This window comes from Benincasa hispida, unplaced genomic scaffold (assembly GCF_009727055.1).
Source record: "Benincasa hispida cultivar B227 unplaced genomic scaffold, ASM972705v1 Contig824, whole genome shotgun sequence".
Classification (NCBI taxonomy): Eukaryota; Viridiplantae; Streptophyta; class Magnoliopsida; order Cucurbitales; family Cucurbitaceae; genus Benincasa; species Benincasa hispida.
In genome coordinates, this window is record NW_024065159.1 from 1 (window position 1) to 68,136 (window position 68,136).

The 68,136-nt window shown below is 35.9% G+C and overlaps 1 protein-coding gene, 3 non-coding genes and 1 pseudogene across 4 annotated transcripts; 3 read left to right on the forward strand and 2 right to left on the reverse strand.

Moving 5' to 3' along the window:
* Positions 1-9,209: 9,209 nt before the first annotated feature.
* TRNAK-CUU lies at positions 9,210-9,282 on the reverse strand. The gene has a single exon. It is a non-coding gene; the product is annotated as a tRNA-Lys (tRNA).
* Positions 9,283-16,664: 7,382 nt separating this feature from the next.
* On the reverse strand, positions 16,665-16,737 carry TRNAK-CUU. The gene has a single exon. It is a non-coding gene; the product is annotated as a tRNA-Lys (tRNA).
* A 10,193-nt stretch (positions 16,738-26,930) lies between these two features.
* Positions 26,931-33,801, forward strand: LOC120070053 (annotated as a pseudogene).
* Positions 33,802-33,991: 190 nt separating this feature from the next.
* Positions 33,992-34,065, forward strand: TRNAV-UAC. The gene has a single exon. It is a non-coding gene; the product is annotated as a tRNA-Val (tRNA).
* A 1,827-nt stretch (positions 34,066-35,892) lies between these two features.
* Positions 35,893-36,656, forward strand: LOC120070054 (putative germin-like protein 2-1). The gene is given in 3 exon segments (XM_039021909.1): positions 35,893-35,912; positions 35,914-36,005; positions 36,121-36,656. Coding segments are annotated over 3 exon segments (648 nt in total).
* The last annotated feature ends 31,480 nt before the right edge of the window (positions 36,657-68,136 follow it).

Here is a 68,136-nt window from a genome sequence, read left to right on the forward strand (position 1 = left end):
TAAAGCTGAATATACTTTATGACCGTTATCGGCTGTCAACTTAATTTGGATTCGACTGTCATCAGCTTTCTGTCCCATCGCTCTTAATTGGCATCTCACCCAGATGCGCCCACCATGTTGCACTGACCAAGTTGCGGCGATCCTTCTCAGGCGAATGTTTGCGAGCACGATCAACGCAAAGCCTTGCAGTGAAGTTGCGCTCGACCGATGATTTCCTATGATCGCAATCTTGCATTGCGTTAACACATATTCTACACAAGAATACAGAAATTAATAGTTCTAATGCGCTGAACGCATGCGACCGTAATATTATAGAATTTATGCTTAATGGACGCAATTTAACACAGTACATCAATGCAATCCAACATTGTTTAAGAACTTAGCACTATGATAACGTGCATTTCTGCCCATTATCATCTACCTCGAACAATCACCACTCGAACAGATGGAAATGGAGATGACACCACCACTCAAAGCCCTCAGTATTCTTGGAGTGAGAATCCAAAGTGTGGGCTTTGTTCGGATTTAGTAGAGGGGAGGAGGAATAGAGACGATACACAATGATCAAGCAAGTGGGAGATGAGCTTGTCTATCACATAGACAAGATGCTTGACCATTTAGGTGAAGTATACGGTCGTGTAGGAAAAAGTAAGCGATTGTCTAAACGATCGTGTAGAAAAAGGGTAAGCAATCATCTAAACGATCATGTAGGAAAAGGGTAAGCGATCATCTAAATGATTGTGTAGGAAAAACTAAGTGATCGTCTATACATTGTTTAGTAGATATTGGAAGCTAAACGATCGCTTAGGAAAAGGTAAACAATCATTTAGTAAATAGCACGCAAAGGTGTAATCGGTAAGCGATCGCTTAGCCATATCGTATACGTAAGCGATCGTGCAGGCACTATCATATAGCCACAAATTTTCTAAGCGAAGACACACTCTTTAACACAATGTCCGCGCATCTCATGCTTAACACACTGTGAACTATTTATGTATCTCAAAGTGATCTTTCAACACAGTCATCCGTTATTAAAACATACGAGACGCCATCTCATTTCCCTTTTAACCGTCTAATGAATGTGATCTCATCATATTCATAACACATAAATTAATATCATATATTAATTATAGTATTTTTCCTCCACTTGATATAAATCATATTTATATCCAATTTCCTCCAAATTAATGTATCTCATACACAAAATTAATTATATCATATATAATTAACTAGTTTAATTATATCATATATAATCGATCTCCGTCTTGTCAATTTGAACATTTCAAACTGACCCAAAACTTGACTCTCAACTTGTATCCAAGCTACCAAGGGACCTTTAAAGCTCGAATCTCCAACGGTACATGAATAGCTGACTAAATTCTTTAGTCATGATATCCACCATCTGTTAACTACATGGCATTCCACTAAAGACCGACAGTTGAGCTCTTATTGCCATAGATATATTTCTATGTCCATTGGATATAACCAATCAATACGATGACCCTTCATAGGTGCTCATAATTACAACAGGCCAATTTACCGTTTTGCCCCTGTAATTACATCTTCCTCCTTAAGTACCACTGATCCCTCTAATGAACAATACAACATAGTCCTACTATGTGTGAACACCTCTCGAACCATGAGAAGGTGGCGCCACATCGTTTAAGTCTCGGGATCTGCCCTTAAGAGAACAATTTATCTACTTACCCCTACTTTGGGGAAGAAGTGAACTCCATCTTGTGAAGCTGAGTTCCCAGCTCCCAAATCAGACGAATCCCCAAAATGGTAGGTTTGAGTCAGTGCTTTGGCCACTTGCATCCATGCAAATCAAAGAACCGCCCTCAATAGCAGGAGTTCTTAACTCACTCAGGATTGAGGTCCTGTTACCTATGGTCATCCTAGTGAAGTGAAGTCTCAGTCATGAACGGAGTTATATGACAAGACATTAACACTTCGAAATTAGGTCTTATACAAACTCTTTGTATAGGACGCCTCCGCTCGCATGTCCATTACACGAATGATCAAGATCAGACCATCTGTGATAACTCACAACATTTGTAACAATTCCACAAAGCGGGTCGCGTCCATAGTGTTACCAGGATAAGGTTTTCCTCCTATATCCATATACTATAGACTATTTTTGTTGTCACTTAAGACATGATCCACTTTGTATGTCATTACATACATGCTTAAGTTACATAAAGACAACCAGGGATATTAAGTTTATTGGTTTGTGGTAAAATAAAAAACGTCTAAATGGGCAAGGTCAAGAAGTGAAGTAAATATCATATATATTATACATCACAAGTGTTCTTACAAAATTGTTTACAAAATACAAGACACGAGACTTTAGGGCCCAAACCTTAACAAAGCAGGGTAAAACTTCTTTTCTAGTACTACTTTTTCACCCGAAATTCGGGTTTCCAACTCTGTAATCTCGGATTATTTTACCTTTGTGGCATTTCGTCAAACAATTAAGATTTTCTCTGTTCTTGTGTTTAAAAACGAGGTTTCGTACTTTTAAATTTACTTATTTTCTGTAGATCACGATTTTAAACTTTTATATCGCTTATTTGCTATTGCAACATTTTGTTGAACACTTTGTAGTAGTCGTACTTGTATTTTGACTTCCAAGCTAATGTAAATTAGGCATTAGAATTTAGATTTCAACAATTTTTTTCTGGCATTTTGTCGAACAACCTTGTAATTTTACTCATATTTTAGTGTACATTTTGATGGATTTGGTTGGATTTGTCTAAAATGGGTTTGAAAATTTTTGACAGAATGCCCAAATCGATTTGACAAAACTTGTAATTTTTTATTATTTTTTTAAATGATTATCTCCCGATGATGCCTAGCGTCGGGAGTTCCAATAACTCCCGATGATATATGTTTCCGCGTCGGGAGATGCTCTCCTTACGGGGATATCCCAACCAAATTTCCGACGACTAGTTTGTCATTAGGAATAGTTCTACCAACGCATTTTTGACCATTTCCCGACAATTTCAAGTGTCGGGAAAGGGGTGTTTTTGTGTAGTGAGTCCTAGAAGAAGTGAAATCCATCTTGTATTATTATGTTCCCAACACCCCACTCAATATTGTCCCCAAAATGGTAGACATATTGAATCGGCGAATTAGCCACTTTCACCTATAAAAATCAAAGGACAATCCCTCGTGAATAGATGTTCATAATACACTCAGGATTAAGACTAAGTCCTAGGTCATCCCATTGGAATATAAACCTAACTAGTCAACGGAGTTATATCTAGTGGTTACTATTTCACGATTCAGTCTTATACAAACCCATTGCAAAGAAAGCCCCACTTATATGTCACCTATACGAACGTGTTGGATCATTGTGTTTTTATAAAATACAAAGTAGGTCGTATCCATAGTGTCACTAAGATAAAATACCAAACCTTATAGCTATACTATAGAACCTTTAGGTTGTATCTTAAACATTGATCTCTATATGTCTCCACATACATTTCAAGACTCATATGACAACCTAGGATGTTAGTTTATTGGATTTAGGGTCATTAAGAAAAAACGAATACAATACAATCAATTACACTTATTGAAATAACATCGATAACTTTTTATTGATGACAGTCAATTATTTACATTTTTTATCTATGAGTTTTAGGGCATAACCCAACATTTTGAAGTAATTTGAACATGATAGAAGTGACTTTTAACAATATCAAAATCACTTCCGATCATACATTACGGTGCAATACGCAATCTTTTTCAAGCCACTTTTGAAGCTGAATTCAATTTCAAATTAATGAAAAAAATATATATAGTCAAACTTTCAGTTAAATAAGAGATGTGAAGGAACTGTGAACTTCCGTAGCGGAAGTAGGGATCAACCCAATTTTTAATTTTTCATCTAACAACGAATTTACATAATTCAAAAAGAAAATTATGCATTAAGTAAAAAATTTAAAGCATGCATTTAAAGAGGAAAAGAGAGAAGAAATCATACCCTTGAAGACTAAAAATTTTCTTCACGAATCCTCTTGTCCGAATGGATAAGTGAGGATAGCACCACAGGAATTTCCTCTATATTCTCTATAGGGGATGAGGAATACAGGAGGCGTGCGTGGGCTTTGTGTATTTTGGGAAGAGGGAGACAGTTTGAGAGAGGAAGAGATTTTTAGAGAAAAATTACAAAAGCCCAAGTCTACGATTGTTTCATCTCTGTGGAGAAGATGATGAAACCAACCAAAAGAAAAATTATGCATTAATCACTCTCTCTCCCACACCCTACTCTCTACGTGGGATCAAGAGAGAAAATGGGGGAGGTGAAGGATATATTTTCCTCCCCTTTAAAATTAAACTAAATTAAATTAATTTTTATCTAAATAAATATTATTTATATATATAGCTGTATATATATCTATAACACATAACATATAGTTTTATATTATATCAAATACAATATAACTTATAGTTTTAATTCTCTCATTAATTTGTGGTATTTAATATAAATCACATTTATACTAAATTTAATCATATGAATCCAATCCATATAATTAAAATTTGAATCATATTAAAATATTTATTTCCTTTCAAATAAACTTTATATTGTAATGTATCAAATCTATTTTATTAACTATATCACATATAATTAATTCTCTCAATTAATTTGAACAATTCAAATTAATCCAAAATTAATTCTCAATAATCCCTCTTGAGCTATAGAAGGGACCTTATGGACCTAGAGATTGAAGCTCTAATAGTACTTAGATAATTACTTAAACTCTTTAATTAAATTACCCAACATCCATTAACTGTCGGTGACTCCACCAAAGACCGCCAACTGCACTCTTCGCACTACAGATATATTTCAGTGTCCATTGGATACAATCAATCAACAGTGCGATAACCCTTCACAAATTGCTCGTAAGTACAAGTGGGCCAAAATTATCATTTTATCCCAATGTTAGAGAAGAAGTGAATTTCATCTTGTGTAGCTATATTCTCAGCTCCCCAATCAGATGAACCCCCTAACTGGTAGGCTTATTGAGTCGGTGATCTAGCCACTCTCACCTATACAAATCAAAGATCTGCCTTCATAGGCAGGAGTTCACAACTCACTCAGAATTCAGGTCACATTACCTATGGTCATTCTGGTGAAATATGAGTCTCATATGAATGATGTTATATAATCAGACTAGTCATTTCATGGTCCGATCTTATACAAGCTCCTTTGTATAGAATATGAATGATTAGAATCAGATCATGTGCAGCACTTTACAACAATTGTAACATCTATAAAGGGGCCATATTTGTAATGTCACAAGGATAAGGTACCCAGCCTTATCCATCTATTGTAAACCATTTTGGTTATCACTTAAACATGATCCACATGTATATCTCTACATACATGTTTAAGCTACAAATGATAACCTTGAATGTTAGTTTATTGATTTATGGGTTTATGCTACTAAATATCGAATAAAATATCTCATGTTTTATTAAATAAATAAAATGTTTGTATATTACAATTACAAAGTATAAGACTCACAAGTTTTAGTGCATCAACCTCAATAAGATGCACTTGAATAAAGATAACAAAACTATACTTATTTTCCTTTTCTTTAAGAATAACGTATTTTAGGAAATATTTTGGATATTTTCTTAATATTGTAGTTTTCTAAATTTTATTATGAAAATGGTATTTTTGTAAAAATATTGTTTTTTTCAATAGCTCGTGTGGACTATGCTCCATGTGGCATCAACCCTCTCCACATGCACCCGTGCACCACTAAGATCTTAACAGTTCTCAAAGGCACTCTTCTAGTCGGCTTCGTCACCACCAACATCAAGAATTGGTTTTTCACTAACGTGCTTTACAAAGGAGATGTATTTGTGTTTTCCCCTTGACTCATTCACTTTCAATAGAACATTGGGTACGTACACGCAGTGGCTTTAGCTACACTTTGTAGCTAAAACCTCGGCGTCATCACTATTGCAAATGCAGTGTTTGGGTCTAACCCTGATAGTCCAACCAACATTTTGGCCACAGCATTCCAAGTTTATGAGGCCACCATCACCAATATTCAGTCTAAATTCTAAGGTTTTCATATATAGACTTGTTTAATGTGTTATGGTCTATTAGGGTTTTCTTTGCAATAAAATATGAGTGTACGTGATATGTGAAAAGTGGTGTAGAGGCTACTTTTCATTTCTTGTCTCAGACTCTTGTCAGTTAGATTCACCAATTGTCATTAGGTTGTTCTTTATTATACTATTATTATTTCGTTTTGGAATTGTTGTTTTGCTTGGTTGGAATATTTTGTACGTTCATTAAAAGTTGATTGATTATTTTATGCTTTATTATTATTTTTTTCAGCTGATCAATGAGGGTGATTAATAATTCTAACTGCCTTAAAAATAATATTAGTAAGGCTATATTGTTGGAATTGGTGTCATAAATCTCTTGTAATCTCGTAGTTTGTAAACTTTGTATAAACATATTGTTGTTAATAAAATAACAGTTATTTTATCAGTATATACTCAATCCAATAAACTAAGATTCGAGGTTATTTTATGTAATTTAAACAAGTATATAGAGACATACAAGTGGGTCTTCTTTAAATAATAACCTAAACGGTCTGTAGTAGATGGATAAGACTAGGTACCTATCCTGGTGACACTACGGATACGACCTGCTTTGTAGGTGTTACAAGTGTTGTAAAGTGTTACAAATGATCTCATTCTGATCATTCATGTGGAGACATGTGAGCGGGGGTATCCTATACAAAGAGTTTGTATAAGACCAGACCACGAAATGATTAGTCTCTTTATATAACACTGTTAATAATAGAGACTTACATTTCACTAGGATGACCATAGGTGACATAACCTAAATCTTGAGTGAGTTGTGAACTCCTGCTTATGAAGGCGGTCTTTTGATTTGTATGAGTGAGAGTCGTCGGATTTCCAACTCAATAAGCCTACCATTTTGGGGATTCGTATGATTGGAGAGCTAGGAACACGACTACACGAGACATAATTCATTCTTTCTCCAATGCAGCGGCAAGTAGATAAATTTTTCCTTTAAGGGCTGATTCCGGGGCCTGAACATAGTGGTCACACCTTCTCCTGGCTTGAGAGGGATCATAGTTGGACTATGACTTATTCTTCATTAGAGAGATCAATGGTACTTAAGGAGTTAGATGTAACTACAGGGGCAAAACGATAATTTTGGCTCAGCTGTACTTATGAGCAGTTTATGTAGGGTCATCACACTGTTGATTGGTTATATCCAATGGACACAAAAATTTATCTGTAGTGCAAAGAGTGCAGCTATCGATCTTTAATAGAATGACCGACAGTTAATGGATGTTAGGTAATTTAATTAAAGAGTTTAATTAATTATCAAGTACCGTGAAGCTTCAATCTATAGGTCCATAAGACCCCCTCTGTAGCTCAAGATTTAATTGAGAACTATTTTTGGATTAATTTGAAGTGTTCAAATTAGTTGAGAAAATTAATTATATATGATATAATTAATATAATGTATTTGATACATTATAATATAAGGTAATATGAGAGAAATTTGAATATGATTCAAATACTAGTTATATGAATGAGATTCATGTAATTAAATTTAATATAAATATGATTTATATTAAATATCATAAATAAGATAAGAGGAATTAAATATTTGGATATGATCCAAATATCAATTATATGAATGAGATTCATATAAATGAGTTTACTATAAATATGATTTATATAAATGTCATGTATGGTTGAAGAAAATACATCTATAGGTTATATTGTATTTGATATAATATGTAACTACAAATTATGTGTTATATGGGATATAACATATGGTTTATATACATATAATAAAGTTGTTATTATATGTATAATTATTATTAATTTAATTTTATTAATACGTGATGAGAGAGGTTAGAGAGGGGGATGATGCTCATTCATCTTCCTCCATGAAATACTGAGAGAATAGTTCTCTCTAAAAAAAAAAAAAAACAAACGAAAAGATAAGAAAAGTTATTCTCCTGCCTCTCCTCCTCTCCATCTCCTTCCCTCTTCCAAAATCCTAAGGTAGAGTCCACACCTCCTACCATTCTCAAACTCTAAGGAGAATACAGGAGGCTCTGTTTGGTGGTGCTCCTTTTGGAGAAGGAGATCCATTCGTGATTTGTTCGATGGACTCTTGAAGAATAATCTTGAAAGATAAGGGTTTCTGAAACTCTAAGTTTTCCTTTATTAATGCATGCTATAATTTACTGTAAATGCATATCTTGTTATTAATTTACTGTAAAACTTATATTCAATGAAAAATAGATTTGGGACGATCTTGCTTCCACTGAAAGGATCTCTCCTCATAGAGTTCCTTCATATATCATATGAAATAATTCAAAATATTTAATTTATATTTAAATCTTATTTGATTTTAGTACAACAATTAGAGACCGAATCTTGAAGAAGAAGGTCATGTCAAATGCCAATATGACTTTAACAAATATTTAAATATTATTTTAATTTGGTTGAGGTTGAACTCACGAAAGGTTTATATATATATAAAACACATTTTAGTCCATAGCTAAAGATTTTAGTTCATATACTGTAAATTTTATAGGGATAATTTAGGGTCTATTTGGATTGACCGGTGAAAAAAAATGTTTTTCAAAAAAATCATTTTTTATTTAAACTCTTTGGATAAAAACCATTTAAAATAAACTATGAAAGTGTTGAAAGTGTTTCAAAAGCTATTTTACGTGGTTGTAAAACACTTCATTTCTTTTTTTCAAAATGACTTATTTTTAAAATTAAATACTTCAAAAATTAAACCAAGCACACCTTTAGTCCATCATAAAAATTCCATCAAAATTAAATTTTAATATTTATTTATAAGCCTATCTATCTACAAACATGTAAGAAATCATATTAAGTTTTAACAATTTTTTTTACCATAAAAATGTTACAAAACAAAGTTTCAATTCTAAATTTGTTATCTTCCTGAAAGAATTTCTTATTGGTAACTTAACTTTTATTTTCTCAACATTAAGTGATGGAGAAAATTAAAATAATTTTTGAAGCAATGAATATTGATACAAAAATACTATAAAAACATCCGCTAGCTAAATAGAAGGTGGATAATCAATTATCACATGCATCATTAACTTTTTAATTCGGAAATAAAATTAGAATTTAAAAAAATATTAAAACGCCCACCGTGGGGTTCGAACCCACGACCACAAGGTTAAGAGCCTTGCGCTCTACCAACTGAGCTAGACGGGCACCCTATTTTGAAAATCAAATTCTTTTAATTTAATAAAATGTAATAGAATGGATAGTTTCAGAAACTCACTTTGAAATGTCAAGTATTTAGGCCTAATTTGAGGTTTAGTATAGCCCTTAAAATAACTAGTTTATTACTATGGATGTGTGCTATCAATCTTATGTGTGTATATATACTGTCTCTTATACACATCTAGATGTGTATAAGAGACAGGACCTGCTTTGTAGGTGTTACAAGTGTTGTAAAGTGTTACAAATGATCTCATTCTGATCATTCATGTGGAGACATGTGAGCGGGGGTATCCTATACAAAGAGTTTGTATAAGACCAGACCACGAAATGATTAGTCTCTTTATATAACACTGTTAATAATAGAGACTTACATTTCACTAGGATGACCATAGGTGACATAACCTAAATCTTGAGTGAGTTGTGAACTCCTGCTTATGAAGGCGGTCTTTTAATTTGTATGGGTGAGAGTTGTCGGATTTCCAACTCGATAAGCCTACCATTTTGGGGATTCGTATGATTGGAGAGCTAGGAACACGACTACACGAGACATAATTCATTCTTTCTCCAATGCAGCGGCAAATAGATAAATTTTTCCTTTAAGGGCTGATTCCGGGGCCTGAACATAGTGGTCACACCTTCTCCTGGCTTGAGAGGGATCATAGTTGGACTATGACTTATTCTTCATTAGAGAGATCAATGGTACTTAAGGAGTTAGATGTAACTACAGGGGCAAAACGATAATTTTGGCTCAGCTGTACTTATGAGCAGTTTATGTAGGGTCATCACACTGTTGATTGGTTATATCCAATGGACACAAAAATTTATCTGTAGTGCAAAGAGTGCAGCTATCGATCTTTAATAGAATGACCGACAGTTAATGGATGTTAGGTAATTTAATTAAAGAGTTTAATTAATTATCAAGTACCGTGAAGCTTCAATCTATAGGTCCATAAGACCCCCTCTGTAGCTCAAGATTTAATTGAGAACTATTTTTGGATTAATTTGAAGTGTTCAAATTAGTTGAGAAAATTAATTATATATGATATAATTAATATAATGTATTTGATACATTATAATATAAGGTAATATGAGAGAAATTTGAATATGATTCAAATACTAGTTATATGAATGAGATTCATGTAATTAAATTTAATATAAATATGATTTATATTAAATATCATAAATAAGATAAGAGGAATTAAATATTTGGATATGATCCAAATATCAATTATATGAATGAGATTCATATAAATGAGTTTACTATAAATATGATTTATATAAATGTCATGTATGGTTGAAGAAAATACATCTATAGGTTATATTGTATTTGATATAATATGTAACTACAAATTATGTGTTATATGGGATATAACATATGGTTTATATACATATAATAAAGTTGTTATTATATGTATAATTATTATTAATTTAATTTTATTAATACGTGATGAGAGAGGTTAGAGAGGGGGATGATGCTCATTCATCTTCCTCCATGAAATACTGAGAGAATAGTTCTCTCTAAAAAAAAAACAAACGAAAAGATAAGAAAAGTTCTTAGACTTGAAGTTTGTAATTGTTAAAATGACTTTGATATTTTCAAAATCACTCAAAAATATATATATATTTTTTTTAATACAATAATTACGGAGATGGGAATTATATTTTTGAATTATGAGGAGGGAGTACATACTAATATCATTGAGCTAAACTCACTTCCAAACTAACGATATCACTTCCACCCTCCTTGAGTTGCCGGAAGGAACTAATTCCCTATAAAGAAGAACAAACATGATTAGCGACTCTCGAATCAAGTATGCAGACATTATGATTATTGTAGACTAAACAAATTTCTCCTACTAGTAAATCATATTTACCTTATTTTTCTTTCTTCTTCTCAGCGAGGTACTTGAGGCAATTGTGTTTTCAGTGACCATCCACATTATAGTGGAAGCATCTACCCTAGTCGGCCACCTTAGCCTTGCCTTTGCCTTTCGTAACAGTGGGAGCCTTCTCCTTTCCTCTTTTCTTCTTCTAGTTCTTAACCAGATGATGAGGGAACAAACTTAGTTCTAGAGGATGAACCCTTCTGAAACTTTTGGAATGGGTAACATTTGCCTCTTCTTCTATCGATCCCTTACTTTTCATAATAGGCTGATAAGTCTGTAACTCATTTAGGAGGATAGTTATGGTGTACTCTATTTTATTCATAATTGCATTGCTGTGGAATTGGAGGAAACTCTTCGGAAGAGATTCCATAATAAAGGACACCTGACTTTGCTCGTCAATGATTGCATCGTTCATCTCAATGACATTGAAATGAACCATCAGGTCAAGAACATGTTCTCTCACTGATTGATCTTCCTTCATTCATACATTATAAACGTACTTGAGGGACTTGTACCAGATCTGAATAGACAGATGCCCAAACATCTTCTCAAGGGACTCCATTATCTGACGTGTAGTGATCATGGCCACGTTCTTCTTGGTAAGAATGTCAGATAGACTTGCCAAGATGTAGACTCAGACCTTGTCATTGGTCTTTGTCCAGCGGTCATGAGTATCCCTGATTGCTTGGGATGCATTCGAGTAAGGATTGGAGGACACTCTTCCGTTAAGACGAATTGAAGATCATCTATAACTAGAATCATATTCAAGTTAGATCTGCACGTCGCATAGTTTTCATCGACTAATTTTTCATTCTTTAGCAAGGATATAATTGTGGAAGACATGCTGAAAAGAATAACATAAAATTGACTGTATTAGTTATATTTTCCTCAACCCATTACACAAAATACAAGCACCAAATTAATTCAGCAAAAACAAACAATCAAAGAACCCTAATTAAACTATTGATTTTATTCTCATGACGATACTTCAGAGGTTTAGAGCAACAGCCACCCAAGGGTATCAACTATTTTCCCCTGAATTAAAACGATCTCAGCTAATTACCAATACTAAAATAACTCTTATTCCTATAGTTCTTAGCTACCATTTTTTGGCCGATGATTCATTAACTAACTTAATTCATCCCGTAAGTATGACCCTACCAGTTTCAGATCCCAGAGATATGCTTCAACAAGCTACTGTAAGGAAAGACAATTGTTGAAGATTAATCTAAGAAACTCTATCAATTACTGGAGTTTACATGAATTCTATGATCAGGCCCTTCGAAAGGGTGGTCTTTCTGGGATGACACGCAGACATATCATAGGAATTTCACGATGCAACCTAATGGAGAAAATCGTAGGATACATTGACAAGCATTCTTCTCCCACTTACTATGAACACTTTTCCTATTCACCTTGGTATTGACCCATGCAAACACTTTTCAAAGGGAAGCCGTGCCCAGGCGACATGAAGCCGAGTATGGATCTCATTGAACTCATAGGGACATGAGAGCTATAAATTTATATATCATATATACCATTTTTTTTTACCTCCCACTAAAATGTTTTACGGGTTTAGGGTTTTATTTCATTTAGATAAAACCAACTAATGAATCTATCTAAGTCTATGCTATTATCTCTTATAAAAAAAAGGTCTTTACTTTGAAGTTCTAAGTGAGTTAAACCATTTAATTAACCTAGTGATATTGCATGCTTATAAGACTAAGGTTACTTTCAACTTAAGTTTTGGTTAGTTCACAAGTAAGAGGTGTTCGTAAAACCATTACCTTAAATACTCACAGCCTAGACAGAACTTCACCGATAGAGTTCTTTTTATAACCTAAAAAGTCCTGTATGTCCTACTTAGTCATATTTAAATCAATTTAAAAAAATAGGACTTAATTCTAATCTTATTAGAATTAATGTGATCTAAGATCTAAATTAATTATAACACTTTAAAAATTAGTTCCAATTTCTAAGATCATAATTTTGCATACAACTCTTTATTATAGGTTGACTGTTAATAAAAAATTAAATTTATAACTATTATAAAACTAATTATTAGCCCTATAATCATGTTTTTGTCGTTTAATAATTAACAATCGATTCTAGTTAATTAGAAAACCACATTACATGCATTTCATGACTTTAATAAATAATTATATTATACTTAATAAAACCATATTACATGCATTTCATGACTTTCAATAGAACATCGGTACGTACACGCAGTGGCTTTAGCTACACTTTGTAGCTAAAACCTCGGCGTCATCACTATTGCAAATGTAGTGTTTGGGTCTAACCTTGATATTCCAACCAACATTTTGGCCACATCATTCCAAGTTTATGAGGCCCACCATCACCAATATTCAGTCTAAATTCTAAGGTTTTCAATATATACTTGTTTAATGTGTTATGGTCTATTAGGGTTTTCTTTGCAATAAATATGAGTGTACGTGATATTGTGAAGATGTGTGTAGAGGCTACTTTTCCTTTCTTTGTCTCAGACTCTGTTCAGCTAGATTCACCAATTGTCATTAGGTTTGTTCTTATTATACTATTATTATTTCGTTTTGGAATTTTTGTTTTGCTTGGTTGGAATATTTTGTACGTTCATTAAAAGTTGATTGATTATTTTATGCTTTATTATTATTTTTTTTCAACTGATAATGAGGGTGATTAATAATTCTCTAACTGCTTAAAAATATAATATATTGTTGGAATTGGTGTCATAAATCTCTTGTAATCTCGTAGTTTGTAAACTTGTTATAAACATATTGTTGTATAAAAAATAAACAGTTTATTAGAATATATCTCAATCCAATAAACTAAGATTCGAGGTTATTTTGTAATTTAAAACAAAGTATATAGAGACATACAAGTGGGTCTTCTTTAAATATAACCTAAACGGTCTGTAGTAGATGATAAGACTAGGTACCTATCCTGGTGACACACGGATACGACCCGCTTTGTATGTTTACAAGTGTTGAAAGTTTACAAATGATCTCATTCTGATCATTCATGTGGAGACATGTGAGCGGGGGTATCCTATACAAAAGATTTGTATAAGACCAGACCACGAAATGAATAGTCTCTTTAATATAACACTGTTAATAATAGAGACTTACATTTCACTATGAGACCATAGGTGACATAACCTAAATCTTGAGTGAGTTGTGAACTCCTGCTTATGAAGGCGGTCTTTTAATTTGTATGGTGAGAGTTGTCGGATTTCCAACTCGATAAGCCTACCATTTTGGGGATTCGTATGATTGGAGATACTGAACACGACTACACGAACATAATTCATCTTTCTCCAATGCAGCGGCAAATAGTAATAAATTTTTCTTTAAGGGCTGATTTTCGGGGCCTGTAACATAGTGGTCACACCTTCTCCTGGCTTGAGAGGATCATAGTTGGACTATGACTTATTGTCATTAGAGGGATCAGTGGTACTTAAGGAGTTAGATGTAACTACAGGGGCAAAACGATAATTTTAGCCTAGCTTGTACTTGTCTTTAATGGAATGACCGACAGTTAATGGATGTTGGTGTAATTTAATTAAAGAGTTTAAATAATTATCAAGTACCGTGAAACTTCAATCTATAGGTCGATAAGGCCCCTCTGTAACTCAAGATTTAATTGAGAATTGTTTTTTGATTAATTTGAAGTGTTCAAATATTGAGAAAATTAATTATAATGTGATGTTAATTAATTAAATTAATTATATATGTGATGTAATTAATTAAATTAATTATATATGTGATATAATTAATATAATGTATTTAATACATTATAATATAAGGTAATATGAGAGAAATTTGAATATGATTCAAAATACAATAATAATATAGGTAATATGAGAGAAATTGAATATGATTCAAATACTAGTTATGAATGATATTCATGTATAAAATTTAATATAAATATGATTTAATTAAATATCATAAATAAGATAAGAGAATTAAATATTTGGATATGATCCAAATATCAATTATATGAATGAGATTCATATAAATGAGTTTACTATAAATATGATTTATATAAATTCATGTATGGTTGAAGAAAATACATCTATAGGTTATATTGTATTTGATATAATATGTAACTACAAATTATTGTTTATATGGGATATAACATATGGTTTATATACATATAATAAAGTTTGTATTTATATGTATAATTTATATTAATTTAATTTTATTAATACGTGAGAGAGAGTTAGAGAGGGATATGCTCATTCATCTTCCTCCATGAAATACTGAGAGAATAGTTCTCTCTAAAAAAAAAAAAAAACAAACGAAAAGATAAGAAAAGTTATTCTCCTCGCCTCTCCTCCTCTCCATCTCCTTCCCTCTTCCAAAATCCTAAGTAGATCCACACCTCCTACCATTCTCAAACTCTAAGAGAATACAGGAGGCTCTGTTTGGTGGTGTCCTTTTGGAGAAGGAGATCCATTCGTGATTTGTTCCGATGGACTCCTGAAAATAATCTTGAAAGATAAGGGTTTCTGAAACTCTAAGTTTCTTTATTAAATGCATGCCATAATTTACTGTAAATGCATATTCTTTTATTAATTTACTGTAAACATCTATATTCAATGAAAAATAGATTTTGACGATCTTTTCCACTGAAAGGATCTCTCCTCATAGAGTTCCTTCATATATCATATGAAATAATTCAAAATATTTAATTTATATTTAAATCTTATTTGATTTTAGTACAACAATTAAGAGACCGAATCTTGAAGAAGAAGGTCATGTCAAATGCCAATATGACTTTAACAAATATTTAAATATTATTTTAATTTGGTTGAGGTTGAACTCACAAAGGTTTATATATATATAAAACACATTTAGTCCATAGCTAAAGATTTTAGTTCATATACTGTAAATTTTATAGGGATAATTTAGGTCTATTGGATTGACCTGAAAAAAAATGTTTTTCAAAAAAATCATTTTTTATTTTAAACTCTTTGGATAAAAACCATTTAAAATAAACTATGAAAGTGTTGAAAGTGTTTCAAAAGCTATTTTACGTGGTTGTTAAAACACTTCATTTTCTTTTTTCAAAAAGACTTTATTTTAAAATTAAATACTTCAAAAATTAAACCAAATACACCTTTAGTTTCCATCATAAATATCCATCAAAATTAAATTTTAATATTTATTTATAAGCCTATCTATCTACAAACATGTAAGAAATCATATTAAGTTTTAACAATTTTTTTACCATAAAAATGTTACAAAACAAAGTTTCAATTCTAAATGTTATATTCGTGAAAAGAATTTCTTATTGGTAACTTAACTTTTATTTTCTCAACATTAAGTGATGGAGAAAATAAAATAATTTTTGAAGCAATGAATATTGATACAAAATACTATAAAAACTCCGCTAGCTAAATAGAAGGTGGATAATCAATTATCACATGCATCATTAACTTTTTAATTCGGAAATAAAATTAGAATTTAAAAAATATTAAAACGCCCACCGTGGGGTTCGAACCCACGACCACAAGGTTAAGAGCCTTGCGCTCTACCAACTGAGCTAGACGGGCACCCTATTTTGAAAATCAAATCTTTTAATTTAATAAAAGTAATAGAATGGATAGTTTCAGAAAACTCACTTTGAAATGTCAAGTATTTAGGCTAATTTGAGGTTTAGTATAGCCCTTAAAATAACTAGTTTATTACTATGATGTGTGCTATCAATCTTATTGTGTATATATATATATATATATATATATATATATATATATATATATATTATATTATTATATAGTTTATTGAGATTTTTTAAAAATAAAAAGATAAAAGAATAAAAGAAATTATTTACACAAAATAGTAAAATTTTAATCTTTTTTTATAGAGGCTAATAGAAGTCTATTAGTATCTATAAGAGATAGAAACTGATAGAAGTCTAACATTAATAGAAGTTACAAAAATTTATCAATGTTTTTACCTTGTTTCTTATCCTTTTCATACGATTATTCACATTTATCTTTCCATACATTTAGCACATTAGTATCACAATCTCAGAAATAAAATAGAATATAATTATATACTTAAGAAATAATGAGTAATATATTAGAGAAAATTAGAACTTTAATTTTGACACAGGAAAGTTATATAATTTTACGTTCCTTTGCAACAACTTTTTAAAATATATATTCAGTATTTTAGAAAAGATAAAAGTTTGATTTTATTTCACAATGTGGGTATTATTATTTTGTGATTTTGTTAAATCAAATTTTTGTTGGGAAATTTTTTATTTAAATATTATTTTTAGTTCCAAATATTGTTTAATTAAATAAATAAATAAAGGTGATGGTGCTAGGGTGATTATGAACTCAATTCATTTTTTTAGAATTAAAATATGTATGTTGTATTATATTATATAAATTATACATTATTACAAAATATTTAGAAATAAATTGATAATATTTTAGAATTAATCTAATATTTAGTGGGTAATTACCGTACCACTAGTTTTATAGTTTATAAATATAGTATCAAACACATTTAAAATAAATTTTTAAATTAGCTTTTTTTTCCGAGTAAAAGGAACTTTTATTAAGGCCTTAATGTGCTCAAATAAGAAGGTACATATTGTTCAGCTAGATGAATGAGACTAGGAGGAAAGAGATCCACCCAAACTCCTTCACAAGACTTTTCTTAGGATACTTAGCAATGGAATCAACAACAAGATTATATTTTCTAGGAACACGTATGAAGGTAATACAGGTAGGGATCGAATCCCGACCGGAAGCGTGTAAACGCCTTCCATCTCGAAATCAATTTTTGAATAAACAAAAATAGTGTTAAAAAACAGAACATATGAAGGATAAACATATGAAATAACATGCTCTGGAGAAGCTGGGAAACTAAGAAAGAATCATTCTTACCTTTGAAGATTCCCGAGTTCCACGAAAAATCCTATTTGATCTTGGCATAAGCTTCTTCTAAATCGAACTTGAATATGACCACAAGAATAACCTTGTTATTCTTAAGGATTTCAATAAAAGGATAGATGGTATCCAACTAATTGGAAGAGGAAAAAATAGAGAGATTTCTCTTAGAAAGTAAAGAGATGATTTGTATTTTGGTCGCTAGGGGAAAGTTCACCAAAATCAATTCTTGCCCTAAAAGAGCCATAAGAAAGAATTTATATGGAGAAAGGTTAACCTTTTCAACAAGTTTTTCCATATTTATCCATGTGCTCAATTAATTAAATAACGTTTATTTAATTAATTAGCACATTAATTAAATAACCATCTATATATTAAATCCAATCTAACGTATATATTTACTTAACATAAATAAACATCATATGTTTATATGTATCACCTCTCTATTAATTTAATTAATTAATTCTTTATGAATCTAATTCACTTGAATTAAATATTTGAATTTCACTCAAATATATCTCTCCAACTTAATTTAAATTATAGATCACATCCATAATCAATCACATATTAATCACATTAATATACAATTTTCTCAAATTGATTTAAACAATTCAAATCATTCATTTTTAATATCCTTTAGTGAGCTAACGAGTGGACTTGGTGGACCTGCAAATCAGAAGTTCCAACGATATGAGATTAATGGGCTAAACTCATTAACCAAATTAATCAATATTCGTCAACTGTGGTACACTCCACTAAAGACCCATAGATGCACTCTTCTTGCTGCAGATATATTTCTGTTTCCACGGATATAAACCAATATCAGCAAGTTAGCCCTTCACAAGTATCCATAACACCAACTGGGTCAAATTACCGTTTTATCCTTGGCTTGCCTCTGTATCCTTAAGTACGAGTGCTCCTCTAAACAACTTGTTTATGAAACCAATAAACAGAAACCCCTCTTAGGCCAATTAGAGGGTAAGGCCCTTTGTTCAAGTCCTGGAGATAACACTTAAGGGAACACTCATCTACTTACCCTGAAGTCGAGAAAAAGTGAATTCTATCTTATATTATTATGTTTCCAGCTCTGCACTCGGTCTTGTCCCAAAATTGAGTGGACAAACTGCCCACTCTCACCCATATAAATCAAAGGACAATCACTCATTAACAGGACTTCATAATACACTCAGGATTAAGACTAAGTTGCCTAGGTCATCCAATTGAAATAGGAACCAAACTAGTTAACGACGTTACATCTAATGGTTACTATTTTGCAGTTCGGTCTTATGCAAACATATTGCATAGGATACCCCCACTTGCGTGTCACCTACATGAACGTGTTGAATCATTGTGTCTGTATCAAATACAAAGTGGGTCGTATCCATAGTATCACCAAAATAAGGTACCCAACCTTATCCCTAGACTATAAACCCTTTAGGATGTTTCTTGAACATTGATCCTTATATATCTCCATATATAGTTTAAGACTCATAAGACAACCTTGAATGTTAGTTTATCGGATTTAGGATTATTAAGATAAAATAGAATACAACACAATCAATAACATTTATCAAATTAACATCGATAACTCTTTATTGATGATGATCAATTGATAGCATTTATTATCTACGAGTTTTAGGGCATAAAACCCAATAATACATTCAAAGAGAACTACAAAAAGACTTAATTTATTCTATCCATATTCCAATTTTATTTAGGACTTTATTGTTTCCATTTAATAATGAAATCGTTTATTGACGATAAGATTGGGCGATAACATGGGAGAAATTCAGTGTAATGGTTAACTTCACACTTTCGAGAACGACAAGAATTTCTGAGATTGAAGATTCAAGATTAGAGTCTAGGTGAAATGCTGAAAAAGAAAAATCGATCCATTCAAATCTCGAAATCTGAAGCAAGATCCATAGCTGAGGAATAAAAAATCCAAGCAATATTTGTGTTCAAGGCAATAAAATCTTAGGGGGAGGTGACCAACTCAACTTGTTTGTTGTAGGTTTCTTTATGGATTCCTTTACAATTATTACTTCTATTTGCAAAATTGTTGTTCTTCATAGTAGTCTAAGATCCATTTGCTTTTGATGTTAGGAAGGGCAACTGATTTATCATTAATAATGGAATTTCGATCGTTCCAAAGGGACCACATCCAATGGCAATCAATTCAATATTTTCTTGCAAACAAGCATCATTAAGGGCACACCATCTGTCAATGAAGTTATTGTTAAAATCTGCAAAGATTAATGGGATATTCAAGATATGACGTCAAACTTCTTTTACTCTAGTATAGCTGAAAATATTATGATCGTTAGACAATAGTGAAGATGAGTAGATTGGGCAATCAGGTATAATACTGAGACCCTTATTTAATAGAGCTTGCCTAGATGAGATAATATTTTTAAGAATGCTCCAAATTAAATGTTTTATTTTCATAGGAATCTTAAGCTTCCATAGAGATTTCCCGATCTTTTCCATATTATTGTTGCTCGAAGAACATTCATATAATTGAGATCTTTGATACCACTTAGATCCATACTTCACAGAGTAGGATCTATGTCTATCGTGGTGCCGAATCCATCTATCATTAAGCTTTATGTTTATGGGAAGATTTCTAATAATGTTTGCATCTTCAATAGTTGTTGCTTTTAAAAGATCATAGTTCCATTCACCATTTTCAGAAATAAAATCTGTCACCATCCAATCTTGAAATCTGATATCAAAACAAGTAGGTTTATAGGGGATCTCTTTAGATAGTTAGGACTTTGAAAACATTTTTATTGAGTTATCCTTTAAAACTTTATATCGTAAGCCTTCTTTTAGGAAGGAACAACCCTACATTAGTTTGGACCATAAATAAAATGCTTTCCTTCTAGCTATAGCTTTAGTTATATAACAGTCTTTATAATAAATGCTTTTAAAGAATCTAGAGACTAAAGAGTTTGATTAATCTATGAGCCTCCATACTTTCTTTGCAGTTAAAGCTCGCTTGAAGCCATCTAGATCTCAAAAATTAAGGCCTTCTAAGACTTTAGATAAACACAAATCAATCCATTTAATCCAATGAATTTTCCTTTGGTTAAAAGTAGAACCCCACTAAAAACGAGAGAAATTCCTGGTTATTTTTGAACAAAACTTTTTGGGAAGTTTAAAAGGCTCATACAATAAGTAGGAATTGTTTGACCAATGCTCTTAATATGGATTTCCTTCCCTACTGTTGAGAAAAATGAAGCTTTCCATCCTTGCATTATTTTCCAAGCTTTGTCAATGATGAATTTGATTTCTTTACTTTTACTTCTGGATAGAGAGGAAGGAAGACCAAGATAGTGCCTTAGGTCGTCCACATTTGGACACCTAAAATATTGTTGAGAAATGTGCTTCTCTTTTTGTGAACATTCGGTTAAAAAAGCATAGTTGATTTGTCATGGTTAATCTTTGCTCCTGATGCTTATTCAATTTTTTAAAGGATGTATTTCAAAATTGAGCAGTCTTGTTCTGTTGCTTGAAAAAAGATAATGTTATCATCAGCAAACAGTAGAAGAGGATGGTCGGACTTGATGGATGTATTGAGAGACTTAAAAGAGAGCACAAAGGGTGGTGAGTTAGTAAGAGAAGATAAACCCTCAATAACTAAAAGGTATAAGTAAGGAGAAAGAGGGTCCCCTGACAAATGCCTCTACTTGAGGTGAAAAAGTTTGGTGCTCCACCATTAAAAAGTATTGAGAACTTGGCTGAAGAGATACAATTATATATAAGAGAAACAAAGTTAGAAGAAAACATAATTGAATCATTAAAGGTTTTAAGAAATTCCATTCAAGTTTATCATATGCTTTGCTAAAATCAAGTTTTAAGGCTGCAACTCCTTGTTTGCCAAATTTTAATGATGTTCAACGATCAAAAGTGTATTTTCGAGTAATATTAAAAATGACAAAAGTGATTTTGACGATTTTAATGTTGCTAAATGAGACCAAGCTCGGTTTAGTAAGCATAAGAGAGTGTGTCCATTATATATCCTTCTTACTTTCAAAAAATAAAAAATAAAAAAGTCCAACATCGTGATCTTGGGAAAAAAAAAATCCAGTTTTCCCAAGATATATACACACAATAATATGTTGTTTTTTTTAAAATATTTAAAAAAAAAAAAAATTGTAAGTGTTTGACCATCTCTTAACTAATTGACCGACTTTTTCCCCTTCAGTTAAAAAATTGAGCAAAAATAGTAAAACTGATAAAAATATTGTCAAGTATAGAAAAATGTCAATGTCTATTAGTGATAAACCGTGATAGACTTTTATCACTGACACTGATAAATATCTACCGCGATCTATCACTGATAAAAAGTGACATTTTACTATATTTATAAATAAGTTGACTCATTTTTCTTTATTTGAAAGCAATCCAAACTAAAAAGAACAACTTAGATAGAACATAAACTTACCTTTTATTTTTCACTTAATATAATATTTTACCTTTTTCACATAGGCAAGGATTTGAGAAAGTAAAAATTAATATAATAGAAGTTTACCAAGTCTGTCTCATGATTAAATTAATTAATGACCAACCATAACCCATGAATTAATATGTCATTGGCGGCCCATCTTCTCCATGTCCTAAAGCAAACTCTTAATTCTACCAATTAATTAAGTTCACACAACTCTATTTTTTTCCCTTTAAAAAAAATCATCATCCTCCATTATTATTCCCCTTATAAAACCCACAACCTTCATATTATTTCATATCACCTCAAGTACTCTTTCTCACATAACCTACTCTCAACTCTTCATTTTCTTTTTTGCTCTCTCCCAACTTCAAAACCCTCCATTCATATGGCTTCTCAACTTCTCTTTTCAGCTCTCTTTTTACTTTGTTGTTTTTCTATGGCTTTTGCCTCTGATCCTTGTCAACTCCAAGCTGCATCGCTGATCTAAATAGCCTTGATAATCAAAAACTTATAAACACTACTTCCACCTATATAGTTTGATCTTAATTCTATTTCTTAACTTTTCAAAATATAAACCTTTGTTTTTAAGTCTAAAGAAAAACCTTACTATATATGTCGTTATTGAAGGAACAGTGAAGTTTGAATGCGGATGCGTGATCATCCCATTTTTATTTTTACAAAATAAAAATTATAGTACAAAAATTATGCATCAAACAAGAAATTTACAACATGCTAAAACATAAAAGATTAGGGAAGAAATTTGCTTACCCTTGAAGAATAACTTCTTCACATAAATAATTTTCGATCTATTACGAACACTTCAATGAGGACACCACAAAGCAGAGTGATAACGGGCAGAAATGCACGTTATTACAGTGCTAAGTTATTAAACAATGAAGGTTTGTATTGATAAAATATATAAAATTGCGTCAAAAAAGCATTAAGTTCATAATATTGTGGTCGCATGCGTCCATCGCATGAAAACAGTTAACTTATGTATTTTTGTGCAGAAATGCGTTGACGCAAGGCAGAAAACGCGATCACAAGAAATCAACAGTCGAACATAGCGTTACCACAAGGCTTTGCGGTGATTTATGCTCGCAAAAATCTGCTAAAGAAGGATTGTCGCATAGAGCCGGCGCAATTTAGTGGGCGCAACTGGGTGAAAAGCATAATAAATCACGATGGGACAGAAAGCTGATGACGGTCGAGTTCGAATTAAGTTGACAAGCCGCTAACGAACTACTGTAGCAAGTACATTCAACTTTTCGGTGACAAATATTTGATGCATCAAACAGAGAATTAATGGCATCCCATCAGTGCAATCATAAAAAAGAAGTCTTTCACCCCGAAGCTCTATAAATACTGAAGGAAACCTTCAGTGAAGAAGTTCGGACAGTTAGATAATTCTCCCTTAGATAGAAATAGCTTTGTTCATTGTTTTCCTTTTTACTTAGAAGGCAGAGCAAGAGAAGGGAAGAGACGCTGAAAGATCGCTCTAGTTAGCTCAAGAGAGAACCCAGAGGCGTGAAAAAGCAGAGGGAGGGTCGACTCTCACGAGAGCGAAATATCTTTTGAACAGAGTAGAGAAGAACAGTGTAAAAGCCTTGGGAAGCAAGAGATTGCTACCAGGCTCTTTATTCTCATTTCACATTAGTTTTTGTATTTAACCTCTATATCTATAAAATGGAACTTGTTTATCTACATCTGTTCACTCTTTTAAAAGCACGCATGAGTAACTAAATTTATCGAATGGGTTGAGAAGAACTAAGCTAACATGACCTAGGATCTTCATTGCATGTGATTATCTTGTCTTATGTTGAGCCCAACATCCCTTTAGAGCTATTCGAGAAGGATTCTAAACAAAGAACCTAAGACTTGAGAAAGCTAGGTTAGAATCTAAACTCGAGAGAGCGAGATTAGATCTGCATAAGCGAGAGATAGGGAATTAGAGATAAGCTCTGTTTTCCAACATGCATCGCATGAACCCTAGAGATAGGTTATGATATTATGTGGTCACCTTATTTGTGTGTGTGTCAATTGTCATCGCATATATAAGAATAGAGGCTTATGTGTAGGTCCTATATCCCTTATCGCATATATCACATGCGTTTTAGAACTAGAAGCATAGCATTTGCGTTGAGAGATGATTTTTTATTGTATGTGTGTTGCATGATCGCATACATGAACGCAATCTTAGGAAGTGTTAGCTGAACCCCTTCTCACCCCGTTCCCTGCATATTCATCGCATCTTCCGTATTATCAACTCTTGTCTTAACTCCACCACATACATTTATTTTATACCGCAAATAACAACCCAAAACAACTCTTTGATTTATTGGTTACCGCAAGGTCTTCTTAAAATTATCACCACATATCGTTTTCCTTAGTCTCTGAGTTCGACCTTGGACTTGCCAGGAAATTCAGTAGGATTTATACTTAGATTCTGCTGAGAAAACTTGTTGCACAACGCATTCCCATCACTGCAATTTATTTCATTATTTCACCACATAAAATAACGCATCATGTTTTGGCGCCGTTGCCGGGGACTTCGGCAATTCAGTGTGCTAATGGTAATTTTTCTGATTTTTTTACAGCTCTCAATCTCTGGCGAATTACAACCCAGAGATTGAGAGGGCGTTTCGACGTAGATTAAGAGATAGCCGCTAGCAACAACAACCAAATAAAGACGATATGGCGGAGCAGCCTGGAAATGGAGCACCAAACGTAAACAATGTCATGGCGAATCCAATCCTACTAGCAAACGATCGCAATAGGCCCATTCGGGACTATGCATCGCTAAACCTCTACGATTTCTCCCCCAGGAATCATAAGGCCCGCCCTTGATGGATCTCGATTCGAAATGAATCTGGTGATGCTGCAGATGATCCAGACTACTAAATGAAACTGGTGATGCTGTAGATGATCCAGACTACTGGACAATTCGGAGGAAGGCGTGGTGAGGACCCGCACACCCACCTCCGGAGCTTCATAGAAATCTGTAACACTTTTGTGTTCCCGAATATCTCTACCGAAGAAGTTCGACTAACTTTGTTTCCGTTTTCTTTGTGTGATCAGGCACGAAAATGGGCGTATTCTCTCAAACCAGGGGAGATCACTTCCTGGGAACAAGTAGTAGAGAAGTTTATGAAGAAATATTTCCCACCAACTGAAAATGCCAGGAAAAGGAAATTAATAATCAATTTTGAACAGGACATGGACGAATCGCTCAACGATGCCTGGGCGAGGTTTAAGAGGTTGGTAAGGGACTGTCCACACAACGGATTACCAGACTGCTTGCAAATGGAGATCTTTTATCACGGATTAAATCCCGCTTTGCAGACTGCTGCCAATGCGACAGCCACTGGAATCTGCTAAACAAAACGTATGATGAAGCCAAAAACATCCTCGATTGCATCTCTAAAAATCATGAGGACTAGAGAGAGAGCGATCAGAGATTGAGAATAAAGGATAATGACGCAAATAATGGTGCTATCGCATCACTTCAGAGTCAGATGACTGCGATGATGAACTTGATACAGAGAATCGTAATCAACAGCCCAACACTGCATAATGGGCAAGTGAACGCAATCAATCAGACTGCCGCGAGGTGTGCGAATTACGGTGAAGGACACACGATGGAGGAATGCCCGCAAAATCCACAGTCTATTTATTTTGTGAAGAATAATCCATTCTTGAACACGTACAACCCTGGGTGGAGAAACCACCCCAACTTTGCGTCAAAAAATCAGCAGCAAAATTTCCAATCAGTGGTGCAAAAAGAAGGGCCTCCCGAATTTTTTCCGCGAAATAACGGTCAGACAAGTAATCAAGTCAGCAATTCGCAGACACCGCAAACTTGCTCCTTAGAAAGTTTTCTGAAGCAATATATCGAGAAGAACAAAACTGTGCTTCAAAACCAGGCGACGTTTATTCGCAACCTGGAATTACATATGAGGCAGATTGCAAGCGAACTCAAGAACAGACCGCAAGGGACCCTGCCGAGTTCAACAAAACTCCCACGCAACCCAGGGGGTACGGGTAAAGAGCAGTGTCAAGTGGTGACATTGCGGAGTGGAAAGACTGTGGTAGGGGAGAAGAAGGAGCCTAGCCGGACTGCTCCAATTGTGCTGGAACCTGAGATGGCGGTGGCTCGAGAAGAAGAAGGAGAAAAAAAGTGATAAAGCCAGAGATTGTGTCCACCTCAGAGCCAAAAGAACAGGGGACTCTGAGAGTACAATTGCCACCTTTCCAACAGAGCCTCCGAAAGAAGAAAAATGACGAGGTACAGTACCAACGCTTCATGAATATGTTAAAACAATTACATATTAATATTCCGTTAACTGAAGAAATTGAGGAGATGCCCGCATATGCAAAGTTTCTAAAAGATATGGTGACAAGGAAGAGAGGCACTGGTAAGTTTGCCACGGTGGGTTGACGTAGAGCTCCAAATCTATAATCCCACCGAAGATGCGCGTTCCTGGGAGTTTTACTATACCTTGCTCCATTGGAGGATTATACATCGGGCAAGCGTTGTGTGATCTTGGAGCCAGCATCAACTTGATGCCTCTGTCAATCTTTAAGCAGCTGAATGTGGGGCAACTTGCACCAACGACAGTGACTTTTCAATTAATCATAGATCTCTGGTGCATCCAAAGGGGAAGGTGAAGGATGTGTTGGTAACAATTGACAAATTTATATTACCAGTCGACTTTATCATCTTGGACTACGAAGCCGGCAAGGATGTGTCTATCATCTTGAGGCGACCATTTTTATCAACTGGTCGTGCCCAAATTGATGTACACAAAGGAGAGATCATCTTGAGCGTAAATAGACAGAAGGTCAAGTTCGACATTATCCGTGCCATGAAGTATCTTGATGAAGAAGACCTGAATGAATCTGACGATGACCAGAGTTTGAATGAAGAAGAAAAGCCTGAAGACGAAAACAAAGATGAGGATGCGATCGCATCCATTGTTGCATGCAATGCGATCATAAAAAGAACAAACAAGGAAGATGAGATGATCGCAACCCAAGAAGAAGAGCCAACAGTAAATGAAGAAAGAAAAACAACGCAACCATCCCTAAAACAACCACCATTAATAGAGCTGAAGACCCTGCCCAACCCCCTAAAATATGTATTTCTAGGGCAGAATGAAAAGCTACCAGTTATTATTTCCTCTGAACTTAATGAAGACCAAGAGAATGCGCTGTTGAGCATTCTGAGAAAATATGTGTGAGTGATTGGTTGGACGCTTGCAGACATTCGAGGAATTAGCTGCGCATACTTTATGCATCGAATTCGTCTTGAAGAAAACCACAAAGGATCGATCGAACATCAGTGCAGACTCAACCCTGCGATGAAAGAGGTCGAAAAGAAGGAGATAATCAAGTGGTTAGATGCGGGCATCATCTATTCGATAGCAGATAGCACATGGGTCAGCCCCGTGCAGTGCGTGCCGAAAAAAGGTGGGATGACGGTAGTCCCTAACGCAAATAACGAGCTGATACCGCAAAGGATCGTCACGGGATGGCATATTTGAATGGACTACCGCAAGCTGAATGTGGCAACGAAGAAAGATCATTTCCCTTTATCTTTCATTGACCAAATGTTGGATCGACTAGCTTGAAATGACTTCTACTGCTTTTTGGATGGGTATGCCGGTTATAATCAGATTATGATTGCTCCCAAAGGTCAGGACAAGACCACATTCACCTGCCCGTATGGAACTTTCGCTTTTCGCCGCATGCCATTCGGCCTCTGCAATGCGCCAATCACTTTCCAAAGGTGCATAATGGCCATCTTTTTAGAATATCTTCAAAACTCCGTAGAAATATTCATGGACGACTTCTCTGTATATGGGCACACATACGAAGTCTGTCATGCCAACTTGAAGAAGATATTGAAAAGATGTGAGGAGATGAATCTTGTACTTAATTGGGAGAAATGTCATTTTATGGTGAAAGAGGGCATTGTGCTGGGGCATAAGGTGTCTAGGGACAGGTTAGAGGTGGACAAGGCAAAAATTGAAATAATTAAAAAGCTCCCACCTCCAACAAGTGTAAAGACTGTAAGGAGTTTCTTGGGGCATGCCAGATTTTACAGACGTTTTGTCAAGGACTTTTCAAAAATAGCTCGATCGTTGAGTGCGTTGATGAAGGCCGATAGAAAATTTGACTTTGATGACAATTGCCTCAACACATTCAGGATTTTGAAGAATGCATTGACGACCACGCCTGTGTTGATCGCACCAGATTGGACACTTCCTTTTGAATTAATGTGCGATGCGAGCGGGTATGCGATGGGAGCAGTACTAGCACAGAAGAGAAAAACAATATTACATTTCATCGCATATGCGAGTAAAACTTTGAATCTTGCTCAAACCAACTACACCATCACAGAAAAAGAGCTGCCGGCGGTAATTTTCGCGTTGGAGTAATTCAGAGCGTATTTGCTGAGAACAAAAGTATTCATCCACACTGACAACTCAACGATAAAATATTTGATGACAAAGAAGGACGTGAATCCAAGGTTGATTAGATGGGTTCTCCTCCTCCAGGAATTCGATATAGAAATAATTGATTGCAAGGGGACAGAGCACCAAGTTGCGGATCACTTATCCAGATTGAAAAATCCAGAGGTTGACCACAATCAGTCAGAGGTGAGTGCGGTGTTCCCAGAGGAGCAGCTATTTCATATAGAAGAATTGCCATGGTACGTAGACGTGGTAAATTATCTGGTTTGCTAGCAATTTCCCGAAGATTACACCGACCACCAAAAGAGGCGGCTCAGGCATGAATGTAGATCATACTTTTGGGATGAGCCAAATCTGTATAAGAAGGGAGCAGACCAGATTCTGCGACTATGTGTACCGAATGCTACTCAACAACGTATATTATCGCAATGTCATGATTCACCATATGGCGGGCACTTTGGAGGCCAACGCACCGCAGCTAAAGTATTGCAAAGTGAATACTATTAGCCAACACTGTTTAAGGATGCAAATGACTACGTGATGAAGTGTGACTGGTGCCAATGCACGGATAACATTTCATGGAAACATGCGATGCCTATGAACACCATTTTGGAACTAGAGTTGTTCGACGTCTGGGGCATTGATTTCATGGGACCATTCCCACCATCGAATGGTCAAAATTATATTTTGTTAGCCGTCGACTACGTGTCCAAGTGGGTAGAAGCAGTGGCATGCGCCGCAAGCGATACGGCGGTAGTCTTTAAATTCTTAAAGAAAAACATTTTCACTCGTTTTGGCACTCCACGTGGCATAATAAGTGACGAAGGCTCCCACTTTGTCAATCACACTGTCAAATAATTGCTGCACAAATATAATATCCTTCATAAAGTGGCCACCGCATACCATCTGCAGACGAATGGTCAGGCCGAAGTGTCCAACCGAGAGATCAAGCTAATATTGGAGAAGGTGGTGAAGCCTTCGCGAAAGGATTAGGCAAGAAAGTTGGACGATGCGTTGTGGGCATACTAGACTGCCTATAAGACACCCATAGGCATGTCTTCGTATGCGTTGGTATTTGGTAAAGCATGTCATTTACCACTAGAGCTGAAGCACAAAGCATTGTGGGCGGTGAAGAATCTAAACTTTGACTTAAAGACAGCAGGAGAAGCGAGAAAACATCAATTGGTCGAGCTGGAGGAATGAAGGATTAACGCATAAGAATGCAAAGATCTACAAGGAGCACACAAAGTGTTGGCACGACAAACAAATATGCGGGAAGAACCTTCAAGTCGGGCAAAAGGTCTTACTATTTAACTCGCGACTACGGCTCTTCCCTGGGAAATTAAAGTCACGTTGGTCCGAACCTTTCATAGTGAGAAAGGTATTCCCGCATGGCGCGGTCGAGTTATCTAATGATGACGGAACCAACATATTCAAACTTAATGGGCAATGAGTAAAAGTATATCACGAAGAAGACTGGCATTGCGAGGTTGCCTCTGTGGACCTGAGAAACTCTGAAGAGAAAAAAGTGGGTGGTCCCTGGCTATCAAGCGATTTAAATCCATCAGGGACGCAAGTTTTGTGAAGTATCCGTTGAAATCTTGAAATCTTAAACTTATCTACTCCTTAGTATTATCATTTCACTATCTTTTTGCTTATCTAAAAAAAAAAAAAAGAGAAAAATTTTGTTAACTCTGTTTTCTTTAATATTATTTGACCTTCTCAATGTTTTTCTTGCAACGATCGAGGTGAACGATTGCGGAGGCGCTACACGAAGATGCAACTATTTTATGCCGTCACCGCAATGCAAAGAACAGAGATCACCGCAAAGCAGGATGCATCAACAAATAATGCGGGCGACAACGTAAATTTGGGGGTTGTATCTTTCCTTAACTTTAGTCCAAATTTCGTTATCGCATCGCATTTTAATTTTGAAAGTTTTATCACCGCATCCTCTTTGGTTACCGCAATCATTTAACATTGATCAATTTAGTAAGTCATCGCATGCTTTCTCTTTGCCAATTATGATTTCAATGATGAAACACATGCTTCTATTTTTTCGTATACACTAGAGTCAACTTAATTTTAGGACAGTCACCTCATGAAATATTTCTAGAAGTTAGTGGGTTGTTAGCTTTCTTTCAAACTGACTCTTTATGAAACCTCTTAAGAACATCGCATGACTTCTTTCAATCTTTTGGCAATGAGGACATTGCCAAAAGATTGAATTTGCGGGTGAAGTATTTATTTTCGACCATGCTATTTTTAGCTTACCTAAAAAAAAACCATAACATTGCGATCGGATCCTACTCGTAGTTGGATGTCCGCATGACATACGTGGGGGCAAGCCAAAAAAAAGGTAGGAATCGTGATCAACGCATAAAAAAATGACCACAACTCCGCTGCCAAATGGGTATGAGTTCATTGCATGCGATTATCTTGTCTTATGTTGCACCCAACATCCCTTTAGAGCTACTCGAGAGAGAGTCTAAAGAAAGAACCTAAGACTTGAAAGAGCTAGGTTAGAATCTAGACTCGAGAGAGCGAGATTAGATCTGCATAAGTGAGAGATAGGGACTTAGAGATAACCTCTGTTTTCCAACATACATCGCATGCACCCTAGAGATAGGTTATAATATTATATGGTCGCCTTATTTGTGTGTGTGTCAATTGTCATCACATAAATAAGAATAGAGGCTTATGTGTAGGTTCTATAACCTTTATCACATATGTCGCATGTGTTCTAGAACTAGAAGCCGTAGTATTTGCGTTGAGAGATGATTTGCTATTGTATGTGTGTTGCATGATCGCATACATGAATGAAATTCTAGGAAGATTTAGCTGAACCCCTTCTCAACCCGTTCCCTGCATATTCATCGCATCTTCCGTATTATCAACTCTTGTCTTAACTCCGCTGCATACATTTATTTTATACCGCAAACAACAACCCAAAACAACTCTTTGATTTATTGGTTACCGCAAGGTCTTCTTAAAAATTATCACCGCATACCGTTTTCCTTAGCCCTGAGTTCGACCCTGGACTTGCCAGGAAACTCAGTAGGATTTATACTTGGATTCTGCTGAGAAAACTTGTTGCACAATGCATTCCCATCACCGCAATTCATTTCATTATTTCACCACATAAAATAACGCATCACGGAGCCTTTTGTATTTTCTTTTGGGTAGAGAATTTGCAAGAGATGTGGGCTTTACTTCTTTTGGAAGAGAGAGGAGGAATTTGAGAGGAAATTTTTTTTTGGGATGATTTTTTTGTAAAACTAACAAAATGTTCTATTCTCCCTTGGTTAGGAGAAGAAAACGTGAAAAAGAAAACCGACCCCCTACACGTACAAATACCACTATATTTACTATTGGGCCAAAATTATCGTTTTACCCTTATAGTTACATCTAACCCCTTAAGAACCATGACTAGACCCCTTTCGTGCCAAAAGAGGGTGTGACACAATATTGTTCAAGCCCTGGAATCAGTCCTTAAGGGAGAAATTTATCTACTTACTTCGACGTTAGGGAATGAGTGAATTTCATCTAGTGTAGTTGTGTTTCCAGCTCTCTAGTTAGACGAATCCCCCAAATGATATGCTTATTGAATCAGCGATTTGGCCACTCTCATCCATACAAATCAAAGGATCTCTTTCATAGACAAGAGTTCACAATTCACTCAGGATTCAGGTCACGCCACCTAAGGTTATCCTGGTGAAACGTAAGTCTCTATTATGAACGACGCTATATAACGAGACTAGTCATTTCGTGGTTCGGTCTTATACAAACTTCTTTATGTAGAATACCCCCGCTCACATGTCTCTACATGAATGATCAGGGTCCAATCATTTGTAGCACTTTATAAAAATTGTAACATCTACAAACTGGGTTGTATTCGTAGTGTTACTAGGATAAGGTCCAGCCTTATCCATCTGCTACGGACTATTTAGGTTATTACTTAAACATGATCCACCTGTATGTTGCTACATACATATTTAAGCTACAGAAGATAACTTTGGATGTTATTTTATTGGTTTTGTGGGTTAATGCTACTAAATGTCAAATAAAATATTTCATATTTTATTAAATAAATAAAATCCTTTGTACATTACAAGTACAAACTACAGAACCTACAGATATAGGGTATCAACCCCAACAGTTATAACTATTTTCACATCGTCAAATAGGATCACCTAAAAATATAATTAATTATCATTATAACTAACAATTTCAATGCTCAGATATATTAATATGGACTAAAGATTTTATCTTTTCACAGTGAAAGTAATGGTCTAATTTGCAAGAACCCAACTTGGTGGAAGCTAAGGACTTTTTCTTTAATGGGTTGCATGTGGCCAAGGACACCAACACCCCTACTGACTCTCAAGTAACTCCAGTGAACGTGGTCCAAATCCTGGACTCAACACCCTTGGTATCTCTATGTCTCGCATGACTTTGCCCCATGGGGCATCAATGCTCCCATACCCACCCAGTACTACCAAGATCTTGATGGTCCTTGAAGGCAAGCTCTTGGTTGGATTTGTCACTTCCAATCCTGAGAACCGTTTGATCACCAAGACATTGCACAAGGGTGACGTCTTTGTTTTCCCTGTGGGTTTGATTCTTCTAACAAAATAGTGGTCATCGTCACGCTGTTGCCATTGTAGCATTGAGTAGCCAAAACCGAGATGTTATTACCATTACTATTCAGTTTTTGGATCGAAGCCTGACATCCCCATTGATATCCTTGCAAAGGCTTTCCAAACTGTCTCCACTAAAGTATAATTTTAGTGCAGTATAATTTTTCTCATATTTTATTTATTTATTTTTAAAAATTATATTATTTATATGCTATGTAATAACTTTTGGTTCACATAATCAATGATGGATCTAAAGTATCAATACATTATTGATTTAAATATTTGTGGTCACTTTAAGTGAGTATATTGTTATTAAGCCTAAATTAAACATCAATGTTGCTGTGGTGTAGTGGTTATCAACGTTAGTCTTACACACTAAAGGTCCCCAGTTCGATCCTGGGCAGCAACATTTCATTTATAATTCTTTTATACTTTTTTCCTTCTATAAAAAGGCAACTTTTAAATGTATTTTTTTCCATTTTAATATTAATGAATAAAGAAGTTAAAAATAGAGTTTAATTAGTCCAGGTTTGTATTAACTTTTAAACCAAGATTTTTGTTATTATTAGATGATATAATATTAAATTAACCATCATGCATCATTTTAAATTTTTGGGTCAATAAATGATTTCTAATTAATTAGAACTAAGGAAACAATTCTACTACAATGCAAGTATGGTTCCCACTTTGTTCATACTATAGTTTTGCATTCATAAATATTAATTTAATGGCAATAGACACTACGTCATTTTAAAAAGGATACTTAAGTGATAACTAATTAATGAGAGTACTATTCATATCATAGTTGTATTTTATAAAAATAAAATAAAAATCTTACCAAAATGAAAGGAAAAAAAGTACAAAATTTTCAAATGTTGTTGAACTAAAAAGGAAACAAATATATAGTACAAAGAATTTATCAAATTTCAATGCCTAGATTTGTCCAATCGTTTTTCATTTTTGAGTTAAACAAAATTTATAGGAGTCGATCAAACCATTGATATTTGATATGTTAATATATATCTTATTTATTCACCTATGTTTGGACTGACTCACCTATAGGTCTCTTTTATCTATTTATCTCTCATAGTTCAATAATCCTAAGTATATAATACAAATAATTTACGAATTTCAAATACCTAGAATTTATCCATATATAAATATTTTTTTTCCTTTTTTGAGTTTAACGTCAAGTGAAATCAAACGATTGAGAAATTTTATATGTTAGTGATATCTAATCTATTTAGCCTTGATTGACCTAAAAAATTATTTCTTTTATATATTTATTTAGTTTCGTTTAGTTGGGAGTTATAATTTAAACATTTTACCTTTTTGATAAAAGATATAATATTTTTTTTTTAACTAATTGAGCTATGCTTAAGTTGAACGATCTCTTTTATCCTTAATTATGTTTCTTTTTCACAATCATGTACAAAATCTTTATATATATATAAAGAAGCACACACGCGTATTAAAATATATTGTTGAAGCCTAGATTTTGATCCAAAACTTACATAAAAACTAACATTATATATTTCAAGGTATTGTTATTAATTTATGATAATAGTGTAGTACATATTTTTATTCTTACGATTTAGAAGTTTAAATCTTCATACTTCACTTTCGATATTTATAAAAAATAATAATAAACTTATCAAACCAACAACATGAAAAAGTTGAAAGTTCATCTAAAATCAGTTTATCGAAACAAAAAAATTTCAACCACCAAATCATGGAAGCATTCAAATAATTCAATAAAAGTAAGTCAAATAAATTAGGCATTTATTTTAATTATTTGGTTTAAGTGTTTGACCATAATTCATATATACTTTTAACCCTGTGGATGTGGATATATCCTCTCTACTCACTACAATACTAAGTCTGATCCCTCTTGAACTCAGTCTTCATCCAAACCAAAATTAATAAACAATTAAATATAAAGAAAACAATATATATATTCATAGTCTTACAAATGTGAAATCTCTCTAATTTGATTAATTTCCTGCCCTTACCTTACAAGTTTGATCAACTCCAACATTATTTATTATTATTATTATTTTACTATTTCAAAAGGAAAATGTGTGTTTGTTTTAAGTTATTACCAAAATACTTAAGCCCGCCATTAATTATTAAATCTCGGTAATTGATCTATAAATAGAGCTTCCAATCGTTAATCCATTCATAAATCCAAACCAAAGCATCTATACCCTTAACTTTCTTAACAATATCATTAGCAATGGCCGCTCGAGTTTTCTTTTCTCACCTTCCTTGCAATTACTTGTTCCATTGCATTGGCATCAGATCCTAGCCCACTTCAAGATTTTTGTGTGGCAGATCCAAACAATCCAGGTTAGTATATATTCTTAAATTATTCCTAGCTTTATGTCGTCCTAATAACATTGAATCTACTAGTTTCTAATTACTTTACTAATATTTTGCCATATGATTTTGTAATGACCTCCAGTGAAAGTGAATGGTGCGGTTTGCAAGGATCCCAATGTTGTGGAAGCTAAAGACTTCTTCATGAGTGGGTTGAATGTGGCAGGTGACACTAATAACCCTGTTGGCTCTGCAGTAACTCCTGCCAACGTTGTCCAAATCCCAGGGCTCAACACACTTGGCATCTCTATGGTTCGCATTGACTATGCCCCATGGGGAATCAACGCTCCCCACACCCACCCTCGTGCCACTGAAATCCTGACTGTCCTTGAAGGCACACTCTTGGTGGGCTTTGTCACCTCCAACCCAGAAAACCGTCTCATTACCAAGACATTGAACAAGGGCGATGTCTTCGTCTTTCCCATTGGACTAGTTCACTTTCAACAAAACATCGGCTATGGCCCTGCAGTTGCCATTGCAGCTTTAAGTAGTCAAAATCCAGGTGTTATTACTATTGCTAATGCTGTTTTTGGTTCAAAGCCCGACATTCCAACAAATATCCTTGCAAAGGCTTTTCAAACTGATCCTGCTATAATAGCCACCATTCAGTCAAAGTTTTAGAAAAATACCTATTAGGACACGTTAGATATTGGGGTTTTGTTTTTATTCTTCATACATGCTATTTTTCTTTCATATTGCTCATGTAATTTTATTTTCATTGAAGTTACTTTTAAAGTTTAATTCATCGTTGTATTCATTGTGTCTCTATTCAATAAATTAGATCACTCTATTCAATAAATTAGACCACTCTTGTTAACAATAAATTCATTTTTAAAGTTTATGGTAGTTTCCTACAATCTCTTAGTTATCATCTTTAATCTTTTTAAAAGAAATATATAAATTCTTAAGCTAAATCTCAAGAGCAACTAAAATATGAAATATAAATAAACTATTGTATGATTTTAATATTTCTTCAAAAAATATTTAAATTCTTAAACTAAATAAGAAAAATATTACTATTTGGACACCATGTGATAAGAAAATCACGTGTTTCATGTTTGATAGTTGAATTTCCAAACCTAGAGACAATTTGGACATAAATTTCAAGCCTCATGTATAAAACTCTTATTTATCATAATAATAAATAAATTTTGTCACTTCAGCTCCCTTATTCAACTATTCCTGTTAGAGTCAAGTTTATAACAGTTTTCTGTTTTGTGAAGGACTGAAAATAGATATTAATAAATTTAAGGAGTAAAAGTGAATAATATTGACACTTAAAGATAATTGAAATTAATTCAAACTTCAACGATTAAAAAGAGAACTTTTCAATTGAATTAGTAGTCACTTATGGAAATCTATCATTATAGCTTAATCTTTAATGATTTTCTTTTATAGTTAATAGTCATTTATAGAAGTCTATCATTGATAGTCAACTTAGTGAATTTAATTGATAAAATTGAATCTCGAACTAAAGTGTAAGTGAGATGCCTAAAAGTTATCACTAATAGCATGTTAATTATCAGTGATAGAAGCTATCAAAGATAGCATGTTATCTGATGATAGAAAGGAATGACAAAAGTTATCTCTGAGAACATGTTATCTATCACTAATAGAAACTATCATCGATAACCACGATATAAGTGAATTAGTGATACCTTGGTAGAACTTACATGATATCCATATATTGATGATTTCAATGATATAAAAGCCGATTCGATTTGACGAAAACTATCATTGATAGCCACTACTAAAAGCTATTAGTTATAGCCACTGATAGAAGCTATATCAGTGATATGCGTATATCAATTATATAACTTAGGTATATATCAGTTAAGTGAATGATATTAATGATATTGGTGATATGACTTAGGTAGATACCAATATGGCTATCATTGATATCTGCTATCAGTGATATATGACGTTAATTTTGTGTGATATCCCTAATATGTTTATTCTTGTGCTACATCTTTTATAATTTTGTGCTTGATTTTTATTTGTGCAACCAACCTTTAATTATCTCATAATTTCAACTACTAGTGTAAAGAATTCATAAAAAAAAAATTCAAGCCCGACCCTGCGTTATATTTACGAGTCCAACAGATAGATGACATTATTTGAGGGGTCCAATGAAAAATGACCCAAGATTAAACAACAAATGAGAAACGACCTTCTGTTTACGTCATCAGTGTGTGAAATTACCAACTTGATCCCAGATGCGCACAATGGCTTGCCACTCGAAGTCATTCTCGCTCTCGCTCCCTATCGCATTCCTCGATTCTCACTCTCGCTCTCCATCGTGCTCCCTGATTCTTGCTCTCGCTTGTTAATTTTCGCTCTCACTTCCCATCATGCTCCCAAATTCTCGATCTCGTTCGCTGATTCTCGTTATCGCTCCCTATCGTGCTCTTGCTCCTTATCGCAATGGAAGAAGAATACAAAGGCAGATGAAGACAAAGACGAACACACGAAAAAGCGAAGATGAAGACGAATGCAGAAAAAGACGATGATGAAGATGAACCAGCCAAAAATTGGAAGACAAAGGATGAAGCAAAAACACAGTAAAAAAAAAAAGGAAGAAGAAGAAGAAGAAATGCAAAAAGAAGAAAAAAGGAAGAAAAAGAAATGCATAAAAAATGAAAAAAGAAAAAAGAAAAAAGAAAAAAAATCTGCAAAAAGAAGAAGGAAGAAGGAGAATGGTTAAACTAATAATTTTAGATGGTGATGACATCAACAAAAGACTAAATTCTATTCATTTTTGATTTTGGAGTTACTTCTCATTTGGGCTCCGGTAGAGGGGTCCTCTATACAATTTATGGCCCGACCCTTTCCACTCTACGTTATATTTAAATAAAAACCTACGATCAATCTTTTTATCTTTTAATTTTTATATTTTACATAATATGTTCTAAAATAAAATATACAATTTATGGCCCGACCCTTTCCACTCTGCGTTATATTTAAATAAAAACCTACGATCAATCTTTTTATCTTTTAATTTTTATATTTTGCATAATATGTTCTAAAATAAAATTTACTTGGGTCTGATTTTTTTTTCAAATAAATAATATATTTTTAAATAAGAATTATAAAACTACCAAGTTAGTTCTAGAAGTTCCAAAATATTAACTACCAATACTTGCGGTAAAGTTGATAGTATATATGCATGTCTTAGACTTGAAGTGATGTTTGTAATTGTTAAAATGACTTTGATATTTTCAAAATCACTCAAATATATATATATTTTTTAATACAATAATTACGGAGATGGGAATTATATTTTTGAATTATGAGGAGGGAGTACATACTAATATCATTGAGCTAAACTCACGTCCAAACTAACGCCAGATATCACTTCCACCCTCCTTGAGTTGTTGGAAGGAACTAATTCCCTATAAAGAAGAACAAACATGATTAACGACTCTCGAATCAAGTATGCAGACATTATGATCATTGTAGACTAAACAAATTTCTTGAACTAGTAAATCATATTTACTTTATTTTTCTTTCTTCTTCTCAGCGAGGTACTTGAGGCAATTGTGTTTTCAGTGACCATCCACATTATAGTGGAAGCACCTACCCTTGTCGGCCACCTTAGCCTTGCCTTTACCTTTCGTAGCAGTGGGAGCCTTTTCCTTTCCTCTTTTCTTCTTCTAGATCTTAACCAGATGATGAGGGAACAAACTTAGTTCTAGAGGATGAACCCTTCTGAAACTTTTGGAATGGGTAACATTTGCCTCTTCTTCTACCGATCCCTTACTTTTCATAATAGACTGATAAGTCTGTAACTCATTTAGGAGGATAGTTATGGTGTACTCTTTTTTATTCATAACTGCATTGCTGTGGAATTGGAGGAAACTCTTCAGAAGAGATTCCATAATAAAGGACACCTGACTTTGCTCGTCAATAATTGCATCGTTCATCTCAGTGACATTGAAATGAACCATCAGGTCAAGAACATGTTCTCTCACTGATTGATCTTCCCTCATTCATACATTATAAACGTACTTGAGGGACTTGTACCAGATCTGAATAGACAGTTGCCCAAACATCTTCTGAAGGGACTCCATTATCTGACGTGTAGTGATCTGGCCACGTTCTTCTTGGTAAGAATGTTAGATAGACTTGCCAAGATATAGACTCGAACCTTGTCATTGGTCTTTGTCCCACAGTCATGAGCATCCCTAATTGCTTGGAATGCATTTGAGTAAGGATTGGAGGACACTCCTCCGTTAAGACGAATTGAAGATCATCTATAACTAGAATCATATTCAAGTTAAATCTGCACGTCGCATAGTTTTCATCGATTAATTTTTCATTCTTTAGCAAGGATATAATTGTGGAAGACATGTTGAAAAGAATAACATAAAATTGACTGTATTAGTTATATTTTCCTCAACCCATTACACAAAATACAAGTACCAAATTAATTCAGCAAAAACAAACAATCAAAGAACCCTAATTATACTATTAATTTTATTCTCATGACGATACTTCAGAGGTTTAGAGCAACAGCCACCCAAGGGTATCAACTATTTTCCCCTGAATTAAAACAATCTCAGCTATTACCAATACTAAAATAACTCTTATTCCTATATTTCTTAGCTACCATTTTTCGGCCAATGATTCATTAACTAGCTTAATTCATCCCGTAAGTATGACCCTACCAGTTTAAGATCCCGGAGATATGCTTCAACAAGCTACTGTAAGGAAAGACAATTGTTGAAGATTAACCTAAGAAACCCTATCAATTACTGGAGTTTACATGAATTCTATGATCAGGCCCTTCGAAAGGGTGGTCTCTCTGGGATGACACGCAGACATATCATAGGAATCTCACGGTGCAACCTAATGGAGAAAATCGTAGGATACATTGACAAGCATTCTTCTCCCACTTACTATGAACACTTTTCCTATTCACCTTGGTATTGACCCATGCAAACACTTTTCAAAGGGAAGCCGTGCCCAGGCGACATGAAGCCGAGTATGGATCTCATTGAACTCATAGGGACATGAGAGCTATAAATTTATATATCATATATACCATTTTTTTTTACCTCCCACTAAAATGTTTTACGGGTTTAGGGTTTTATTTCATTTAGATAAATTCAGCTAATGAATCTATCTAAGTCTATGCTATTATCTCTTATAAAAAAAAAGGTCTTTACTTTGAAGTTCTAAGTGAGTTAAACCATTTAATTAACCTAGGATGATGCATGCTTATAAGACTAAGGTTACTTTCAACTTAAGTTTTGGGTTAGTTCACAAGTAAGAGGTGTTCGTAAACCATTACCTTAAATACTCACAGCCTAGACAGAACTTCACCGATAGAGTTCTTTTATAACCTAAAGTCCTGTATGTCCTACTTAGTCATATTTTAAATCAATTTAAAAAATAGGACTTAATTCTAATCTTATTAGAATTAATGTGATCTAAGATCTAAATTAATTATAAACATTTTAAAATTAGTTCCAATTTTCTAAGTTCCTAATTTTGCATACAACTCTTTATTATAGGTTGACTGTTAATAAAAAATTAAATTTATACTATTATAAAACTAATTATTAGCCCTATAATCATGTTTTCTGTGGTTTAATTAATTAACAATCAATTCTAGTTAATTAGAAAACCATATTACATGCATTTCATGACTTTAATAAAATAATTATATTATACTATGGATGTGTCATGCTCAATGCAAATTGATTTTCAACTTTATTAATATAACACTTATATCAATCAATCAAGAAAATCAAACAAGCATTCATAAGACATTAATAAATATAACTCTTTAAATTTACCTAAGTAATGTCATGCATCATGCTTTTTCAATTTCATATAGTTAACATAACATATGAAATCATATATCATGCATTAATACCATACATTATAACTCTTATAATATATTAGAATGCATGAACATGTTTAACCTATGGTGGGATTAATCTAAATGATATCCATAAAATATTTAAACAGCAAATGAACCAGTAATTTGGCCCCTAGGATAAAAGAAAGCAATAAATTGCATTAATTTTGCAAAATTTATCCAAATAATTTCTGCCGCTCTAGAACTGAACCATACCAATCTGAATAGACCTGAACCGTTTCGAGCCAGACCCCAAAACTGTGGACCAAGCCAACCTAGCAAAAAATCGGACAAGCCAGTTTGAACCACTCGAACCGAACCAGACCATCTTGGACTGTAGCCAAACTGGACACATTGCGTTAACACTCACCAAATTGCGTAGCATTGTGATGCTTAGGAGCAGTGTTGCTACGCTGCGACATTTAGAAACGGATATGGGTAGATTTTCGATTGTTCTTCCGATTTGACCAAAATTGGTCTCGATCTTCATCGAAAACAACTTTAATTCTTGACACGGACTTACAGAAGACTCGATTACATGAAAAAATACCCAAAAACGTAGGGGCCTTTAGAAATTGATCAAATCAAAACATGTAAATCTAAGGCCAAATAATACCGTAAACAGTCATTCGCAAACTACATTCCAGAATGCAATTCAACCCATCAAACTAGTGCAAATTTTAAAATTTCTAAATTAATTATACAAGTTAGCTCTGATACCGATTGTAGGGATAAAAGTCGTAATGCAGCGGAATAATAAAGACCTAACTTGAAACAGTTGAGAAATCGAAATACCAATACAATGGCAAAAATTACATAATAGAAAAGGGAGATCTAGAATTTCAACATACAATAAAATTAGGTTAAACATACTTTAAAAATTAGGAATTTAATCCTACAGAGAAAAGAGAATCACTTACTTTCATTGATGACTCGAATGGAAAAACTACAATTCTCCTTGGGATTAAATGCTCAAACACTACCAATTGGGAACCTTTCTATTCTCTGAGAATTTGGGGTTATTGGTTTGTGGGAATCGATCTCAAAAGTGGGGAAAGAAAAAGAGAGTTTTTTTTTTTTTTTTTTTCAGTAGAACGTTTTTGTAACCTAAAAAATCTTCATTCTCCAGATCTATTTAGGTGTGAGAGACTGGTAGTTAAACGTGGGAAGTATCACACGTTTTCTCATGTGAGTTATCCAATAAGTTCATTTAATTTAACTAATTAAATTAAATAATTAATTTAATCAATTAATTAAACAATTAAAAATTAATTAAATTAATAATTAAATCAAATTTAATTAATAATTCCATTTAAATCATATTTAAATGAACATCTCTCATATAACATATAGCTTTAATTCAATTTATTAAAATAAAATAAAATAAAAAATTAATTAATCTTCCAATTAATTAATTACAATATATTTAATTTTACCTAGATATGAATCATATTCGATTGTATTTCTCTCATAACCTATGCATTAGTTTTAACCTATAGTTTAATATGAATCCAATTCATATTAAATAAATATTTGAACTTCTTCAAATATTTAATTTTTCCATAAATTAATTTTGAATCATATCCAAAATTAAATTTATACTATAAAGTTTAATTCAAATATAAACTTTATATAATAATATATCATTATACATTACACTATTTCCCTAAGTGAATTTGAATATTTCAAACTTTATTCAAGACATAATTACCTCAATTCCCTTACGATCTAGGAAGAGGACCTCATGGACCTACTGATCAGAAGCTTCAAGGATATGAGATTAATTGGCTAAACTGATTAACCATATTAATCAATATTCGTTAACTGTGAGTATACTTCACTAAATATCCATAGTTGCACTCTTTTCACTGTAGATATATTTCTATGTCCACGAATATCGACCAATAACAGTAAGTTAGTCCTTTACGAGTGTTCGTAATACTAGTTGGGTCAAATTACCGTTTTACCTTTAAGTTACCTTTATTTATGGTTCAACCATTAAACAGAAACCCCTTTAGGGTCAGTGAGAGGGTATAGCCCTTTGTTCAAGTCTTGGAGGCACCATTTGAGGGAACATTCATCTACTTACCCTAAAGTCAGGAATGAGTCAAATTCATCTTGTATTATTATGTTCCTAGCTCCTCACTCGATCTTGTCTCCAAAATGGTAGGCATATTATGTCGAAAAATTGGCTACCCTCATCCATACAAATTAAAGAACAATCCCTCGTGAACAGAAGCTCATAATACAATCAGGATTAAGACTAAGTTGTCTAGATCATCCTATTGGATTAGAAACCTAACTAGTCAACGGAGTTACATCTAATGGTTACTATTTCACAGTCCTTTTATGTAAACTCTTTGGATAGGATATCTCCACTCACATTTCACCTACACGAATATGGTTGATCATTGCATTTGTATCAAATAAAAAATGGGTCGTATCCATGGTGTCACCAAGATAAGGTACAGCCCTATACTATAGACCCTTTAGGCTGTATCTTAGACATTGATCCCTGTATGTCTCCACATACATTTCAAGACTCATAAGGCAATCTAGGATGTTAGTTTATTGGATTTAGGGTTATTAAGATAACACAAATACAATATAATCAATACTTATTGAAATAACATCCACAACTCTATATTGATGATAGTCAATTATTTACATTTTCTATCTACGAGTTCTAAGGCATAAAACCTAACAAACTCCTACTTGAACTAAAACTCTAGTTAGTGAGATTGATAGCACTAGAAATGGTTAAATTGTTCATTTTGTAGGAATTGAGTGTACAAGAATTCAGATCAACCGTTCAGGACAAAAGGGCGCTAAAATGACGAAGTTACGAGCTAAATTGATTAAATGATGAAGGAGTGAAGATTGCTGCCCTACCAAGCGTTGCAACACTCCCAATAAGCTTAAGTTCAACGCCAGCTCAACGCAAGAAGGTAGAATGCTCGAGTGCTGCAACGCTGTCTCAAGCGTTGCAATGCTTTTGAGATGCCCCAATGCCACCGTCGCACTGCTCCCCAACGCTGCCCTCCAACACTCTAAGATAGAATAGGCAGCATTGCAATGCCCCTGGCGAGCATTGCAACGTTATGTAGTTTGACGGACGCATAGCCTAGCGCACGTACAATGCAGTGTCAGGCTAGTACTGCAACGCACACCTGACGCTCGACCATTATGTGTCGCAGCGTTGTGACGCTGCGAAAATTTTATAAAAGAATAATTTTGGATCAGCCGTAAGGATCAGAATCAATATCATCCCAAGTACACAAATCTTTAAACCCTGCCGCTCTGTCCAGCATAGCTTTAGCTTCCTTTTTACACCAAAATTCTATAAAAAAATTCTTCCTCTTTGCCAATTGTATTGAATTCGAGCATGATTAGAGGCTAAAGGGTAAGAACTTAACTTGGGTTTGTTAGTTAAGTTAGGTTCCAATTCAATTCTTAAGACTCATATTGTAATTCTGTGAGTTTTTGTTATGAATATATGAGTATTTATCTTGAACTTATTCTTCAATTTTCATATATGGGATAATCTGACAAATTAGTTGTGTATGTTTAATTGATTGCTTTGATTGTCCCTTATTTGTAATCGTTTGGTAGTCGTCACCTAGAAGCAAGAGTTAAGTCGGTTTGTTGTGTTAATTTGGGATTCCAATTAGCAAGCAGTTACTTTCTAACTTAGATAAATCTCGCTCAATTAATTGGTTAAACGATGAAAATAAATTAATTGGCTTAGCTTTTCCCTTCATCTTAATGTCTGTTAATTGATTGATTGATTGAGGATTCTCACTTTTCTGTTAATTAACTTGATTTTATGGACCACCAGTTAGGATTCTAATTGAGTAGGCTAAGTTTTAATTCGAATATTTTCACGCATCTTTAGAATAGTATGTGAAAGAATTGATGAAGAATAAATTAAACTATAATTACCCAAGCTAAGTATTTATTCATTAGATAAATTATCACATTCGTTTGCTTGCACACTTTTGTTCTTTAATAATTTCAATTCAGAATTTCTCACAATAACCCCCCTTTTTTGGTTACTTCCTACAAGTTCCAATTCTTGAGGAATCCAAATTTGGCTCCCTATGGTTCGACCTCGAACTTACTACTTGTACTACTAATTAGTATAAGGGGTTAGTTTAGAGCATACAAATTTTATTTTCATTCGGCACAGGTTTACAAACAATGGCGAATCTGTCGATCGGCCAGGAATGTACATAATATTAATAACCCAAAACAACGAGAATGGTAAATAAATACAATAAACTAAGGCATCCATATATCCATTACACATATCCCACTTGCCCTAGATTATACAATGTACATGTCTCGTAGGCCTAGACTCTCTAGAAGACTCTCGAACACTTTATTTGAGAGAACATACGTAAATGGATCAAAGATGTTGTGCTCTGAAGCAATCTTTGTGATGATCACATCTCCTTGTTGCACAATCTCCCATATCAGGTGATACTTCCTCTCAATATGTTTTCCTAGTTTGTGGCTCTTTAGAATTGGCTACTACCCCACTGTTGTCACAGTATAAGGTGATAGGCAAGTCCATGTTTGGTGTTTGAGACTTCCAAATCATTTAGGAACTTCCTGTGTGAAACTACTTCGTTTGCTGCTTCATAAGCAGCTACATATTCAGCCTTCATAGTGGAATCTACAATGCATCCTTACTTGATACTACGCCATACTATAGCTCCCCCGTTTAGGGTGAACACTGATCCTGATGTGGATTTCCTAGAATCCTTGTCAGTTTGGAAATCAGAGTCAGTTTATCCTGTAAGGATCAAATCCTTAGCTTCATACACTAGCTTGTAGTCCCTTGTTCTCCTATGATACTTGTGGATGTTCTTAATCGCAGTCTAGTGGTCTAACCTAAGATTGGACTGGTACTTAATGACTATTTCCACTGCATGACAAATTTTTGACCTAGTGTAAAGCATAACATATATTAAGCTACCCACAGCTGAGGCATAGGGAATACGTCTCATATTATCAATTTCTTGAAGTGTCTTAGGACACTGTTCCTTAGACAAGTGAACCCCGTGCCCGAAAGGTAATAAATCCTTCTCAGAGTTCTGCATCGAATATCAAGTCAACATTTTATCCATATAAGTTGCCTGAGCAAGAACCAAGGTTCTGTTTTTACGATCCCTAATAATTTGGATCCCAAGAACATATTGCGCCTTTCCAAAATCTTTCATTTGGAATTGAGTTATTAGCCATTTTTTAATATCGGTAAGGTACCCTACATCATTCACAATGAGTTGAATATCATCCACATAAAGTACCAAGAAAACTACTTTGTCGTTGATGATTTTCTTGTAAACACAAGGCTCATCAATGTTTTGATGAAAACCAAAAGATTTGATCGCAGTATCAAATCTAATGTTCCAAGATCTAAATGCCTATTTTAACCCATAATTGGATCGATTCAACTTGCAAACTTTTTGCTCATGACCTTGGACTTTAAACCCCTCGGGCTGAGATATAAAGATGCTCAATTCAAGATTGTTATTCAGAAATCCAGTCTTAACATCCATTTGTTATATCTCATAGTCATAATATGTGGCTATGGATAAGAGAATTCTTAAACTTAAGCATAGCAATATGGAAAAAGTTTCCTTGTAGTTAACTATTTCCTTCTGGGTATAACCCTTTGCTAGAAGTCTAACTTTGAGGATTTGTACCTTTCCAACTACATCTCTCTTTCTTTTATAAATCCATTTATACCCTATGGGTTTAATCCCTTCAGGTAAATCTACAAGTTCTCATATTGAATTGAAGTACATAGACTCCATTCAAGGTCCATGGCTTTGACCCATTTTTCCTTGTCGATGTCATTCATTGGTTGCTTATAAGACAATAAATCCTTAACACCATCATCTGATATAACGACCTGAGTTTCAGTTAAACCCAAGTAATGGTCAGGTTTTGATATAACCCTTCCACTGTGTCAAGGCACTCTCAACGATTGAGAAGGACGAGACTGACCTGAAGTGCTAGGTTCCTTATTAACTCTTTATGAAGGACCAACTTTATCAAAAACTCTTGTTGACTCTCGAGTAGCTTCATTTAATACTAATTTGCTCCATGGTTTATGATCTCTCATGTGGTCTTCCTCCAAGAATGTAGCATTTTTCTATACAAACACCTTGTTTTCCAGTGGGTTGTAGAAAAGAACACCTCTTGTTTCCTTAGGGTAACCAACAAATTGACATAACCTTAAATGAGGTTACAATTTCTTAGGATTTGTCACTAGCACATATGCAGGACAAACCCAGATTTTGAAGTAGCACAAATCAGGTTTGCGCCCCCTCCATAACTCGAAAGGTGTTTAACAAACACTCTTCGAGGGAACATTAGTCAAGATATGAACTGCGGTCTCTACTACAGATCCCTAAAACGAGCTAGGCAATTGAGCATAGCTCATCATAGAACAAACCATGTCTAACAAGGTTCTATTTCTTCTTTATGATATATCATTCTGTTGTGGTGTACCAAGTGCTAAAAGTTGGGATTGGATAACATGATCTATCATATAGTCTTAGAATGTTAAATCTATGTACTCTCTATCCTGATTAGATCGAAGTGTTTTAATCGTTTTACCTTACAAATTTCAACTTCAGCCTTATACTCCTTGAACTTTTCAAGGGCTACAAACTTATGTTCCATTAGGTATAAGTAATCATACCTCGAATAATCATCTATGAAGAAATGAAATATTCGTACCCTCCTCGAGCTTTTACATTATTGGACCACAAAGATCCGAATGTACAAACTCTAAGGGTTGTTTGGCTTTATAACCTTTTCAACTAAAAGACCTTTTAGTCATTTTCCCCTCAAGACAGGATTCACATAGAGGTAATGAATCATCTTCTAACTCGCTTAGAAGTCCATTCTTTACCAATCTTCAGACCATATCGAGATTTATGTGACCTAATCTCAAATGCCAAAGATAGGTATTATTATTACTTGGAGAAATTCTTTGCCTTTTTGTTTAAGTGTTAGCAGTTTTAAACATCTCATGATTTAACAGTGCTTTGCTTTAGTTGGTCTTAACACATACAAGTTGTTTTCTAATTTAGCTTAACAAATAAGTACACAATTTTTCATAATGAACGTTTCCTTAATTGAAAAAGAAACTGAATACATTTGTTCAATTAAGCAAGAAATAAATACAAGATTCCTTTTAATTTTAGGAACTATATATAAGTTTTCTAAAAACAAATATTTATTTCCAAATAACAACTTTGCAGCTCCTACTACATGAGCTGAAATGGCATCTCCTATTCCAACTTTGAGCGTCATTTCACCCTCCTCGAGCTGCTGGAACGAACTAGTTCCCTTTAAAGAAGAATAAACATGATCAGTGGCTCCCGAATCATGTATCCAGGCATTATGATCATTTTTCACTAAAAAAGTTTCTAGAACCAATAAATCATATTTACCTTCCTTTTCTTTCTTCTTCTCAGTGAGGTACTTGGGACCATTGCGTTTTCAATGACCATCCATATTGCAATGGAAGCACCTGCCCTTGTCGGCCACCTTGTGCTTGTCCTTGCCTTTCGCAGCAGCGGGAGCCCTCCCTTTCCCTCTTTTCTTCTTCTGGATATTCTTAGAACCAGACGATAAGGGAACATACTTAGTTCCAAAGGATGAACCCTTATGGAACTTTTTAGAATGGATAACATTTGTGTCTTCTTCTATCGGTCCCTTACCTTTTATAAGAGACTGATAAGTCTGTAACTCATTTATGAGGGTAGTTATGGTGTACTCTATTTTATTCATAATTACATTGCTGTGGAATTGTAGGAAGCTCTTTGAAAGAGATTTCAGAATAAAGGACACCTGAATTTTCTTGTCAATGACCGCACCATTCATCTTGGCGACATTGATGGAACCATCAGATCAAGAACATGTTCTCTCACCAGTTGGCTTTCCTTCATTCGCACGTTATAAACGTACTTGAGGGCATCATATCAGATCTGAGTAGACGATTGCCTAAACATCTCTTAAAATGACTCCATGACCTGACGTGCAGTGATCAAGGCCTCGTACTTTTTGGTAAGAATGTTAGACAGACTTGCCAAGATGTAGACTTGGGCCTTATCGTTGGCCTTTGTTCAACGGTCATAAGCATCCTTGATTACTTGGGATGCATTTTGAGCAGGGATTGGAGGACACTCCTCTGTTAAGACGAACCACAGATCATCTATAACTAGAATCATATTCAAGTTAGATTTACACGTCGCATAGTTTTCACCGGTTGATTTTTCGCTCTTTAGCAAGGATATAATTAGGGAAGACATGCTAGAAATATTAACATACAATTGACCGTATTAGTTATATTTGCCTTAACCCATTAAACAAAATACAAGCACCCAATCAATTTAGATAAAACAAACAATCAAAGAACCCTAATTAAACTATTGATTTAATTTTTGCAACGATACTTCAGAGATTAAGGGCAATAGCCACCAAAGAGCGATTAGCTACCCCTCCTATGAATTAAGACAATCTCAGCTAATTATTAATACCAGAATAACTCTTATTCTTATAGTTCTTAGCTACCATTTTTCGGCCAATGATTCATTAAATAACATAATTCACCTCGTAAGTGTGACCTTACCATTTTCGGATCCCAGAGGTATGCTTCAATAGGCTACCGTTAGGAAAGACTGCTGTTGAAGATGAACATAAGAAACCCTATCCATTACTAGAGTTTGCATTGTTCTGAATTTTATGATCAGACCATCCAAATGGGTGGTCGCTCTAGAATGATACGCAGGCAGATCATAGGAATCTCACAGTGAAACCTAATAGAGAAGATCATAGGATATGTTGACACACGTTCTTCTCCCACTTACTATGAACACTTTCATTATTCACCTTGGTATTGATCCATGTAAAAACTTTCTAAAGGGACGCACGTAGGGCGACACGAAGCCGAGCATAGATCTCACTGTGTGAACTCTTAGGGACGAGAGTTAGAAACTGACCCTGAAGTGGATTTCCGAGAATCCTTATCAGTCTGAAAGTCAGAATCAGTGTATCCAGTAAGGACTAAATCCTTAGTTCCATACACGAGCATGTAGTTCGTCGTTCTCCAAAAATACTTGAGGATGTTCTTGACTGTGGTTCAGTGACCCTGGCATGGGTTAGACTAATACCTACTAACTATTCCTACAGCATAGCAGATGTCTGGCCTAGTGCAGAGCATCACATACATTAAACTGCCAACGGCATATGCATATGGGACCCGTCTCATGTCCTCAACCTCTTGAGGCGTCTTAGGACACATGTCCTTAAACAAAGTGACTCTATGCCTGAATGGTAATAGGCCTCTTTTGGAGTTCTGCATCGAGTACTTGAGCAAGATTTTGTCAATATACGATGCATGAGACAGCGCTAGCACTTTGTTCTTACGATCTCGAAAGATCTGTATAGAACAAAATGAGCCTCTCCCAAATCATTCATTTGGAATTGGGTCGGTAGCCAGTTCTTAACTGCAATCAGTAGACCTACATCATTCCCAATGAGTAGTATATCGTCTACATACAATACTAAGAAAGCTACTAAACCGTTTACTATTTTCTTATAAACACAAGGTTCATCAACATTTTGGTCAAAGCCATATGATTTGATCGCAGCATCAAATCGAATATTCCAAGATCGAGACGCCTGCTTCAACCCATAAATGGACCAATTCAGTTTGCAAACTTTTTGCTCTTGACCTTGGGCAACAAATCCTTCTCTTCCACCATGTAAATGGTCTCCTTAAGATTGCCATTCAAAAAATCCGTCTTGACGTCTATTTGCCGAATCTCATAATTATAATAAGCTACAATGGACAAGAGGATACAGATCAATTTTAACATGGAAATAGGTGAGAAAGTCTCCTCATAGTCGACTCCCTCCACCTAGGTATAACCCTTTGCCACAAGTTGAGCCTTGAAGGTTTGCACCTTCCCATCAACACCCGGTTTATGCTTATAGATCCATTTACAATCTATAGATCTTACCCCATCAGGCTGATCTACAAGATCCCATACCGAGTTGAAGTACATCGACTCCATCTCGAGATTCATGGCTTTGACCCATTCATCCTGGTCAACATCCTCCATTGCCTTTTTATAGGACAACAGATCCTCAACGTCGCCATCTGTCACCATAGCTAGGATTTTCGTGAAACCCAGATAGCGATCAGGCGAGTTTATAACCCTCCCACTGCGTCGAGGTTCCCTCAACTCTTGAGGTGGAATCGACCTACCAGATGAACTATCACCAACAACTCTGGTTGATGAAGTACGTCCTTCAACAACTCTTGTTGAAGTTTCAGTAGTTTCTTTGGAAAGCTCACTTAACAGGACTTAACTACGTGGGCTATGCTCCCTAATATGATCCTCCTCTAGGAAAGTAACGTTTGTGGAAACAAACACCTTGTTTTCGGACGGATTATAAAAGTAACCTCCTCGTGTACCTTTGGGGTAGCCTATAAAGAGGCACAATGTCGATCGTGATTTCAACTTCTTGGGATTTCCCTCAAGCACATGTGTTGGGCAACCTCATATGCGGAAGTGACGTAAACTAGCTTTACGACCGTTCCACAACTTCAGAGGTGTTCTTGCAACACTTTTAGAAGGAACATAGTTGAGAATGTATACCGTAGTCTCCACTGCAAAATCTCAAAACGAGTTCGGTAAGGAAGCATAATTCATCATCGAACAAACCATGTCCAACAAGGTTCTGTTTCTCCTCTCTTCTACACCATTTTGCTGAGGTGTACCTGGTGCCGTGAGTTGGGAAACGATTTCATATTCTAATAAATAGTCCTGGAACTCAGAATCCAAAATCTCTCCATCTCGATCTGATCGAAGTATTTTTATTCGTCTATCCAAAGCATTATCAACTTCAGCCTTAAATAATTTGAACTTTTCAAAACATTATGACTTTCGTTGCATCAGATAGACATACCCATATCTCGAGTAATCATCAGTAAAACTGATAAAGTACTCATAGCCTGATTGAGCTCACACATTCATTAGACCACAAAGTTCGGAATGTACTAATTCAAGAGGCTCTTTGGCTCGATAACCTTTTATAAGACTTTGCAAAAACCACATTTTTTTAACCAATTAGTTTTAGCAAAACAGATTCCAACTACCCTAAGTGAAAAAACTTCTATTTTGTAATGATGCCCCAGCAAGGCAAGACAAACGTCACCGGTGGGGTGATCAGATGTCCCTTCACTGGGATGAGATATTCTCAACCATTAGGCAGAACCAACTCTTGAATCTAAACCTAATAGCCACCATTTGTTCGGTCCAGAACAGTTAACCCTTAACAATCCCATGTAAGTGTAACCCCTCGTTTTCGGCTCTAGAGTCCCACCCTAATGCACCCACCGTCGGGAAAAAGCAGATTAGGACAAGAGACTAAGTAACCTTATCCTCTTACAAGAAATCAAATAAAGAAACGCGCAAAACAATCATCCTATGGGGGACACACCCAGGGTGCCACGAGGCGATGCGCAGAAACTTTATTCAATCTAACAAGAGAGACCGTGGGATATGTTGTCCCACTACCCGCTCCCACTTACTATGAACATTCTCTCCATCCACATTAATATTGTGATGCGTTGTAAATGTGATGAAATAATGGTGTATAATCGCGATGATGATTTATGCGTTGCACATGTAAGTTTTCCTAGTAAAACCCAAGTATAAATCTCACTAGGTTTCCTGGTAAGTCCAGGGCCGAACATAAGGACTACTGAGTTACTATGCGGCAGTAAATTTTGATTCCTTTGCGATGGAAAAAACAAGTAAGTTAGTTGGTATTTAGTTTAAGTATATGTCCTATGCGATGGTTCGAGTAAAGAGTTGATGAAATTGAGAGTTACAATGAGTATGCGATGAATAGGTTGAGAAGGGATTTGGCTAACACTTCCTAAGATTGCATTCAAGTTATGCGATCATGCTACACACACACAACAACATGTCATCTCTCAATGAAAATGCTATAGTTCCTATTTCTAGAACGCATGCGATGTATACGATAATGTCGATAGGACTTATGTCTAAGCCTCTATTCTTGTCTATGTGATGATGGATGATGCACACATACACAAGGTGACCGCATACTATCATGAATTATTTCTAGGGTGCATGCGATGCGTAATAGCAAATAAAACTTATGTCTAAGTTTCTATCTCTTGCTCATGCAGTTCTAATCTGACCCTCTCAAGCCTAGATTCTAACCTGACTTTCTCAAGTCTAGGTTCTTTCTTTAGACTACTCTCTCAAGTATCTCTAAAGGTTGAATGATGCATACATAAGAAAAGATGATCGCATAAAGTGAAGATCTTAGGTCATGCTAGCTAAATACTTCTCAACCCATTTGGAAATTTAGTTACTCATGCGAAATGTGAAGAGATTGAATAGATTTTGAGATGAGAATTCCATTTTATAAATAAAGTAAGAATACAAAACACAATGGAAAGTAGGGATAAGAAGCTTGGTAGCAATGTCCTACTTCCCGTGGCTTTTACACTATCTTTTTACTCCAACTCTGCCCAGAAGAATATCCTTGCTTTCACAAGTGTCGGACCTCTCTTCTTTTATAGCGCTTCTATGCAGTCTTTCGAGCTGTCCAAGAATGTCCTCTCGGCGTCTTCTTCCCTTCGCTCGCCTTCGTCTTCTAAGTATATGAATAATTACAGACTAGCGGCTATCTATTTGTATATGATCTATCTTCTATATGGCAAACTCCTTTAATGATGGTGGCCTTCAGTATTTATAGAGCTTAAGGTGAAGAAGCTTTTCTCTCTAATGATTGCAATGATGGGAGGTCATTAAATCTTCTGTCTGATGCATCGATTAATGGTCACCGAAAAGTTGAGTGTACTTGCTACAGTGTGTCGTTAACGGCTTGACAACTAAATTCGGATTCGATTGTCATCAGCTTTCCGTCCCATCATGATTTATTAAGCTTTCACCTTGATGCGTCATCTATATGCGGCCACCTTCTTGAGCAACTTCTGGCGAGCACATACGATCGCATGACTTTGCGGTCGCAATCTTTCAATGCGCATGAACGTCTAATTCCATGGATCGTAATTTAACTTGTGCCAACGCATTTTTCCTGCACAAAATGTGTAAATTAGCTGGTTTTATCCAATGGGCACATGCGATCGCAATATTCTCAGTTTAACGCTTTTGGACATGATTTTGTATATTTTTACCGTCGCATTCCCTCATTGTTTTACTTATTTGCGCTGTAATAACGTGCATTTCTACCCATTATCATATTGTTCTACCTAAACACCATCCTTTAGGGGGACACTCCCAGGGTGTCACGAGGCCGATGATAGATCTCATAGTGTGGACTATAAGGGAGAAATGCGAGAGGTGAAAATGAAGCATCAAATGCCCCAAGTACCTCCCACTGAATGTTCTACCTAGGGGTTTATTAACCTAGCCTATCCGACTACTGATAATGATCTAAATCATTTATTAAATTTGCTAAAAAAAAACTTTTATCTTTGAAATTAAAAAAAAAATCCAAGTAGTCACATTAAACTCTTTAATGAACTGGCCTTAACTTGCATGCATGCATCAAATCTATCTAGATCACCTTTCCAGATAGGTTCCCAGGTAGGGGTGTTCCATTGCCGTCACCTTAAATACCCCAGCCCAGACAGAACCCGCCTTAGACAAAAGGTCTATTATAGATAGATTTTCTACATATTAATCTTTACTAATTATTTTAGTTCTAATTTCATTTTATAACCATTTATAAAATAAACAACTAAAACACATATGCCTGTCTCTTATACACATCTAGATGTGTATAAGAGACAGCATATGCAACATAACAAAGTATTTATAACGCTTATAAATAGTACGTTAAATAGTTAAAGCATATATAAATATAACCCTTATATTATATGATGCATGAGCATGCAGTTATGTAAATTAAATCATGCTTCACTAAATCATAATACTTATAATAAAGAGAATATGCATGACCTAAGGTGGGATTCTGTCTCTTATACACATCTAGATGTGTATAAGAGACAGGTCTAATAAACGCCTCCAGGTAAACGATCGTGTAGCACACACTAGACGATAGCATAAAAGCTAAACGATCGCATAGACAACAATGAGGCCGTGAAGCCTGATCATCTAAACGATCTCTTAGCACGCGAAAGGTAAACGATTTACCATGCAATTACTTCGTGATCGTATAGTCAGTAACTAAGCAATGAGGTTTTCTAAGCTATACGATCATCTAGTACGCACGCACGTTAAACGACAGTCGAGCATCCGATACACAGAGATCGTCTACCTCATCGTCTACACGACACGACCAACATTTGATCGGCTTCTTCCACGAAGAATAGTAACCCTTGCTCCGAACTTCATCACGAATGACTCAAGATTCAAACTAACTTTGAATTTAAAGACTCGAAAACAATTAATTGTGCCAAAAAACAAAGGGTCCTTTACAATTAACTAGAGAATTCAACAAATCAAGGTTACATCCTAGAAATTTCTATTAATATATACATCCACAAAAAAATTAACAATTAAAACAGAGTAGACATGCTGCACCCACCGTGAATGTAAATCCAATTCTTTTGTAGCAATGAATTGGAATATCAGAATCCGAGTGCTCTGATACCAATTGAAGGAACTCTTATTCAAGAGTACCTACGAGCGAAAACATATCTTTCCAATTCATTGTGACAGAATTACCACATAAATATTCAAACATACTAATATGAATTCATAATGCTAAAGAGATCAAGAGATCATACCAGTTGAAGACTTCTTCTTCACAGCGAGTCTAAAACCCAACCGTCTACTGATGCGTTATTTTATTGAATGGAAATATAAGTGATATGCGTTGATGGGATTGACTAAAGGATCGAGGTCACCGTGGCCATCTGCGCGGCCAACATGGTCATTATCTCCACAGGGACAATGGTTGTTTCAGTTTTCCTTCTATCGGCGCCTCGACCTTCATAACCATTTTCGATCCAATCATCCATAATCCGCAAGATGCGGTCGAGGATGACTTTGGCCTTCGTGTATGTCTTATCCATAAAACCTCCTGCTGTAGAGGCTTCAGCAACAGCCTGTGTTGCTCTGTTCAGGCCATTGTAAAATGTTTCCATCAAGACGTAATCGGGAATTCCGATATGCGGGCAATTTTTCACCAGTCTCCTAAATCACACGTAGGCGGTGCTCAGGGTCTCATTCTCCTTCTATTCAAAGTTTAACATATCCTTTCGTCACCTTGCGTTGACGGCAGGTGGGAAGAACTTCTTCATAAACCGCTCCACCAATTGCTCCCATGAAGTGATCTCATTTGGCTCCAGTGAGTAAGACCACCTCTTAGCCTCGTCCCTCAAGGTGTAAGGGAACAGATACAATCTTATATTTTCTAGGGTCACGCCAGGTAAGGAAAAATTGCCACACATCTCAACAAAGCTGCTCAGATGGGCATGTGGGTCTTCACCTTACAGACCCTTGAACTACCCGACATTTTGAATCATTTGCAACATGACCGACTTAATCTTAAAACGTGCGTTCTCCTCCACAGTCAGCCTCGAGATTCAAGGTGAAAAATCATACAATTTGGGTGCTACATAGTTACGCATCGGGACGTTGTGGTCAGCCACCAGGAAAACAGGATCCTGAGCCGATTGAACATCCCCTTGGTTTGCAACTGGCACCGCGTTATCGTTGTTGTCCACCATGCTGGCTGCCTTTTTTCGCCAAATTCGGTTCTGATGTACCCTTATGTGGAAAGTTTGCTCGATCTCAGGGTCAGCTACGAATTCCGGTTCAACACCAGGACTCATAAACCGTCAGGCTGCTCTCCACGTTGAACAACCCGTACAATGAGATCTGTCCTGCAAAATACTAGAAACACACTGAAACAATAAACCATTAACCATAGTTTGCGACAACGGCGCCATAAACTTGTTGACTTACTTTGGATGCTAAAGACGTATGATGTTCTATGCTCATGATGATGCGATACTACGTCTAAATATGCCTTAATTATAGATGTTCATGTAGTATGCCATGCGCTGTCACAAGTTTCCTTACGATGGAACCAAGTGTAATTCCACCACAACTTTCTCGGTGTGATTCGAGGTCAAACACGGAGACCAGTTTAGGTTATTGTGGTACATTCATGATATATGCGACCAAGTTTTCAATCTTTAAAAGTGTGTGTACAGGTATATAAATTGCAATAAAATAAAGGAAAGTAGTAAAGATGCGATAATAACAGAAAAATACAGTAAACCTAAGCTAGATGATACAAGATAAAGGCTTCATGTACAAGATGTTAGGGTCAAGGCTGGCTATGAAAGTTATGCAAAGACGTGGGAAGCGACGACAAGTCTTATGAATAGAATAGAAAGAGAGAGACAAATAATATAAACAACGCAAATTCTTAATTGCATTGAAGCTACAAATACTGTTATGTTCTTCTCTTAGTGTATACCTCACAGTGATCGGCCGCGCTCCTACATGTCTGTGGTGAAATAGAGACTAGCGTAATGAATGTAAGGTTGCTTCCATGTCTAGAAGTACTACTCACTTTAGTTAACGTATTCTTCTGACCTTCTCTCGATAGATCATAATGGCATCTTCACTTCTGCTCTCACAGGTGAAGATGCCGTCTAGCATGTCTTAGCTAAACACATTTTATATCTCTAATACAGACTAAGTACTTGGTCAATTCACATTGCTTATCAGGGAATTAAGAAGATATCATGAAGAAAGTGATTGACAGGTGAACGGAAATAGACAGAAAATGATATATGAAAGCTATCGAAACCTTCAATATATCTATTAAGCGTTTGATACATGGTGTGTGAATGAAGAGATAAAGAGAACGTGAAATACAATGATGAAAGAGATAGAACAGATACAAATAAATGCTAATGTCTTGGCACTGATTCGATGGAGATCTGCTTCCAGATAGGATGGATTTGATGGTAGGAAGAGCTTCCCTCTTAGGCTTGCTCCACCGGTAGCAAGGATCTTTGCACAGAGCTTTCAATCGGGTGTTTGACAGTTTAGATCTGAGATTCACCTCTCGGTCTTATCTCGTCTTCTTTCCGGATTTCTTCTCTTAAGCACCCAGCTCAGCCTTTTCTATCAACAGTTTTGCAGCATTTACCCCGAATCTTGTAGCATACTTTTTTCTGAAATCAATGGGGTGTTTATAGGTACAGATCTTTGACTCCGACCTTGTGGTCCCAACTCGATCGTTATGGTAATTTCAAAGATGGAGGGATATTATTCCTTCTGTTATGCAATCAAACCGTCAATTCTGCACTACCGTTAATTGTACACGTGTCTCAACCCTCCGCTTTTGCATTGCTCATCTGCATCTTTCGATCTTAGGTTCGCATGCAGTGTTGCTTTTATTACCGCATGTGGTTGAAACACGGCTCTGGACCGACTGTCGCATTGTGCCGTCATTACGGTAATCGTCTGTTCATTGTTGATTGACGGGTGCAGTGTGACAGAGATGCGTTGATCAGTTCCCTGTGAGCCTTTAGCGCAAGCAGTGACTTGGTCTCCTGTAAAACATAGTAAAATTCGGCTTGTCTTCCATTTTTATGGTGTTAGTGGGCGTAATTGCAAGCATTTATAATTATTGTAATACTGGGCTAATTTTCATACAATAGGTTCATATTTACTAAATTTTGGCCGCAATATCTAGATAAGGTGGCATAAATAACTTGTATTTCTATGGGTGTCATACGAACATCCAACTCCGAGCAAGATCCTTTCACAACTAAACTCTTATTAGGTTGGGATAGTTTTGAGGTTTTCCCCTTGCACTGACATTGGAGTTTCGCAAAAAAACAATTTTTTTAAAAATGAAAATGGACACATTTTTTAAAATACAGCATAATCTTGATCTCATCTGCTTAGACCTTCCCCACCCCCAAATTTATAGATGAGCAAGATCCTCATTGCGTTGTTTGGAGAGACTTAGACAAACACTTAGAAGAAATTTTCAAAAAGAAGGTTTGAGCATTACTTTGAAAGATAAAAGGTAAAGTATTGCTAAACTAAGAATTAATTAAGTGTTAGTCAGAATTTACTAAGTATGGAAAATGTTTCTAAGTGGAAACATATAATACATCATAGCAACGCAATGAAGATCGTAACAATAAGAGATTAAGAACATTACAAAAATTAGTAAAGGAAGATAAAGAAAGAGGCACAGGCAAAAAGTGGAGTGAATATATACTCTGATTGTATTGACTATTAACAAAGTATACAAATAAATTACAAATGAATGCATTACAAAATTTTCAATTGCCTGTATAAGAGTCAAAGAATTTTGATTACTTTACAAATAATAAATGAATTGAATACAATTAAAGAATGACCGCATAAAAAAAAATCTTATTGGAAGAAAGTTTAAACATTAAGGTTGAAGAGCAGGGGGATCTGGCGGATTTTGAGGTGGTGCAGGAGGCGCTTCTTCAAAATTTAAGTGTTGCCGGAGATGTATGGGCACCATTGGACCATGAAGATATGCGATAAGAAAGTTGAAGTACTCTTGATTACGCTCTGCAATCATTCTTTGGTGCATATGAACTTTATAAATGTTGCGCTGCATGTTGATCAGCGCCTCTCTTGATGTGGCAGCACTACGTTGAATCTCATCAATGCGCTCCATTACTACCTCAAATCGTTGATTGAAGAAGTGATGCTATTGAGAGATAAGCTCTTGTTGTTGAGATAAGAGGGTTCTCATTTCAGCTAACTCAGTAGCCATGGAGGTGGAGGATGGTTGTGCCTGCGATGTCTCACCAGCACCGTTTTGGGGTTGGGCAGATGTGCCTTCACCTAAATCGTGTAGGTCATCAACTTACGGCAGTGGCATGGTGGGTTGCGGTGATAAGGCCGTGGACTTCTGGCATGGGCTCCTCATCAACATCTACACCCATAGACAGGCATAGACTTGAAACGATCTAAGGAAAGAAGTACTGCCCCCGTATATGCCCCACCAATGCTCTGATCTACCTCACGATCAATTGTCCCATGTCGATAGGAATGCCGCAAACAATACAGTATGTGGCCATGACTCAATCCCTTGATACAGTTTTGTCGTGCGTTGTTGAGATCAGCCGCTTCTTAACCAAGTAAACTCAGAGCCTTCCCTCCGGTTGCACGGACTTGGACTTTAAGGTATGGATGCCTTTGGGTGAGACTGACCATCTTGTACCTAGTTGTGCTAGTAACTTTAACGCGTCCTCAATCTGCTCTTTTGTGGGATCATCAATAATCTTGTTCCCTGGTGCATTAGTGTTGTCCTTCATTTGATAAATTTCGTTGATGTCCCTTGTGTTGAAGGATACTATCTCTCCCTTAAAGGTCACCGCATCCCTATTTTCGTGTAAGGGTCCGTAGTAAAAGTTTCGCACTACCTGAGGCACTATGATGGATGGGCACTGGCAGAATGTGTCCCACCCATGCTCCACAATTACGCTCGTGATGAGGTTAGGTAGTGGGGTCGACGCAGGGTAGAAGCCCATCTCGATCACCATGTCATCGTTTTCTTTTCTTTTTTATGACCGCTTCTTGGTGATGCAGGCTCACTGCTTTCTGCTACATCCTTGCCTTTTGCCAGCACAAGGCGGGCTGTTTGCCTTTATCTATTTTCCCACTCCAGGCGCTGTTCTTCTTTCTCGTGTTCGACGAGTTCTTTGCCCTTGCTCTTATATAAACGCCGTTTGTTGGCTTCACGCTTCCTCCTTCTTTCTTTCTCATCTCTTCTTTTTCTTCTTCTCTCTCTTCTCTCTCAAACTCTTCTTCGAATTGCTCAGAGGTCAGCAATAGGTGTTGTTCCTCCTCGCGCTTCCGGATCTCTTCAAGTCTGGCAAGCTCATTGTTGCGTTGCATCTCCTCAAACTCCAATCTTCTTCTTCTATTCCCCTCTGGGATGATGAGCTTGCCCCTCTCTATCTTTTCTTGCTTCTCTTCTTTTTCTTTTCTTTTTCTCTCTTCCTCTTCCAACGCCAAAACTAACATTTGAGTCAATGTTGGACCCTTGCGGCGCATTCTCCCTACAACGCTGCTTTAGGGGGGTTCCCTCTACTTCTTCTCCTTCATCTGTCACAACCAATTGTGTTGCTTCAGGTTGCGCCGGTTCCATCAACTGTGCCGTTTCACCCCTATCCTCCCTTACGGAGGTTTATTCTCCATCCTTCTCAGGGCTCGCAGCCCTCTGCCTTGCTTCTTCTTCTTCTCTCAGGCGCCTCTTTTCACGTCGGCGCAATCTTCTCTCCTCTTTCTCTTTCTTCTTCCTCTCCTTCTTGGCCTCTTCATCTTCATCTTCATCCTTTTTCTCTTTGTTCTTTCTTGCCTTGCGATGATGTGAAGACTCCGCCTCTCCAGCCTTTTTTCCCTTCTTCTTCTTCTTCTTCTTCTTATCTTCCTTCTCAGCCTCTTCTGGCTGCTTCTCTCTCTTCTTATCTTCCTTCTCGGCCTCTTCTGGTCGCGCATCCCCTTACAATCTCCTCCATCACAATGTCAGGGGTCACTAATGCAACGTCCTCTTCCTTGGCCTTCTCGACTGCGATCTCTTCTTCTTCTCTTCTTGGAGGTTCGTCATAAATTTTTGCAATGACAGTTGCCTTCTGAGTCTCCGGGACTAGAACATTATTCTCCTTTTCTTCTTCTTCAACCACCACTTCTCCCACCACCACTACTCCATCCTTCACTGGTTCATCCGCCACTACCGTCGCCTCCTCCTCCGTAGGCAGTGATTGGTTTACAACCCCTGCCTCGGGAAATCCACCTCCTTGCTCCAAGGTAGTTAGGATGTTGCCAAACACCTCCGTATCATCTCGTCTCTTCCTTTCGTTTTCACTGGAGACCTGTGTTGGCGAAGGCATGCTTTTGGTGTTTCCTCCTCTTTTGAACAATGGAGGCCTACCGGCCAAAGGATTTCTCCAGGCTCTTCCGGCGAGTCTGGGGACAGTGTGGGCTTGGACGGCAAGCCTGCGACTAGCAGCCAGGAATGCTGCCTCTCGCATGGCTACTTGATCAGGGGTGGAAGGTGAAGCGGATTGGTTTGGGGCTTGGTCAGCCATGGATATGAGCTTGGAAAGGTCTGGTAAAAACTCGAGCTGCTGGAGAGAAAGAAAGGTTTGGGATGCAAGACGCTTAGGGTTTCTAGTTTGCCAAAGTGAGGTAAAGGGTTTCTAATGAAGGAGGAGGTGGTATTTATAGGTTGGGCCGTGGTGGGGCCCAATGCGATTTTCACGGCAACTAGCCTCGAGCAGCTCAACAGGCGCGTCGTTTCACCTCCCTCATTTATGGAATTTCAGAAAAAGTGTCCTTTCGTCTGCCAAGTCATAATTGCTTGGGAATACGAATCGATTGGACTTCTTCCCAAATTGCCAAATGAATTTTTCTTTAATATTTTATTTGAATGGATGCATCAAAAATAATAACGTATTATGCTCACCAACGCAACTGTATCTTTGCAGAGGACGGGCAACAGCGCATAAGTCCCCGTAACCCCTTAACTAACACATTTCTGGAGAATACCTCAACATAGTGCATTTGGCTAAGGATGGGCAAAGGACACATGCGAGCGCAACACACCCCTCAACTTAATCCAATTGAGTAAGGTGAACACAAAGCATTCCTAATTTGTTTGGGATGCGTCCATTGTCGTCTTGCTTTCTTGTTGTTAATTTTTTTATTATTTTTATTTTACAATTTTCATCAGCGCAAGTGTTTTGTCTTGCGCCAATAGATTTTCTTTTATTACTCAATCATTCACAATTTAAAGTAGAATGCACTGACTAAAAAATCACAGAATTAAAGGCGAGACAGAATTAAATGCAGAGAAGTGAATGAGGAAATAAATTCATAAAGTCAAGATTGAATTAAATGAAGAATGGAAGACAGAATTCAGAATTTAAAGAGACAGAAATTCAATAAAGCATTAAACATAGTACTGAGATATGGATCGAAAGTTGCGTTGTCCTGGGTGATCCCAATCCACATCTTCGCAGGCAGTCAGGCGTGCCTGCTCAATGTCTTAAGGACATTGCTCCTTATCTGTAGATCCCGGGGCTTCTGAATTGTTGGACAATGTTCCCGGTGTTCGACTTCTTAGCTCAGAGGCCAGCTGGCCCACTTGGATCTCCAGATTCCTTATAGAAAACGCTTACGCTTGCATCACTGCATCATTTTTATCCATATACTGCTTCAACAACGTCTCTAACGAGCTTTCCGAGGTGTTAAATGATGATGGTTGCTGGTTCTGCGGTCTTGATTGCCCTTGATTGTGGTGAAAATGGGGATTTCCTCTACTGCCCCTTTGATGGTTCACTGGCCCCCCTAGGATGGGATTGCCGCCCCAACCGAAGTTAGGATGACTTCTCCAACCCGGATTATAGGTATTGCTGAAGGGGTTGTTCTGGATAGCACACGCTTGCTGAAGATTCAATGGACACCCATCAGCTCTGTAATCCCCTCCACAATTGACGCAGCTGATTGCGGCCACTTGAGCCGATACAGCGGTTTGTGCTGATTGTGGGGCAATGGCTCCGTGGTTGATTGCCATTGACTGAAGGATCGAGGTCACCGTGGCCAACGTGGTCATTGTCTCTGCAGGGACAATGGTTGTTTCAGTTTTCCTTCTATCGGCGCCTCGGCTTTCATAACCATCATCGATCCAATCATCCATATTCCGCGAGATGCGATCGAAGATGACTTTGGCCTTCATGTATGTATTATCCATAAAACCTCCTACTGTAGAGGCATCAGCAATAGCCTACGTTGCTCTATTCAGACCATTGTAAAATGTTTCCATTAAGACGCAATCGGGAATCCCGATAAGCGGGCAATTTTTCACCAGTCTCTTGAATCGCACCCAGGCAATGCTCAAGGTCTCATTCTTCTTCTGTTTAAAGTTCAACACATCCTTTTGTCGCCTTGTGTTTACGGCAGGTGTAAAGAACTTCTTCATGAACTGCTCCACCAATTGCTCCCATGAAGTGATCTCATTTGGCTCTAGTGAGTAAGCCCACCTCTTAGCCTCGTCCCTCAAGGTGTAAGGGAACAGATACAATCTTATATTTTCTGGGGTCATGCCAGGTAAGGAAAAATTGCCGCACATCTCGACAAAGCTGGTCAGATGGGCATGTGGGTCTTCACCTTACAGACCCTCGAATTGCCCGACATTTTGAATCATCTGCAACATGACCGGCTTAATCTTAAAACATGCATTCTTCTCCATAGTCGGCCTCGAGATTCCAGGCGAAAAATCATACAATTTGGGTGCTGCATAGTTACGCATCGGGATGTTGTGGTCAGCCACCAGGAAAACAGGATCTTGAGTCGGTCGAACATCCCCTTGGTTTGCAATTGGCACCACGTTATCGTTGTTGTCTGCCATGTTGGCTGCCTTTTTTCACCGAATTCGGTTCTGATGTACCCTTGCGGGGAAATTTCGCTCGATCTCAGGGTCAGCTACGAATTTCGGTTCAACACCAAGACTCAAAAACTGTCAAGCTGCTCTCCACATTGAACAGCCAGTACAATGAGATTTGTCCTGTAAAATACCAGAAACACACTCAAACAATAAACCGTTAACCATAGTCTGCGGCAACTGTGCCATAAACTTGTTGACTTACTTTGGATGCTAAAGACGTATGATGTTCTATGCTCATGATGATGCGATACTACTTCTAAATATGCGTTAATTATAGATGTTCATGTAGTATGTCATGCACTGTCACAAGTTTCCTTTCGACGTAACCAAGTGTAATTCCACCACAAGTTTCTCGATGTGATCTGAGGTCGAACACGAGGACTGGTTTAGGTTATTGTGGTATGTTCATGATATATGCGACCAGGTTTTCAATCTTTAAAAGTGTGTGTGTACAGGTATATAAATTGTAATAAAATAAAGGAAAGTAGTAAAGATGCGATAATAACATAAAAATACAATAAACCTAAGCTAGATGATACAAGATACAGGCTTCATGTACAAGATGCTGGGGTCAAGGCTGAGTGTGAAAGTTATGCAAAGACGTGGGATACGGCGGCAAGTCTTATGAATAAAATAGAAAGAGAGAGACAAATAATATAAACAATGCAAGTTCTTAATTGCATTGAAGCTACAAATATTGTTTCGCTCTTCTCTTAGTGTACACCTCTTAGTGATCAGTCACGCTCCCATATGTCTGTGGTGAAATAGAGACTAGCATAATGAATGCAAGGTTACTTCCATGTCTGGAAGTACTACTCGCTTTATTTAACGCATTCTTCTGACCTTCTCTCGATAGATCAGAATGGCATCTTCACTTCTGCTCTCACATGTGAAGATGCCGTCTAGCATGCCTTAGCTAAACGTATTTTATATCTCTAATACAGACTAAGTACTTTGTCAATTCACATTGCTTATCAGGGAATTAAGAAGATATCATGAAGAAAGTGATTGACGGATGAACGTAAATAGACAGAAAATAATATATGAAAGCTATCAAAACCTTTAATATCTCTATTAAGCGTTTGATTCATGGTGTGTGAATGAAGAGATAAAGAGAACGTGAAATACAACGATGAAAGAGATAGAACAGATACAAATAAGTGCCAATGTCTTAGCACTGATTCGATGGAGATATGCTTGCCGGATAGGATGGATTTGATGGTAGAAAGAGCTTCCCTCTCAGGCTTGCTCCACCGATAGCAGAGATCTTTGCACAGAGCTTTCAATCGGGTATTTCGTAGATTAGATCTGAGATTCACCTCTCGGCCTTATCTCGTCTTCTTCCCGGATTTCTTCTCTTAAGCACTCAGCCCAGCCTTTTCTCTCAACACTTTTGCAGCATTTACCCCCTATCCCGTAGAATACTTTTTTTCTGAAATCAATGGGATATTTATAGGTACAGATCTTTGACTCCGGCTTTGTGGTTCCCACTCGATCGTTATGGTAATTTCGAAGATGGAGGGATATTATTCCTTCTGTTATGCAATCAGACCTTCAATTCTGGACAACCGTTAGTTGTACATGTGTCTCAACCCTCCGCTTTTGCATTGCTCAGCTGCATCTTTCGATCTTAGGTTCGCATGCGGTGTTGCTTTTATTACCGCATGCGGTTGAAACACAGCTCTAGACCGAATGTCGCATTGCGTCGTCATTGCGGTATTCGTCTCTTCATTGTTGATTGACGGGTGCAGTGTGACAGAGATGCGTTGATTAGTTCCCCTTGAGCCTTTAGCGCAAGTGGTGACTTGGTCTCCTGCAAAACAGAGTAAAATTCAGCTTGTCTTCTATCTTTATGATGTTAGTGGGCGTAATTGCAAGCATTTATAATTATTGTAATACTAGGCTAATTTTCATACAATAGGTGCATATTTACTAAATTTTGGCCGCAATATCTAGATAAGGTGGCATAAATAACTTGTATTTCTACAAGTTATCAGTTGTGCACTCAAGTTTCCCTAGCGAAATTCAAGTGTAAATTCCCTTGAGTTTCCTGGTAAGTCCAGAGTTGAACACAAGGACTTGTGAAAATAGATTGCCTTGGTAATTTTGATGAAAACATGCAATAACCGGGTAAATAAATGAAGTATTTGGTTTGTTGTTTGCGTTGATGAAAAAGAAATAAATAAATGTGGCAGATTTGAGAAAGATAGTTGTGTTGATAGATGCAACGAGTATGCAATGAACGGGTTGAGATGATCTTTAGCTAGCGTTACTCGGGAATGCATCAGACTATGCGATCATGTTACAACCATACACAGCAAGTCATTTTCCAATGTAAATGTGATGCTCCTAATCTAGGACGCATGTGTTGAATGAAAAGTGTCCATAGAGCTTATCCCTAAGTCTCTACTCTTTTCCTATGCGTTGATGCAAAATGCATGAAAGCAAGGTGACCACATACAATCATATATTATCGCTAAGATGCATGCGATTCGTTAATAACAAATAGTACTCATTCCTAAGCGCCTATCTCTCATTTATGCATTCTAATCTGGTTCTTCCAAACCTAGATTCTAACCTGACCTTCCCAAGTCTAGATCCTGTCCTTAGACTACCCTCCCGAGTATCTCTAATAGACGAATGAAGCATATGTAAACGAGATAATCGCAAAGAATGAAGATTCCCTAGTTGTGCTAGCTAAATGCTTCT